Source organism: Vollenhovia emeryi, unplaced genomic scaffold, assembly GCF_000949405.1.
Source record: "Vollenhovia emeryi isolate VEMERY1.0 unplaced genomic scaffold, V.emery_V1.0 DF939123.1, whole genome shotgun sequence".
NCBI classification, from domain to species: Eukaryota; Metazoa; Arthropoda; class Insecta; order Hymenoptera; family Formicidae; genus Vollenhovia; species Vollenhovia emeryi.
In genome coordinates, this window is record NW_011967243.1 from 2,150,201 (window position 1) to 2,222,289 (window position 72,089).

Genomic DNA, 72,089 nt, shown 5'->3' on the forward strand with positions numbered 1-72,089 from the left:
GAAAACGCCATTACACAGCTACGTAGTGCAGATTCGTGCATTTCCAACGTGTCTTTGTAATCCAGTCAAGCTTTTGTAACCGACTGCTCTTCTGTGTTGCCATCAGTCCGACGAGTTTCACGCGAACGCCCTCTCTCATTCTCTCTTTCTCTTCTTCTGCTTATGCTTACATTCTATTTGTCAGCATATATTTGAATAAATTTGAATCGTGGCGCAGTCAAGCGTGCAACTGCGACTTCTTTTGCTTGTTAGGCTTTTTTTTTATTAAACATTACTCGTGCAGACGATCGCTGCGAAGTTGAAGAAATTAATGACTTCGCGCCTAATGACTGAGAGACGAGAAACGATCGAGGGTCGAGACGTTCTCCTTCGCTGCAAGTTCTTAAACATTTAATTGCGTGAGTCGAGACTTCAGCGAGGCTGGGGCGTTTAACGACGTGATATGTGGCGCACTCTAATCTAAATCATTTTTTATAAATTATACAGGATCTGTTTTTTCCCCTGACAAATATGTCCGTGCGCCATGCCATATAATTTTCTCTTCTTTACACATATTTCAATCTATTCAATACGAATTTAATGATTTATGTCCAATAAAGCTGAAAATTCCTTACCGGTGTAACGCGAATAAAAATCATTTATCTAAATCATTTTCAATTGCGAATAAATACGCACGCTTTGCTACGGTGTACACGAAGTTTGATGAATGTATGAGTGTATAGGAAAGAATACGAGAACGTATCGAGGTATTGCGAGAACGGAGTTTCGCGTGAAAGATTCGGGACAGATTTCGCGATTATCTTGGGGTCGCTGTACGAATTTAGCGAGTCTCTCTCTGTTTTAGTTTCTCCGTGAGTGTTAAATTCATCCGTCACTTCGCGAAGCATTAATCAGGCCGACGTTGCCCGCTAATACGTTAATATACGCCCGCGTCAAAGTTCATAGGGCGGCTGAAGTATCAAAGTATCGAAGAAGAACGATGGCGTGTATTGTGCAGGAAATTGCAAGGAAGACGTTACATCATTTCGAGGGACCGGCGAAGAATAGCGATTTATTATTTTGCTCATACTCCTCCCACCCTCGTCTCCGCTGCCATCTCTCTGCCGCTCTTGTTATCGCCGTGTAACGTTTAGTTCATTTCTCGCCGTCTGGGAGAAGTGCAATGGTCGCGCGCGTCCGCTCGATTTACCGCGCCCAGAGAAATGTTCGATTTACGTGCGATGGCTAGATCCACTTCCGGCGCAAATAAGTTGCGTGAGAGATCCGCGAAATCTCTCCCGAGACGTGACGCGCATAAATCGGCGCGGTTCGCCGTCGGGCTTGAATGCGGATGACCATTAGAATCGCGCGATCCGATATAAAAAAAAAGATGCATCGGCGCGTTTATGCACGGCTCCATTTTTATTGCGCGAGGGTTTGCTACCGACTCACGCGCTCGTAAACGGTTTGGATGGTCGAAATCAATGTGCCTGGCGCGGAGTAAATCTGCTCTGGGTCATATACACGGTGCCATTAAGGCGCGACACGCCGCGGCGTGAAAGTTTTATAAATGACACGGAGGCGTCGAGGGGGCGTGTTGTAATTAATGGTCGACGACGAATTAAATCTTCAAAAAAAAAAAACAGCGCGCGGGGCGAGAGATCTCACCCATCTTCGGGGGAACGCTTGGCACAATTACTTCCAATTATCGCTGATTTCCCGGAGACGAAGTTTCTCCTTGCCGATGCACTCGATACGATTCCACATTTCTCTTTATAAAAGTCCCCTGAAACGGGATGCCGTATTTGTAGCGTCAATAACGACCAATTAGCTGCTGCGCGCACGAATGGTAGGATGGAATGAGTCCGGTTCCATCAAAATCGCATCGTATTAATTTACAGAAACGGTATACGCACAAACACAGCTAGGCGAGATAGAAACTTCTCTCTAGGAGGCGAGGATTTCGTGCGTTCTGATAAATCATACATTAGCGGTGCATATTAGCGATTCGTTATCGATCACCTCGTTTTAAGTCAGGGAATATGTAAAGCATAAAAGATCAATCGCATCAATTTGTTTCTGATTTATATTTATATTTATCGCTCGCTGTAGTAATAATCTCATCGATTAACAGTCGTGCCTCTGATTTGTACGAAGGTATTAAACTTTTTAGTAATCCATTGTATGCGAATGAGCAATCGAAAGAATGGTGTAAGACAACGCAGCTCAGTCAACTTATTAAGAAATCAATTCCTTTGCCGATTCAATCGGGCCTTTTTTTATATTAGTTTACGAATAAGGTGCAAAATCGTGCTCGCATTTAAATGTGCAAGTCTGAGAAACTTGTCCTCTCTTTCGGGGGATATAATCCCGCTTTACACGGCATAATCTTTCGAGTGTGTGCTTTCCCAAGGCAACACTCCGCAGCCTGCGTCGCCTTGTTATTTTTTTTTGCAAGACGATTTTTACGTACACAATACTTAATCCTCCAATTTTTACTCGGAAAATCTTTTCACATCGTAAAGACTCACACTGGCGCATCAATTCTCATTCGTACAAACGAGTAGCTCTTGAATATTGATTACACTTCATATATCAATTATTTCTTCTAATACCTTGGCATAGAGGAGAATTTGTCACAATTTATTTCCAATAAAATTCTGCAAACGTTCGGACAAAATGGACAAGGTGTAATTCAAATTTAACGGAGAGTTAATGATCCGACATCGAGAAGGTAAACGACGCATCTTCGCTCGAAGAGATAAATTGAGAAGCATTAAGGGAGACCTGACTCCTTCTACGCTTTCTTTAATGATTTAACCTGTCACGCGCCTTGCTGCCCCTAATTGTGGCGTGCACGCCATTTAGGAGCGTCTTCGTTGCCTCGTTAAGGATAATGTCATTTAAATTTACGAAATTATACGCGAAAAATCTCACCCCAGGTCAGAAAAACTAGAAGAGTTCTAGAAAGAATAAAACCTTGCACGCAAAATTGCCTAGTGAGGACCTAGAAAAGAAAATTTGAAAATCAGAAACAGCAAAGATCTGCGGTCAGGCAATTTAATAATAACACAGTTCGTTTGTTCTTATTTTTATATTGTGTAATCTAGAGTGGTTCGTCTACTATTTGAATATTTTTCTGAAAGTACACATTTAAAAATATGCAATGTTAGAAAAGATACGAAAGAAATACAACACAGACAACAACTAAATGAAAACAGTACGAAGGACCGAGCACTTTGAACGAATATATACGTTGTTTTGCTGAAAGCTGAATAATTTAATTGTGAAATATGGCGTTGTATTCTGCAGTGAATTTTTTCATCAAATCCTACGCGAGATTGTGTTGCGCGTTCCGCAGACTACCGCAAATCGTTAATACGCTTTCCAGGAGGTTGCGCGTAAGAAAGGCATGGTTTCGTGTGCAAGGCATTATTCTGAAAGAAAGAGAAATTCGTTTCTCCGCAGAGGAACGCAATCGCGAAACGGCAATAAAATTTTTCCGTTGGAACATCGACACACGCAGCTTCATCGGCGTGAATTGCCGAGAGTGAATCTGTCGGCTCGTGTACGACTTGAGGGAAAGCCTCGAGAGGAGAAAGACCTTTCACGAGCCGAAAGAGGCTTTCAGTGGACGTGCGAAGACAATATTTTTCCGTGCACTTCGCGGAAGCGTTACCGCGCGGTACGTCATCTTCGAAATCGGCGGTAAATTTTCCTAAAGCAAGAACGGAGAATGGGAAAACCGCCAGAAATGCCGCCGGGAGTTTTTCACGTTCGGCTGAACGAGCGACTTATTTCTCTGCACCGCAAAGAGTATCAATTTTTCGCGACTAATCCGTTCTTTAACGTTTCTTTCACATTTTTTATCCGTGTACTTGCTACGCGCAATTAGCGATACGAATCAGGTCTTTTATGTTTCGCAAACTTCTGTGTGAAATATTTCGTTTAATATTCCAATTGTGTGCCTCGCAATTGCGTGAAGCGCAGCTATGAAGTTAAAAGAAAAACATCTTTAATATTTTAAGACATATTAAATACAGAAAAGAAGAGAAATTGCAAGAGAAAATAGCTTGACAATTTTCCTTTGGAATGAAAACTTTTCTCCACTGTGGATCTTTGAAGCTTTTGTAAAAGATATGAGCAACTTTCTTGAATTTACAATGTTCAAAAATAAAAAATTGGACGCGTGAATAAATATTGTTTATATTAAAGTACATCTTGATTTGATACGCAATTACTGCTGGTGCATAATTGCTATAGCAATTTTTCTTCTCTCTAATAGAGAGCTTTTTAGCACATATTCCTTGGTCTCTTCGAAATACTCTATGATGTTAAAAGATCGAACTTTTTGCTGTAATTATTTAGTAGCTGCCAATAGGAAACCATAATTCTCCCCTGACGCTCATTAAGGCACATAGCGCTTGATTACCAACAAATAAAGCACAACTTCACAAAAGCATGGGCTGGCGGAATCAATACTTTAATCAGGGCCATTTACCGAACCTTTGATATTTAATAAAATAACGGTATTGAATAAAGTGACAAGTTTTAACGATATAAATGACTTTATACAACCTTTACTTTTATACGTTGATTTGTTTTAATTTTACTTTTCCATTTATCGTTTTATTTCTATCGCGGTAATTCTTATATCCATTCGAAAAAATCGTCCCACCAGGTCTCGTTCTATCCTCGGAGAGGATTATTTTTAAAATCAAACGCACAGATAGGTATATATAATGGGGTAAAAATGTACTTCATAATTATCTTACGCGTTGTAAAAGCGCAAGAAGGAATTCTCAACTTCGAAATGTACATCGACCCTCTTTTGCAGTCGGGTAATTAAAAATTCGCGATGCTTGTATTTCTTTCCTATTCCTTTAGGCAGCCGCCATACTGTTTATTCATTCTCAAACAGGAACAGAGGCACGGAACAATCTGCTCTGTGATACCGTTTTTACTCGCGAAATAAAAAAGGAGATTTCTAGAACGGGGGACGAGGCGCTCGGGACCAAACATCGTTGATGCTCGCGTTTAATCATCGAAATTGAAACTTCTTGAGAGAAATAAAAATGTATATATAGAAACAGGGGGACTTTCTCGCCTACCTGTCCTATCGCACCTGGGGCGGGATATAAATCTTGGATTCGCGTGAGAGTCGCCAATGACAGATCAATCGAATAGAAGGATATTGTGATTTAAGGTTGCGATAAAGTGCATTAAAAGGTTCGCAAATTAAAATTAAATATTAGTTAATTTACGGTGTATACTAACGAATATTGAAATTTTCATAATAGCGAAATTAATATAACAATTTGTGAAATATGTACGCCAATTGGTATCGACCACGATTGTTGATTCTGGCCACTAATTGAAAAATTAATTGTTTTATTGAAAAAAAAAATCAGAATAATTTAATTCAAAGTTGCGTAAAAATATTCGCTCTTTCTGGTTGAAAGATATTTACCGTTGTAGAGAATTGGCGGTAATAATCAAAGACAGGCGTATTTACTTAAAAATCTAGCCGACCTACTTTTCCGATTATTAATTATATTTTTCCGCGAAATGTAAATTGAGTATCTATCAAAAATGAATATTTTTGTCCCGGCTATCTTACGCGTTCCCCACGTCAGGACAAAGGGATATACGTCGAATTCGTTTTATCTGAAAATCGACATTCCACTCGCGAAGTACGGAACGAACTATTTTTTTTTTTTAATCATTATCGTCCGCGCGGAAGAAGAGATTCGGATTTCGCGTATCGCAATTTCATCCGCGTGGAATATTCATACGGCGGAGATTAAAGCGAACGGAACGCCGTAAAACTATATGAAACGCCGTAAAGCACGTTAAGCGGCGAGTTTATTAAAGGAGCCCGGAGTTGCGCGGGATTCATTATCTTTCTGTATCATCGACGACACTACGCGGGGGTGTCCTTGGTAGTACCTGACCGAAAATGGAATTTCGACAACACCCCCGCCGGTCGTGCAATATTGCGACGAGGAACTCGGCCGGTCGGCGTGTCGAGATATCGCAAACTTCCGCCCCGACAAATCTTTCGCGGTCCAAGCGAGAGATGGAATTTCAGGTTCATCGAGCGTATGATCGCGTGGGAAAGGATAGGCCGATAGCAGAAACGTACGACTGACGATTAAGCGTCTGCCGCTGTCGATAAATTTATTCATAACTCACTCTTGCACGAAATGGACTCTGACGTGACACGCTTGCATAATTACAGTTTCCATCAAAAATTATTTTTACACGTAATCAGTACAGCAGGTCAAACATATTAAAATTGCGCAACGATACATGCGTGCGTGTGTATTTACAATATTTTATTGCGGCAGTTACTTTTGTTTCATGCAAGAATATGTATTTTTATAAACGTTTGTGTTCTTCTGCATTTAGTCTACTCAATTCAGGCTCGGTTTTTCATTTTCTGGTTAACTGTTGACCAGAAGTTAGCCGACTCTCCATCTTTTTCTATGTTATTACTTGAGAAGAGACAGAGAGTTGACCAACCTCTCTGGTTAACAGTTAACCGGAAAGTGAAAAAGCAGACCTGAATGGTTTACCTTAACAATCTAGTCTAAAAATAAAATTCGCAATGAAATGTTCTGCATCTGAGTTTTCAGGTAAGTGAAGAAACGCACGACGCTTCTTTTAGATAAATAACATATTTGTGTACCTACCGTCTTTTGATCCTCGAGCAAGCATTCTCTAAACTGCGGAGGATGAAAGATCCTCGGTAGCTCGCTTCAGGCAATTAAGAATTGAGCGGGACTGTGCTGTGAAACAGAGAAACTTCGTTTGTTAATATCGTCAGCGTTGCTCATATTTAACACTTTATTCGAAATGAATCTCGCGACTCTGCATATCGCCGCGGTGATGCACTATCCCTCGTATTTATCTGTAAAATGACGGTAAATACAAGAGAGAAAATTATACTTTGAATTAAATTTCCGATCTCCCGTACGCGAGGATTTATCAACGGAGTTTTTGATGTTTCGACGTTCACGTTCCGGTCGAGTTTGCGACCGCAAAAATTTTTCTAGATAACGTGGATAATTCCAAAGTGAGGAACTATCCCGAAAACAAGGCACGTAACGCTCCTGTATTCGATACGCGCAAAGAACACCGGCGAATTGAATCAGAAAAATTGAATTAAGACTTTCAGAAACGGAAATTATATCCCAGCGGCTATATCCGGGCAAGATTTATACCGCGCTCGCTAATGAATAACACGCCAGGCCCCGCGTTACAATGGATAAATTAGCACAATATAAAAGTTTCTTTATTAATATTATCTGTGCAGACACTTTTTAGCGGCGCTCGGCGAGCGGCCTTTGGAGGCACGTAGCGCCTTCTAATTCATTAATACAAACGTACACATTTAATGTTTTCCACATACGTGCATGCGTGCACATAAAATATGTTCCTTCACTGCTTTGCGGGAAAGGGCAAGCGTTATTGTTGAAAGTAAATTCACGCGAAGCTTGAAAATGTCACATTAAAATGGAGCGCCTCGTGGAAAATATTAGAAAACAAGCCCGCGCTATTCATGTATTCAGAGGCTAAGGTAAATATTTTTCCAATCTATCAGAGGTCTTTTTGGCAGCTCGCCTTCTACAAATGCTATGAATATTCAACTTATCGCAAATATTTTTCCGGCCCGGAAAAATGCACGCCGAGACAACTGCGCGCCGCATAACGTTATCTCTACATTTATCCGGGAAAGTGTAAGTTGTGCATAGGACCGAATAGCGTGAAGATTTGTCACGCCGGGGACGCCGGCGTACCAGAAACTTCCTTGATAAATCTCTGGCAGCGATATCGGAAATAGAATCCGGAATAGAATTTCACTCTCGTCGCGATCGCGAGTGCATATGCATGAGGGTTTCGCGTGCGTGCGTGTAAGATAGTTTCGAAACAAGCGACCGAATTAAGTGCTAAACGCGAATCACACACCGGCGGATCGATTAAACTCCGTGATAAGGAATCTCAACTTTGAATTCTATATTTCAGCCACACATCGCCTTGCGGATTATCGTAACTTGCACCTATTGCAACGTTATAATTAAGCCTGTGTTATAATTACACTCTGCGAAGGATAATAACTCGGTTTCACCTTCCTTCCCTTGTCATTTTTCCCTGATGATTCTTAAGAACACGTACTGTCTCATTTCGCGGTGTGTTTTAATTAACTCGAGTATTTACTTACTCCACCTTATCTCTTCATACTCTAAAATGCAGCTTTGTGAACGTCGTTAAGGGGATGCTGGACATGCAGTGTGGCACAGCTATCTTTGAATTGGTTTTACAGAATTAAACAGCCTTTCATATACTTAAAGTATGTACAGAAATGCATTGCAGGCTGGTCAGTTTCTGCACAAATCGAAAGCAGCCTGCAATTCGGATTAGATGAAAGAACAACTTGGTATCAGTAAAACTAAGATTAAAAGGCTAATAAAAAAATATTACCGAAGAACTTTATTTTATGTAAAAACGCATATCTTTACACCCGAAGTGTAGTCACGGGATAACAAACCGTAGGTGTCAGATCTTGCGACACATGGCGCTACAATGTGTTAGACAAGGACAGATATCTCATGAATATCTCTAATCTTGTCTCTTTTGTGTTGTATATGTGTACATGTTTCCAATACATCTTTATATGTCCTGGACTGAGTGACAATGCAGGACGTTAAATTATCGACAAGTTCGAAGTTCAGCCGTGACTTCAGCATCTTCTCGAAACGCAATTTACTCATATAAATTTATCCGCCTTATTTAATTACGGTAAGAGCAGAGTTGATACCATCGATTACGTCGATTATAATAAATATCGGCGAGTTTCCTCTCTCGCAAGTCGTCGTCCCGTGTGTCGATTTGAAACTTCTGGTTTACGTCCCCGAACTTCAAAGGCGCGACACGTTGCCCTCCGAGCGATACGAGTGACGCGCCATACATTTTTATGAAGGTTTCTGCCACCGGCGTCGTTGCGCACGAACCGACCAACAACGTGTCGAAAGAATGCCGAATACTTTCTTTTGAATCTTGCCGTATTAGGATTTGCCGCGTATGACTTCTTGATCTCCCGCGTCCGTCGCGACACGCTGGTGTGCTGTGCCAGGTGGATTTTAAGGAGATCCTAAAGCCGCTGGCGAACTCGATCAGTGTCGATAAGATAGGAGACGGAATTAAAAACGTCAATTCTCTTTTTAATTCCAAGTTCTACTCGGTCCGAGAAATTTACAGCCAATCACAATTTGTAACTTTTACGAAAAAGCAGCCATTTTATTGGCCACACATTTGTCGGACCGAGATTTTGGATCGAATTGCTGGTCTCATTTTGTATATATTCATTGTAGAATTCTTGTATCAAGCAAATATTGTCGTCAAGGGTACCACAAATTAGTAAAATTAAAAATTTTTTTGTTTTGATATAAAGTCGACCAGCCTAGATTTTGCTGCGTACTTTAATTCCGTAAAAGGGATTTGCATTTCTATAAAGCCAATTAAAAGATTACTTCTAACAAAGAATGTCGGTAAAACAGACGGCTTTAGGATCCCCTTAAAAGACGGGAAAATGTTGTTAGCGCTGAATACGTCGCGGCACACCGGTCTCGCGAAGGTACAGCACAGATGCACGTATCCCGGAAGCTATATGTTTCTCGCCCGCGTAGCTGCGAGAATTGTGTATTCTAACTTGTAGGAGCATACCGATAAATAATGTCGCGAATGGTCCACGCGAAGCCAACTGAGGACACCAGGTCGAGCGCCGCGAAGTTACTCGCTTTTACGTTTCTTATTACTTTTCCGCGTTGAAAGAAGCGAGCGAGTGACATGCTACTTTACTCGCCTCCCTGCAGATTTCCAACGTGCAAAAGTACAGGGAGCGTTAAGATACTCCATTTTTTTGTGTCGCCGAGCGAGAAGGAAGTGGATGTAAAAAGAACGTGATTTTTTTCCTCTGCACCAGCAGTGTGCGTTAGTTGACCCTCCGCGTCTGACGAGCGACGGACGGACGGCGGGAGCGGCGTTCAAAGCGCGGATTTCCACCGTCGTGCAATTTCATCTATAAATAATAGCTGAGATACAATATTAATCCTCTTACGGTCGTTGCTCTCCGTAACGAATACGATTGTAATACGAGCGAATAATCGACGGGGGGGAATTAAAGCCTGCGAAAATCGCAGCGTTATAATCTCGTTCGAAAACGCGGGCACGGAAAATATCAGCGACCTCGTCGATGGTGCGTCCGTCGTGTTTTGCGCAATACGCAAAATGCTGATGCGCATTTTAATAATGCACTCTCGCCACGTACAGATGCATTATCGCGCGCATATGCGATAACGCGAAGCGCTAAAATATCAAAAATGTTTTAACATCGACGTGCTCGGACGCCGTGCGCGTGCTATACGTAAATTCCCTTCCAGCAAGAGTGTAAAGCAGATAGAAATGATTCGCACGCGACGCTCCGATTGATAAAGAGACGTACGGTCACTTGACCATCGGTAGATTCTAAAATCGTCCTACGTGCGTACATATTTCGATGCGTGTGCATTCTGGACCCTACGGTGTAATCGGTTTGCATCTCGTTTGTGTAATGAAGCGTTACGTTCTGTCATATATTTCCCTTTAATGAGCTTTTGAACCAGTTCGAATTGAATTACTTACACACTTTGCGCATGCCTCTCGCAAAATATAACTCGCATCCCGTAATTTAATAATGAGTTAATTACGTCGGGCGGGTGGCTCGCTTGACGAGAACTTTACAACTGTCAACGAACTTTAATTAAGGATAGATAAGCTTAACATTCAAGTATATGCAAGCGATATATAAGCCGTGGACGCGCAAATAAGCTTGTCTTATCGGTCCCGCGAACTCGTAGCCTGCGAGAAAGCTGCTAACGTCGGGCTCGCGGGAAGGGAAATTCGTCCGAATGATAATCATAGACATGTAAGAATAGACTGCGCGTTCCCTACCTCACCCGTGTGAAAACGTGTACGAGTTTTAGAACGAGATAGCTGGTGTTGGGTCGCATCTCATCTTTGTCTAGTGAAGTAGTGGGTTTAACAGAAGAGTAACAGAAGTGTAGGGGAAAGATAGAGGTCAAAGGATAAGCGTTACAAAGGATAAGCGATACGGCGACGACGACGGCGGTCATCAGTGGCCTTGCGTGCGTGCCCTAGCAAGCGACGGAGGTTCGGACAGCGGCGACGGGACCGAGACCGCAGCCGAGGGACGTGGACGAGGCCGTGTCGTCCACAACGGCTCTGTCCACTCTGTCAAGCACAGTAGCCATATTGAATTTTTGCTCCACTCCAGGTATTGATAGAGAGAGAATAAGATCCAAAGTAGAGACCCTGCATTCAGAGACTGGCCATAAGAGTTCGTCAAATTCCCGCGAGTGAGAGAGAAACATAGGCTATCTCACTCTTCTACGATTCTACGATTGTAGAGGCAGACGAGATAGCCTGTGTTTCTCTCTCACTCACAGGAATTTGACGAACTCTTGTGGCCAGTCTCTGATTACAGGGTTTCTAGTCCAAAGTATGTTGTCCGTTTCTAAAGTTTGTACACTTCTGCAGCCAAAATGCGCAGTCTATATACTATGTCTATAATGATAATACAGACGACAGCTTTGCGGCCCTCGCTGCGAAGGGCCACTCTAAGCGCGAAAACGAGAGAATTATCCAAAGCGCTCGCAGCGATATGGCAACTCGTTAGTTCGCGCGAGCCACGGTCGCGAACTTCCACCTCTGCCCGTTGAAATGGCAGAATTTGTCAGCGGTTGCTCCAACGCCCGCAACTTTGCCGGCCATCATTTTTGCCCCGGTCTCTCGCGTATTTTCCATCGTAAACACGTCTCGTTACACGATTTTTCCCGCATGCCGCGTATGCCCGCAAAGTTTCGATGGGTCGCATTACGCGGAGCCGGGCTCCTGGTTTCTTGGATAAATCCCGCGGATCGCGAAATTGCGAGATTGCTTCGGCACGCGCGCCGGTTTTAATCAAACCCGGCGCAGATTTATGGCGAGACGCGAAAAATGAAATACAATGTTCCCCGCAGGGAGGCTTCCGACGATTCGACAGTATTATAATATTAATATTCTCTCGCTTCCACTGCGACTTCGTATTCGTATTTTTTTTTTGGTACATCGGTACATCTTATCTTCGACCAGATATCGACTATATTGAATACAATTCTGATTCACCTTGCACATTTCTTACGTCGCATTTTATGTAATTATCCTGCTTTAATCCTCATTCATTTATTCAGGAAACGTTCCCCCCCGACTTCTCTTTGCGATAAAAATTGTAAGAAAAAAATATACTACGCTACTAGCTAGAGAAATCATTAATTCATTATTTCGAAGTGGCTTGAAGCAGTAATCGATTTTCGATTAATTTTTATGCAGCCCGCGTCGGTTCCTGAATTATACAAGACTGCTTTTTTTATTCCCATTTACTTGCTGTCTTGTAAATACTTAAGTTTGTAGCACTCGGACAATATAAATTTACTGACAATTTTCTTCGTGACTCGGCGCAGAGATAAAAATGCAACCTCGGCTGGAGACGCAGTAGACGCATAAAGAAGTTGCGCGAAGGAAAAGCGAGGAAAATGCAGTATGAGAAAAAGCCGAGTAAAATTACAATGAGTCCGAATAATTTAGTTTCATACTCGGTACATACTACCACTAATGGTAGTACCGCTTTGATATGGGTCTAGAATAACGTTTTGCAAGAGCAAACAGCCCGCTTTCTCGATTTATGTTCTCGGGCGCAGGTAGATCGAAACGTGTGCATACGCAGCGTACAAATGTGACATGCACGTATACACGTGTAAAGTTTGTCAATTGGGAAATATTCTGTGCGCCTGCGGTTGCACGAACCGCTACAACTTCGCAATAAGCCATTTGATTCTCCGGGGACTCACTCTTTACGACAGTTGAGAATTATAAGAGCTGCGCCGAATCACTCAGAGTAAAGAATAAAGTCCCACGGTTGAAATGAATAACTAGAATTATATTTACGGAACTTCTGGCACAGTACTTACCCTCTGTAGACCGGGTTCATTAAACATTGTTTTTCCCCCATCACTTTCCGTCGTACATCATAAGTAAATCACGTGTAAAATTTTCCTGTATGCAATTAATCATTGCTTCACTTTTGTAACGTTTTAATTCTTTACCTTATCGCAATTTTAACATAGAGCCTCTCAAAGTGTCGTATTTATATCGTTTGGAAATGTGTTAATAAATCACCGTCACGGGATGAAAGAAAGAGGAAACCGTAAATAAAACGACGGAGCTTTAACGTGGCAAACAAAAGCCCCCTCATAGGACAGAAATAAAAAAAGCAACATTGCTTTCTAAAAAAAGAACCATGATTTTTCACAGCTTAGCTTTCGGTTGAAAAATTACGCCAGACGACAGACCGTTGAAACGTTGACGAGTCTCTGGCGAACTTGTTGAATTTTGTCGAGCAATTGTTTAAACGGACGGGGATAAGGTACGCAAACGAAATCACATTGGCTGTCACGCGGCTCAAGAAATCGAGACCTCAGCCGTGTGCTGACAAATGTCCGACCAGCGGTGGAGATGAAATTACATGCTCGTTGCACAAAGCATCCTCTACGTGACTCCCAGCAGGAGTGGCAAGTTAGGGATATCGCGCCCACCTCGCTGTGATCCGCATAATAATTCGCGAATCGTATAAACCGCTGTCACTCGCACGCCGCCGTAAACGGCGCACCGCAAAATACTCACTCATCGAAGCAGTGATAACGCGAGGTATCGAAGCGTATCTCAACTTTTCTCCCGACTTTGCTCCGTGCTTCGCGGCTGGCTGCTATTAATCCCGCGGATTTCACGGAATTTAATTTCTGCAGTTTAAAAATTGCAAAAGTTGCGCGATCGATTCAGCCCCATTTCCGCCCGAAATTTGAGACCCGCAAGCTTCATCCGCGCGAAACAGCGTATGCCCGATTCGTCATTGTAAAATATGAACATTTACCGCGGGAGCTACGTTCCCTTTTGATTCCAAAAGGAAAGTTACTAGTACAGTCTTATTCATTAATGCCTGGACCTCAGTTTTACTAGGATTCACATTTTTATAATCTTTGCTCCCAACTATACATCGATGAGTTTCAGGCTGTGGTTCATACAGCTTCTATAGAAGTCTGTGGTAGCACATACGTACAACCTGAAACTAGTGACTCGTATATTATTATGAGAAAAATTATGATAAAAATGCAGGTCCAGGCATTAAGGAATAAGACTGTACATTGATTAACACAATTGAAATTCAGAAATATAGCGAAGAAGATGTAAAAGAACACGCACATGAATACTGATTCGCATTCCGCGAACATATGGGAGCTTTATCGTGAGGCTTTACGTCGTTATGGGGAATCGCGAAAACGTAGACTTATTTATCAATATCCACGTTGCGAATTTTCCCTAAACAGGCTTACGAAATCCGGAAGTCTTACGGTTTCGGGAAGTGCTTGCATTTTGCCGCAGCGCTCCATAGCAACCCTCAAGTTTATTCAATTTAAGTCGGACATCGAGATCGTTTGCGAACTCGACTCACGTAAATTCTGAGCTCCACGTCCTGTGGCTACAAGTCACGTTGCAGCGTGACATTTTAAGCGACGTGTGTCAAATTTCGTCACCGAGCTTCAACCAGGCGACGACGTACACCGGGACGTTAGATTACGAGAGAACACCACCAGCTTCGATATCCGACCGTCTCCTTCCCGCGATGATTCTTATTGTTTAACGGCTACTTTATCAACGTTGACGTAATGCCGTATAGTCTCCGGAAATAAAATCAAGTCGTGATAAAGTTACATTAAAAAGTATAACGATTAATTAATCAACTAAAGTTTAATCAGGACCTTTTTAAGATATAACTCAAATACAAACTAGAACGCCAAATCATACTTAGACCCGGGCAAGCTGGAGGCAGCGTAATAATTTTTAATTAATTAATTATTGTTATTGCGTATTGTTTCATACAGCATTCATAAAAATTTTCTTCCAACTGAAACTATAGAGGAAAGTCCTCTATTGTGAAATAAGATCTTAATATGAGATAGCGGGGTTTCTGTTAAATTAATAGACATCACGAATTTGTCCTTGGAACGAAATCTGTTTAGTCGAAAATTGTTAAATTGTGTAATCGTTGCGAAAAAAAAATTGTGATTGAATTGGGTGCTGAAAACCTGCTGTCTCATATTAGAAACCTATCTCGTAACAGAGGACTTTCCTCTATGCGATTCAGTGCTTTTTTACTTATTTTGTTAACAGCGACAAGCATTATCTAACATTGAACGAGGTATCTTATATACGGATCTCTTTAATTCGCTATTTTAAGCGTCCCGGTGTACAAAATCAATCGCCCTGAATTTCCATCTGACTTTTTCCTCTCGTGTTTCGACCCGCCGTGGCACGAATTTCACCTGCGACCAGCGGAATAGTCTCGTCCAGTTACGCAAACCAATTTGCGAATACATAGATACCGAGAGTCATTTTCGCGGGCGTCGAGCAGCTTGTCGGAATGCCTTTGCGACTAAAGTGCGCTGCAGTTAAATCCAGAGCAAATTAGCAGAGTGGAAAGGTCGTCTCTCGGCACTTGCTATTGTTAATTGGCGAGCGGACCGAGGGGCTAAGAGTGCCGGGGATGATGCTCCAATCTTTCCCCATCGGATGCATCCAAATGTACGCGCACGCAAATCCCGTCCCCGTTGTTTGCAGTCTTTGTCTTTCATGCTCGTTGAAGAACGCGACCTCGTTTTGGAAATCAAATTCGTCTATTATATGTGTACGTTATTGAGGCGATCTCGTAATTTGGTTTATTTTCATTACCGACTATTGGCTGAATAATTCTATAAAAATCTGGTAGATTTCAGACCTTCATGAATTCTCACGTTCTATTTCTGGGTTTTAGAGATGGCGATGGCGGTCTCGAAATACAATATTCTTAAGTTCTATCGTTTCATTTTACAGCGTAGAGGTCGTACTATTTATTGTAAAAGGTGCAAGTGCTTAGTGGGGAGTTTTCTTCCTTTTAGATTCGTTATTTCTAAGGTAACTCTACTGTACATTCATTAATATCAGTTAAAGTAACAGTTTATTCAACTACAATACCTTGCAGTTATCAGAAAGTAAAATAATCAACATGGAAAGATCTCTAGTTTGAAATTAGATATTTAACTTCGGTATTTAATTCAGATATTTCATATATCTATGAATATACTTTATCTTATCATTTCCACCGTGAAAAAATAAGATGTCTTTTTTTAGTCATTAAAGGAAATGAAAAGATTTAGAATTTTTTAATTCAGAAGATATCGGTCTAAGAGCTGATGTTAATTAAAACAAAAACGGAAATGTCTGCTTTTATGCTTAGTTGCACAATTTTCGTGCGCGGCAATTTAAGTGGATTGCACTTTTTTTTCTAAATGAAACCATGACAACATGACTCGACCAAATAATCTCTATAGTAAGTAAAATATTATTCCCTCACGCTGCTCTCTTTCTGTGTTATTCGCGAGACGTTAATTACCCGGGATGTGTAATTTTCTGCCGAGATGAGCGTTGGACACATGACGTGGAAGTTAAAGCGAGCGAATACGGAATCTGCCTTCATTCAAATTCTTCGCGATCTCCTCCAGGCTTTCGAGCTTTTGTTTTCGCCGCCTATTGTGACGATGACGTTTGATGTTTGCGTTTTATTGCCAATTAAAGAAAACGACGTGACGGAGAAAGGACGGCCGGCGTTCCATTCTTCGATTCTGTCAACGGTGTGGCCCCAAAGATGCCCCGGAGATAAAAAGTGACAGTTTTTTTTTCACGAAATTGCTCATAAAAGGTACCGGCTCGCGTCACATCGTATTCCGGTGACGGTCCGTTATTGTCCGCAGGGCATGCGCGATGTTCCGTGAAATTGTTCGCACGAGATGGTAGTCTTGGCGGTGGACCGAGCTATTCGTTATTTATCGCTTATCGGCGGCATTTTTTACACTGGTTTATTGTATCATTCCGTGGGAAAGTTTCGCACAGAATAAATATGTGAGGCGATAAAGCAGATACTATCACGCGTCGTACATCAGCGTGCATTTTCAGGCATTGAAAATAAGTAAAGTACGTGCTGGAAATAGTAACCGTCGGATAACGATAGTTTTTTCTACCGGATTTTAAATACGTCGATTAATATTAATATACAACTTTTGAGGTTATTTCAATATATTGATCATTATTATAATATGACCGATATCATGACTTTTTTATCAAGCAATTTATTGGATTTTTCCTATGTACTGATATTAATATTTTAACTGTCTATTATTGGGGCATATTTATACAAACATAATGAGGGACTTTTTCGAAAGAACATATATGTAATTTTAAACATTACATTTTACATTCCAAAGAATTTTTAGTTCGATGTGTACTGTGCGAAATCAATATAAAACATAATTTTTATGCTGTGTAAATTTAATAATTTTGGAATTGTTATGCTTTTGTAAAAGAGTAGCTATAGTAAACTCGAAAAAGGAATAAATTTTAAATAGAACACGCAAAAATACCTTTATAATGAAATTTTTGGATACATTATCAATAGAGTAACCGTTTTAAATTCTTACAATTGCAACTTGGAAATCGTACAGTTAAAAAAAAACACAAAAGCGTATCTAAAATTCTACAGAAATATTTGAAGAGAATTCAATTAAGTTCAGTTTGTAATACCGCAAAAAATACAAACGTTAACTCGAATTAGCTAGCATTCAATTTAATAACCGTGCACGAATCGGGTAAAAACTCAAAATATTGATAAATTCAGTTCCCAGTTGAGTAAGAATGGAAAAATTTAAACACTCTCGTTTCCATTTCTATTGTTGAAATCTATATATACATCGCTTCGTCAAATGCGATCGGCGAATACTCTGTATATTCCCTACACGGGTGGGAAGGACTCTCCATTTTACGGAGGTGATCTCTTGACCTGAAGAGAAGCTGCTTCGAGTAACAGCGATCCACACAGTAATTTATCGGAGCGATAAAAAGTTATTGCCGTACTTTTCATAAATTGTAATTTAACCGGACAATTTGGCGATACTAAGGAGCGGGTGGTATTGTCTCGAAACGCATAAGGTACAGGTCGATGAAACGCTGATGGCCCACTATCACTCATCGATATGGACGTGCATTAACCCGTTTCAAGTCACGCGGTTACACAATTGTCCGTTTTCCTCTCGCGACGTAAGAAAGGTATTATTTACGTAGATATCCCGAGTCGAAATTTTGGTACTATTTTGACACTTTTAAGGATACACCTACTTAGCTGATCTATACACCTACATAGACCAGCGATAACCTACTTTGATGACATTATATTTTTTTACTCCTCCCTTGAATCTTTAATTCTAAAAATTTACTTTAGCTCCTAAAAGGACCTACTTTAATGCTAAATTGGCAAAAGCAGATATTTCCGACACTATCAGTTTTAAAGTAGGAGTCAATTTTGTACTTGCAGTTCGACCTCTTTTACTGTCTTAGGTCCTACTATACAGGGTGAGGAAAAAGTATGGAAACCCTTAAATTTTTCAAAAACTACGCATTTTAGAACCTTATTAGTAGGCCCTAAGGTTCAACATAGGGTCAGAATTTCGACTCGGGATATTGAGAATAAAGATCGCACCATTAAAATTTGAGAAGTACATTCGTATTTTCGAGAGGTAAAAAATTTTAGAGGTGTCCTCTCGGTCGAGAGTTTCCCCGACGCTCGAGGTCCAAACGAAGCGTCTAGGCGCATGAACGCGCGCGTTTCGCACGCATTGATGGATTAAAGCTACGCTTAGATGAACGCGCGGCGCAATTAACGCGGCGTCCGAATGGAATGCTCCGACAGTTGTAGGGATAGCGCGGAACTTTGTTGCCTCTCGGAGTGATTAAGTGGGAACTCATAAGCGTGGGGCTATTGCCTACGCTTTACGTAACAGACCGGCAACGAGATGCCATGCGCGCGAACGTTACTATTACGCGAGATACGTTACAACGCGAAGACCAACGCGCGATGGAGCGAGCATATCTGATGAGCGTTATTATCACCCGCGAACGTGATTATTAATGACCCCTGTGTAATCACGCGCTTGATTGCTAGGCCGACGCTTATCTATGATATAAGTATAGACGATCGCGGATTGATTTATTCGTTGTTTGTTGTAACATACAGAAATTTTTCCCCGCTACACGCGGAATTTTCTCCGAAAATTCACCCCGAAAGTCGTGGGACTATACATTTTATCAGAGTTTTTTGAAATTTTACCACTTTGCGAGTAAAACGATCACGTGATATTCAGGTAAATTTGAAAAAAAAATTCTCTCCGTGCAGAAACGTCGTAGAAAGTAGCGTAATTATCAATGAGTCTGCGCGTGGAAGTAATACTTTTGATATGGTTCTCCGCGATCAAAAAGATCTGCATCCGCTATGCTGGTGCGAGATAGAGAAGCTCACATTTCTCTCGTTAGTCCCTGCGTCTATAAAGAAGCTTGTATTTTTCTCGTTAGCGTCGAGAAAGAAGCTTATACTTTTCTCGTTAGTGTCTGGCGTGACGATTTCAATTTAACGAAGGCGCCGCCTCGAAGACAATAATGTTCTACTATTTTGCCACCTGCGAACGACATAAATGGGCGCCCGCGCACGCACACGCAGATGAGTGGCGTCGCGCGAAAACACAATGGAATCCTCCAATACTCTCCGTTCAATTGAGAGCGATTCGCAAACACGGGTACAGTAGAAGCCGCGCACAATGGTTGAACTTCAACAGTCCCCCGAGCTACGTGGCTACGGTGTGAGGGAAGAGGCATAATCGAATCTCCCTACACGGCGAAAGGAGAGACGGTTAAATCCCGAGTAACTTGTCTCAAATCAAAATTCACCGCGGCTCATACAAAGCGTTCTGTCGCGATGCACGAATGCCATTGTTAGACTGTAGATTCCGCCTGCATAATTCATAAGCCGCAGTCATCCACCATTGGCGGTAAACATCGAATATATTTTCATCAATTTGCGACGCACGTCGGAGATATTATTCGGAACGGATAGGGTCGATTACGGCGGCAATTGGCGCGCGACGTCTGGGGGAGAGTACCGGCGTGCTTTTGCAGCCGCGAATTCTCGCGAACCCTTATATCCCCCGATTCGTTCTTCGCATGTGTATCGCCGCGATATTAATATCGAAATCGAGAATACAGAATGCGGGGCGTTCGTTTCCTCTCGTCTGCGTACCATTGGACGGGATTCATAAAGGCCGTGCGATGCGCGAGCGGATGAGAGTTGGCTACAGGTGGTCCCGGGCAAATCAATATGGGTACGTGTGTTGGGTGAATACATGAATACCCCCGACGCGTTCCCGCACGACAGGCGGACTTTACGATCTCGGCATTGTCGTATCGCGAAAAGACCTGTCCTTTGCGTCATCACGTCCGCATGGATTTCGTCTTCTTCTCTCGCACCCACCCATCGGCGAGGCGCGCGTCAGATATCTCCAAGATGGTATTTCGCGACCGGCATTTACCGCGGTCTCGGGGAAACTCTCGAGGCTAAATTGGAATGCTACGTAAGATGGATCTCCAGACGGAGAGAAGTTTTCGGAAAGCGGACGGCAGCAGCGAACGAGCAACGAAGATGTTGATCTCGGGCGAGTGTGCGGGGAATTGTAGGAAAATGAGGAGAGAGGCAGACTTCAGCGAATAGAAAACGTTCTGTATTAGGAAAACATAAATAAATTACAATATACTTGGTAACGTTGGCTCATATATACTGTGTACAAAAGTAGAAACAATGAAGTCGTATATAACAGTTTGTATCGTGATGATAGATATTGGATAGAACAAAAAATAAATTTACAATTATTCGGTAGTACAGTAAATATCGTAGCCATTACTGTACTACCAAATAATTGTAAATCTATCTATCGTAGCCATTTCGTTTATTCTACTGAAAACTTAAACTTAAATGATGGCACGGAATATCAACGAACACGCGCATTTTTTCTGTCTATTCATCGTCGACGAAATCCTTATCTTCTTCTACGAGATCTCGCGGGTAGCCGATAGCATACAATTCGTGTGGCGAGAGACTGGTCATACATGGTGTTAGCTTAAGTAATTTGTATTGGCCGATACATTCTACTATCCACTGCACAGAAATGTCCGCCGCCTTGGTAACTCGGCACCAATGATCTATCCAACAAACCGAAACACAAACGTATTTTAATACGTTTCCATAGAATTGTTTTCTAGCTATTTTTATTATAATTTTTATATAAATACCGATAATTAAAATCGTGTGTATATTTAATGTAAATATCAACATGAGCGTCAGACTCTTTTAAAATATTTTTGCACAAGGATGCATCGCGCATTCATTTATTTATTTGCGACAACTTACGGATAATTTTTTTATCATGAATATTCTCTTGGATCACAATTCCCTTCACGCCTCTTCTCTCAGCGAGAACGTCGACGGTATTGACCAACGAGGCTCCGGCAGCGAGTAGCAAGCGCTAAAAACCAAAGGTATCGTTACATGATGGATTTGGACCTGGTCCAACTGTAAATGGTGCGGCTGCGACCGAATGCGTAAATAAAAATCCTTCCGGTCCACGTGACATGTACAACGAATCGATTTTAATTACAGTCCAAGAAGCTCTGTCGCGTTCTCGAACAGAAGTTGATCTCTAGACTGCCGGAAGAGTTACTTTTGTGGCTCTAACAAATCTTGAAATTCTGCGCAATATGTGTGTGTAATTTATGTAGGTAAATTTTCGGTGAAAAAAAGAAGACCTTTTCATTTTAATGAAGAAATGCCGGCAGCGTAAAAGTTAATAGTGTCTAAGAAGGAGATAAACGTTCCAGCGATTCCGAGGGCGGAAACTCGGAATGCGACGTCTTTCTCGTTACCGGTCGCGAAAATTAAGCGACCCGAACACTGACCTGGTACTGATCCAGCGAAACGTTGTCGTACGGTTCGACGCACAGAAACGTGAAGTCCTGAAAAAGACCACTCTCACATAGTCTCGCGGTACGAGGTCCGGCGACGCTAATACCATCCTCCATCTCCGTGGTGGCCTCGTAAGGAGCCTCGTCCAGCAGCTTCTGCTCTATAATGCAGTCCCGGACCCATCTGAAGCTGACTATCCACTTTCGGTGAACGATACCCTGCAGATACTTCAACGTACTCTTCGCCGCGTTCTGCTCGCCGGTGGTCTTGACGATAACGTGCGACACGTCAGAGTCGAACTGGTTCACGTAATTCGCGTTGTGCTTCGCCGCGAAGCTCTTGACGATGGCGACCTCGCCCTGCGACAAGCCCGTGCATACGAAGCACAGGTCTCGCTCCTGAGGCACAGGCTGCCAGCTGACATTCTGCTGCGTCCTCGTGTCCACCTGCTTCGCCAACAAGATGCTACCGCTTTCTACACGCTCAACCCTTCTGCTCCCGCCGGATACGTCGAGACGACTGGACGGCCTGACGATGGAATTGTGCCCTGTCATTGGCGTACTTTGCGCAGCTGGACACATTCTGAACGGTGTCGTAGGTGTGTTCGCGTCAGTCAAGCGAGGACGAGCTATCTGACCCAATCTCAATGTACTCGGAGTCCGTTCGGAAGTTGACGACACCGACGTTAAGAAGTTATTAGGCGTACTTGCTCGTGGTCGATCCCTTAGTTTGATCGTTTTAACGTCATCTGCGCTGCTGCAACGTTATTACAATATACCTCGCGCGTGTCCCGAACTAACAGGGATATTCAGAATCACCCTTTTCGATTTTCTAAGGCGATTTTCTAAACAATCGCGCGTGTTTTGTTTGGCAGATTTTAATGCACTTTTGTAGACAAAATTATTCGATACAAATATCGATTCATCGACAATTTATATTATTTATTTGAAAATTAACAATGTCAAACGTTTTGACCACGTTTAACGTTGTTAAGTTTCAAATAAATAATATAAATTTGTTACATCCGCACCTAACATCTAGCGTCTGGCTCTTATTACCCCGTTGCGTTCTTTTAATTAATAGGAAACAGAGCTTTTTGTCGATCCAACTGGCAATATATTTGATTAAAAATTACACTCGATACGACGTTTCGACCCAGGTATCAGGTCCTTATCAAGTGGTCGAACTTTCAATTAATGTTTGATACATAGAGCCTTAGAAAAATTATTGTTTTACTACGTAAATTAAAAAAAAGTTTCGATAAGTGACTACACGTTTAGCTTAAAAACACATTGGAACTAAAGAAATACCGTCAGCTAAACCTATTTAGTCATTTCAATAGCTCTCTCCTCAGTGTGTACAAGTAATATCGAGTAGAAACTATACTAAAAAAAAACAACCGTCACATGTTAGTCGATTGCATTACCAAATCATTTCGATCTTATGATTTTTAACTTTTGCCCGTCTTTTCGACGTGCTCGAAGCTTGAAAAGGCAGAGGGACAGCTCGTTTCTTTGTGAATCACGCAACGTACGCTATCGTATTTATGGCCACGTGCATATTACCTAAGCAGCAGAAACACCTAAGTACAGGCACGAAGAGTGCACGTGGGTAAGAGAGAAGAGCGTAAAGAGTACGAGTACTTACCTCTTCATCTTTTTCTCAGGAGTCCCCTCCACCATGTCGTCCTCGTCGGCCGAGTGTTCCTGCGTTGAAAAGTGCTATATGATACTCGTTACGGCGCACAGAGAAGCTTTTGTGCCGTAGGGTCAACATATACCGCACGCGTATCATAATTCCGTTATAAATTACCGACTGAATTAAATGAGATTGCAAATGGCGCACTTTATAGCAGCGCGAGCTTGCGAAAGGTGATGTATACGTACGGAACAGGCTATTTCATAATGCATTCGCTGCTCTATTTCTATGTAAACTATTGTAAACTCTACACAAGTCCGACGTAAAGTGCTCGCTCATAAAGCGGGCAGGTTGTAAAAACCCGTTGCGACGTTCGTGAAATCTAATAGAATTTAGCGCACTTATGTTGCTACGTTGCTAAGCATTTAATATCGCGGGTCAAATTTTGATCTTAAACTTGAGCACGCAAGAAAGGTAATTAGGCGAATTATAATTATTTCGATAAGGTAGAAATTTCCATAAGCCCCGAGGAAACCTGCTTGCGATGCGCTTCCCTTGCATTCTCTCCGCGCGCTATCGGTTTCACGAGAACTATTCAAATATTGTATATTAGACATAAATTTTACACTTGCAGATATCAACTCAATTCGTTACGGGCGTGGATTTTTTGTACAAATTCGAGACGAGATGGGGAAACATTATTTTGCGGAATATCAAAGATAAACTTTCGCGAAGAAACTAAAAAAAAAAGATAAAAATAGGAAAGATATCGTGAGACAGAACAAACACTTACCTCTGGCTCCGCATCTCTGCACCGAGTATTCTGCCTTCTTCTTTTCGGAGTGCGTTGCTCCTCTCGGGGTGAAGCTTCCTGCGAAATCGTTTTTCTCGCATCTGTTTGATTTTGGGCCGCGACGCCGAGCAGATCCTCCTCAAACAATTGCAGCCGAGCTTGATGCAGCGTAATATTCATGAACGAATCTTGCTCGAGTGTATCATCCTTCGAATTTGACCCGTTGCCAATCGTTACTTTTTGCGTGTCGTCATCGTCAACGTGAAGCCGACCCGCCGATTGTATCGAACCACCACGCTCCTCGAGGGACTTGTCCATCTCTCGCGATACATTGTGCTTCGATACGATTTTCTTACGTGAGTCTTTGTCAAACGCGTCGACGTTTGCCGTTGCATCCCTTCTGTCTCTCTGGTCACTCACGTAGCCGTGTCTTTCCTGGCTGCAGGCTACATTCTTCTTGTCAAAATCTCTTGAGATAGCATTCGTCGCAGGTGACTCGCTGTTTCTAGGAGAATCGCACTCGAACATGTCGTTCGTCGATGACGGGAACATGATCGGAGCTTCCTGCGTGGCGCGGCGCGATTCATCTGTCATCGCGGGATAGCTGGGCGTTTTCTGTCTCGCCAGCGGGCGATCGGGATTGCGTTCCGGTTGTTCGACACCAGGTAGATTCTTGCTTTGCGGCTGCTCGACGTTGGCCATGATCTCGTTAAAATTGTCCTGTAACAAGTCCTCCCCGCTGTCCCTTTCTCTTTGACCTGTAGCGTCGTTCCACGAGGCAGAAGTAGAGACTGTCGGTCGACATGCGCCGGGATTACTTCGCGATCGATCGATCTGCAGCACTCTGTTTATAATGTCGTCGTTAGAGGAGTCCACGCGTTTCCTCGATGTGTCGTCCGCGTTCGACTTTGTCGGTTGCTGCTGCAGTATACAGTCCAGATTTTCCGAATTGAACAGGCTATTGCTCTCAAACATATCCGACTCCCTCGCGGGACTTTTCTGGCTTGACTTTGCGGCTTTGCTCCTCTCTGTCCTGGATACGTTGCTCGAACGAGACGATTGATGACCCGCCGAGGTTTCTTCGGGCGGGCTGCCCATTGGTTTGACGCTATTCTGGCAGTTTCCACCCTGTTTCGTCAATCTTTTTTCCGTTGCGTCGTGTTCATCGCTCCATTCATCGATATTCCGAATACGGTGAGATTCTCCGTCAGAATCCTGCCTGGTCGAACATTTTTTCACAGCCGTGTCCGTAATCGATGCGCTCCATTGACACTCGCCGCTGTGTCTTCGGGGGGGAAAAAAAATCATGACAGGAGTACTTTACTGAGATTAAATGCGCAGCGTACTATCTTTCGCTTTGTTGCATTACTTCGTCTGAGAAGTAACGGTAATAACGGGCGCGTATAATAGTAATCGCTCCGAGTAGTTGCAAGAAGCTTGGAAAAAGAAGAGGAAGGGCGAGAAGAGACACATTCAACTGCGGCAAAAATAGTTCGTTAGTTGTGTAGAGAAAAATTACGATCAACAGTAGTAACGCTAGATATCTCTACAATCACATAAATCAAATTACGATAAAAACTAAAAATATGAAATAAGATTGTAACAAGAAAGGTAGAGGGAAAAGAAGCACGCGTGTTGGAAGCAGGAAAACGGGAGATACTCGACAAGATATAGAATACAGGCATACAGATTTATTGTCACCAGTAAATAATTAATGTAGAAAAATTAATAAACGCACACACCCAGAAAAAAGATTATTTAGGTTTTTAAACAAAAAATGAGGTACGTTGAAATGGTGTTTCTTTGAATCTACTAAATTTTTATTTACTGGTACTAAAACATTTGAGCTAGATTTGAAGAAACAGATACGAATTTTCTTAGAAATTTCAGCCTCAGTCAAATAAAATTTTGGTTAAGGCAAAGAAATCGTTTCTTTGAAATTAAATAAAACTCTAGTAAGGTCAAAATTCCAAGAAACTTTTCTTCTGGGTGCATAATCGCGTATCGATAGTTCTGTGTACTGCCGACAACTCGAATCGCTGCGCAGTTTAAAGTCGAAAGATAAACGCGAAGATATCATCGTTAGACTGGTTTATTGCGACAAATATTGCCACATGCCTCAGTGATCGAATTGGTGAAACGCCCGCCTAGACTGCAGAGAGGTCCAGGTTCAGACTCTGGCTGAGGCAATATTTTTCGCAGTAAATCTTTCTAATTAGAATTTGCCGGTTGTGTCGTTTATTAATTTTCCTACATTGGAAAATATAGAGTTTTACATATAAGGAATCACATATAATAAAATATAAACTTTCATCAATACCTCTTTAAAGTTTTCGTGTCAACACGTGTCGCCGATCTCGATTCCATGTCCGAGTCAGACATCGTGAATTTTGTCCCAGGCGCGTCCTGTTCTTTAGAAACCGACGGGATTGCGACATCTTGGTTGTCCGGGGAACTCAAGCGACGTTTTTTATTCGCGGCCAAACGACCCGAGCTCGCCTCCTCGGATAATTTGCTGTATTTGTCAAATTTCACCGCGGTTCGATTGCCGTCGCTGGCCGAGTGGCGGGAATCACGGGACCATCCGTCGTCAGGCCCGTCCTGAAATAGCTTTCTGTCACTGGCGCATCTCATTCTTTTCTTCTTCTTGCACGAGCCCTCGGTGAAAGGTTCCTGCGCCGACGCTGCGAGGCGCGAGCTTTCCATCTCGGAAAAGTTGTTTCCTTTGATAGCGGACTTAATCGAGCTCGCGCGTCTCGCCTTCTCGCGCTCGCTCGGGGAGTCTATCTCCAGGAACTTCAGCTGCGAATCTTTGTCCGGTGACAGCAGTTTAATAGAATTTGACGTTCCTGGATAAGTGTGCGAGATTATTGTCCCGTGAATGGCGCTCTTATCCGCACGAGACATTTCACGAAGAGATCGAGATCCTTCAGCGATTGACTTATCCGACTGGTGATTTGCGCTCGAAGAGCGGACGAGTGTCGCGCTCTTGTATCGATTTAAATCTCTTTTCGGCGTCGAGGTCGCGGGAGCTTCGCAAATCGATGGTAACGCGGGGAATTCCTTTGAAGCCGCTTGGTGCGAACTCGAGTTATTCGCGAAACCAGTATTCTCCACCACGGTAATGCCCCTCAAGTTTAGCGAATCGGTCCACGGATTAAGAGACGTTGCTGCCTCGTGTGCGCTGACCGATTGCTGCATATTGCAAATCGGAGTAGTTCGACATTCCGCTGGCAACGAACACCCGCGTTTAGTCGTGCCCAGGTAAAAATATCTGATATTACGTTGCCTAATTAACGCGCCCAGTTGCATAAATTTCACGAGAGACTGATGCCCCTGATTCTCGAGACCCCTCGATCCCGTTGGGACGGGCCTCCTCGGCGCCGCAGAATCGCGACCGAGCTTTCCGTCCTGACGAACAATTCCGGAAACGTTTCCATCTCCAGCTTCGACTGTGCCGGAGCGTGCGGACACCGTGTTCTGGTTGCTCCGCTGTTGATCTTCGCGAATTGCCTGGAAGTTCAGGTCACGTCTCACAACTTTCAGTCGATCAAACGGCACACCGTCCACGTGTACTGACGAATCGACGCTCTTGCGACCGCTAACATCTTCGTTGCGTTTGTCAATCAATATTCTGTACGACAGCGGAAGTTGACTCGATAGTGGCGAAGCAACGCCCCTGTTACCGTCGATCTCCGGCTTTCTTCTCAAGGATAATCTACCCTTGTTCGGCGTCGAAAATTGAGAAGAAGCAGCCCCACTCGATTTCCCTTGAACGTCACGGGTCTCTCGAGGTCCGGGAGTCTGTTTTTCGGCCGGCAAGCGGGACGAACTTCTAAAGTTGCCGGTAGAAGTTTGCGAGACCAACGCCGGAGAAAACCGAGGAACCTGTACACGGATTATTTCGTGTACATGTTCCTCGCGTTTCTCCGGCGTCGGTACGCCTGATCTTTTTCGCGGTGAATCACGGCAATCAGCGACATTCTCCTCGCAACGTCGATTCGGTGAACGTTGAGTATCTTCCGCGGCACTTTCGAGGCCGATAATTTTGCCCACTTGATTGGCGTTCAGATTTAATATGCGTAACTTCCTACCTTCCTCCAGCGTGATGAACGATGCATTCTGATTATCGTTCTTACTCTCGTTATGCGATTCCGTCTGACGACTGGTCTTGTTCAACGATGTCACTTCTGATAAGTCCAGACTCCCATCACTCGCATCCCGTTTCCGATCGCTCGACTCTAACCGGTCAGATACGTTGGTCGCTTTTCCGCTTTTGTTAGAAGTCGTCGATACGCCAGACAAGTCGAATTTGCTGCTCGGCGAGAGCTTAACGTTCTCGACTATCCGAGGCTGATCCCTATTTTTCTTGGTGCTCACGTTCAGTCTCTTCATCTTCCCCTTTCTCGTCCGTTTCATCTCCTTCTTGAACTCCATCATGCCGGACCAGTTGGATTGCTTGGCGATCGCGGATGTGCTCGGTCTCGGAGGCGCGGACGTCGCGACCCGATCGCTCGCCGCCGTCGGTGACGACGACTTACTTTGATTGACCGACTTGGACCCCGCAGCAATCCTGTGGCTCTCCTTCGCGCGTACTCTGGCGTGACACGCCTTGTATTTCAATCCACTAGCAGCGGAATCGATCTCTATTACTTCGCCAATCTGCCTCGCCCCTTTATCCACCTGGGACAACGCGTCGTCCGCGTCGATACGCTTTGGGCAAACCGTACCACGTTTTCTACCTCTGCTCGCTCTGCGGCTCGCGTCGATCTTGCCGTGACGTACTTCGCCGGTCTCGTCTGATTTACCATTGTCGTCGGATATTGGTTTCGCCGACTTAGCTTTGTCTTCGATCGGTTTTTCGTCCCCCGCGATCCAATCATCGGCGGTCAGTATATCGGGGGGCATCGAGTGTATCCACGTGCGAACTTTAATATCCGGCAGGCTGTGAATCGCATTGTCATTTTCATCGCCGTGGGATACGAGGGGGGAGGGCGATATAGGTTCAGACTTCTCGTTTGGCGCGTTGAAGTCGCATCGCGGACGATTAGAACAATCAATCGTTGTTTCGCGACTTGTCGACGGCCTGTTGATTTGTCCGCCCGCGTTTTGATTCAATTGGCGAGTAGGCGTCTCATTCCTCGACGACCTTTCTTTGTCGGAGTTGGATTGTCTAGCGTCCGGATAACAGCAGCTCTCCTTCGTATCGCGCGGCTGATGCGAGAGCGATAGTACTGTAACACGGATATTATCGGAGCTTTATCGCGGATATCGACGAAACCGTCTCGCTTTATTTGCCGATATTGCTAAAGTGGTACGTTCCTAACATCTAACGTTATGAAAAGGCAGATCAACTCGGATACAATCGCGTTAGCCTCATTGCCATTCAGAAAACAATTACATATCATTGAAAATAGTGTCACTGATTCTATTTCATCTTCTAATTGTCCTATTTCTAGAATACCGAGCGTGCTAATCTATGCGGGCGAGTACAATTCTGAAAATTACAGTCAAAACTGTAAAAATAATCTTAATACATCTTATCTTGTCCAATTTTCGCGCGGGAAACCGCGATTAAGTGATCTCGATAACAATATCACAATGTATTACAACGTATCGACGCCTAGCGCACCGATAAAATTGTTACGCGGCTGAACAGGAATTATTATTACTATTCCGCGATAAGCGATGTCCACAAAACATGATAATTGTAATTTTAAACGTTTACGTTATATTTTATATAATATTTTTAACGTGTACATTATACACTTTATAATCAAAGCGTAAAAGGTATATGCAAAATCATAACGTGCGCCTGGCTCTATCCATTCTCGTGCAAATATTTTACATTGCATTTTACAATAATTACAATTCAACACTACGTTTTGCAATAAAAAGAAAAAACCGATTAATTAACTACAGACTCTCGTTAACAAAATTAACAAACCAACGGGTGTAACGTTGACTTTTAAAGCCCAGTTTTCGCCGTTAAAGACAAATTCGGTTTCCACATGGCTCGGCTCACAATCTTTCGCCCTCGGAAAGGGCCATTTCAGAGGGAACCGTCGCGAACCGACCAAGTGCGACCAGCGTGTCGCGCGTAGTGAGTGGCGTTAAAGCGAGTAACGAAAAACACGGTCAAAGGGGAAAAATCTATAGTAGGGACATTTGGAGTGTTGAACACGAGGGAGCCGGATAACGTGAGGGAGGTACGTGATACCCGAACTCCAGGGCCTCATAAAACATTGAGCTTTCTCTAAAACGTATAGCGCGAATCGAGGCGCCCAGGAGTATCGAGAATTAAATTTTTCAGGCCTCCGGCGCGCGCGCCCAGGAACGTAGCGCCGACCTCACTTAATGTACTTTTACGGCGGGGGCGTCCGCCGCGGCGCCGTGCTTTTAACTTCCGTTCCCGGTTGAATAACACAATATCGGATCAATAGTTAGCGCGGAAATTACGATTATTATCCAGCGGGGGCAGTGTAATGATTCTCGATACCGCGGCGTTCCGCTGGCGCAGCGGCCGCTTCCCAGAGGAATCGTATCCTCTACTCTTCTCTCTCTCTCTGCTTTTCCTTTTCGAATTCTCTAATTGTGATTAACGCGATCCAGAGACGGATTTCGTACCCGCTTGTTATCAAACAACGAATTGAAAACTCGGTCGACTCGGAAAAGGACTCACTGTCGTCCAAGTGACTGTCGTTCTGGACGGCAGCGACGAGCGCGTTGAACCTCTCGATGCAGGTCTGCAGGTGATCGTCCTTGGAAATGGTGCGTCTGTTGACGCTCTCCTTGCACAGCGGGCAGTGGTTCTTCAGTAATTTTAATATACAGGCCTTGCAGAATGAATGGCCGCACCGTGTCTTGGTAGGCTCCGTTATGAGCTCCAGGCTGAAACAAAGTGGAAGTACATGAGCGTGCTGTCCCCAAGGGTTCAATGATAAAGTCTCTCGATTCGCACGAGTGACTTAACGCAACGGACGTGTCATTTAAATATCAACTGGGCTTCGTGTACTTTTCTCTGCAAGGGGGTAACCGCTGACTGAAATCTTGTGCACCAACGCCCACTAATGCCCAGCGGGCACTACTTTATCTTGTTATCTTAGTTTATTTTTACAATGCCCAGAAAAGGCCCAGTAACGCCCAGCAACGCCGCAAATGTGTACACCACAATGCCCTCGGCGGTTCTCCCCCTCGTCTCGCTGCCTCGCCCGGACGATAGAAAATCACTCGAGCTCGCGCGCGGGGGTCCAATTGTAACGTCCCCTCGTGCAGAATCAGCGGGAGCCGTCAAGCCGCCTCGATTCATGATTGCCGCGAGTCGCGCCGGACACTTGTTGCACCGCTCGAATCCTAACCTATACCCGTCGCAGTCATCGAGCGCGAGTCGATCGCGCGGTACGCCGGTCCGCTCGGGGGGGCGACTCGCCGGCGACGTCGCGACGCCGTCGCGCGCGGACTCACCAGATCGCGCAGACCAGGGATCTCTGGAGGCTGTGGATCGCCTCCAGGAGCCGATCGATGTCGACCGGCTGGAGTGTCGTTGTCCTGCTCATCTTCAATCGCGCGCGCGTAGAAAATCACCGTCGTCGCCTCGAACTCGCGCGGATCACACTTTCCTCGCTGGCGCACGGACGTCGGCGAAATTGACGGAGGCTGGCAGGTGCATCGTCCTCGTGAACGCGACTCCCGTTTCGAGCCGACCAGGCGGACTCCGGCGACGCGCGGGAACGGCGGCGCCGCCATCGATTGAGCGCGCGCCAACTCGAAGTGACATCTCGCGCGGCGTTCGATCGAGATCGATTTTCGATAGGTGCTCGCCGCGGCGGCCGCGCGCGGCAGCTGCGCGCACTTTTCGCGCGTCCAATTATCTCGCGTCCAGAGCCGCGGTGAAATCGCGCGCCCGAGATCGGGCGGGAAAAGTCCTCCGCGAGCGCGCGGACGGGAGGCGATTCGTAATTGCGTGTGCGCAGTTTTTTTTCTTTCTTCTCGCGCTGCGATAAAACTGGGGCACCGCCCGTAGAGTGCGCCAGTGTCGTTAGGTGGCGCGCCTGGCGGCGCGCGTCCGAACCCGCGCGCGGCCGCGATCTACGCGCGATGTTCTCCGCGGCGCAGGATGTCCGGTGCGCGACGGCGTTTTTACGGAGACCTCGCGTAGGACCGGAGCCTGGAGTACCGCGGGATCTCGAGCGTCTCGGATCCGGCGGACAATGGGCGGCGGCCCCGATCGCGCCGTGCTCGACCGAGCGTCATTTGGGTAATCTCCGTTGAATTCTCGAGACCGCCGCGGTGGCCATCCGACGACGACTCGGCGCCTCGAAGCCGGAATAGCGTCTTTCCGCGCGGAACGCCGGCGACTTTTCAGCTTACTCGACAATGGACGCAAGACGCTAAGCCGCGCAACAACGCGCGAAATCGACCGATCACAGTCGAATACGAGACGAATGGATCGACTGCCACGGGCCGATTTCTTGCGTCGCGGCTTGGCGTTTTGCGTCTTGCGTCCATTGCAGAATAAAGCTGGTGGCAGAGAACGATCCGTAAACGCTCAAGACTGGCTTAGTCGTAGACGTAGGGCAAGGCAGAGAGAGACGTAAGTCGTATACAATAGCCTTTCACGACTTACGTCTCTCTCTGCTTCGCCCTACGTCTACGACTGAGACAGTCTTAAGCGTTTACGGATTGTTCTCTATCAGCCTAAGGCTGGTATCACGTTTGTCGTACGACAAATCGTTCAAGTCGATTGGCTGCAGAATAGATAATTTCTGGAGAGGCTCAAGAACTTTTCTATTCTGGCAGCCGATATCGACGCGCTTGAACAATCTGTCGTACGACAATCGCGTGCGCGCGCGCGCGCGCAAGACGCACGAAGCGTATTTCTAGAACGAGTCCGGCTACCACAAATTGCTCTGCCGCGCTACAACTTAATCTTGAAAATGAATTGTAAATTAAATTTTCGGGGAACACGATTTCTCGCAATTAAGCCGTTTCTTCCCTAAATTGCCTTAATATAATTGAGGACCCCGGTTAGCACATGAATTAGGAACGTCTCTCTTGTTCTTGCAATAAGAGCGCGATGAAGAACAAGCTTATAATAATGGATAACTAACTGCATATTATTCGATATTCGTATCGGGGCTCATAATCGTCGAGGCGTATCCACGTTCAATGGCGATTATTGGCGGTACACGTGTACTCGGCCGATAACATAATTCATCGAATTGTTTAATAAATTGTCACGTAGAATTCTATTAGCTATTGCTAATAATAGCCTCTTACAATTTGCATGCACGAAATTAATACAGAGTGGAATAAATGAACTCAAATGCCGCATTAATTACCGTATTTATCAATCGATAAATAATTCATTGTATAATTTATCACACGCGTCTCAAATTTGTACGCATATATCTTTTCTCCCGATACAATTTATCGCTGCTATTATTGTATGGACAAATTAATCAATCGCAGCCTGCGATTCCTTGAGATTTGACGGCGATTGATATATCTCGACCGCACTCTCCAAAAATCAATCAGTGGATTATCACTGAAAACAGTGAATGGTCATTGATTTAAAGTCAGAGGACAGTCCTCTATTATAAGATAGGAATCTAATACGAGATAGCAGATTTTCAACGTCCAAACTCAATGACAAATCTTTTTTCGCAACGATTCTATCGATCCGCACGATCTAACAATAAATTTTCCGCTAGACAGATTTCACTCCAAGGACAATAGATTCATGGTGGAACCAACAGACGACGCCTGTTAATTTAGCGGAAGCTCCGCTATCTCATATCAGGAGCCTAATAGCTCCCGTAATAGGGGACCTTTCTCTAGACTCCAAAAAAATCTGATAGATTCAACCAGTCGTCTGTTAGAAAATGGACGAATCAGAATCCCTTTAGGATTTACCAGATTTGTTAGTGAAGTCTAGCAAACTTCTGGTTATGAAATATCTTTCATGGTAAATCCTAAAGGAATTCTGATTCGTCCATTTTCTAACAGACGACTGGTTGAATCTATCAGATTTTTATTTCAGTGTATAAGTATACCACTGCGGTACACTGAAAAAAAATCTAGTTGCATTAATTAGAAATCCGGTAGATCCAGCCAGTCGTCTGTTAGAGAACGGACGAATCAGAATTCCTGTAGCATTTACCAGTGTAGCGAAGTCTATCAAACTTCTGGTCATGAAATATCAAGCGCTATCGTGCTAACTAGAAATTCTGTTTGGCTTAACAAATACGTTCTATCATACGTGCTTTATTGATGCAATCATTTTTCTCAGTGCACACTTTAACTGCGAATCGGTGGCTATTCGCTGGTGTCAACGATAATCCACCGATTGACTTTTAGACAGTAAAATACCCGCGTGCCATGCGAAAAAAATGTCACGACAAAAGCTGCGCAGTAATAATTATCGCCACAGTCGAAAAGTCATTTCAATTAAAGCGGACTTGGATGGACTAATTAAGAAACGGCGGGGAGACCGAAGGGGGATTTTCCAGCGAACAGTCAAACGGATGACGTATCGCGAAATTAGCGGCTGCAATAATACACGTGAGCGGCTCGGCTCGATAATATTGAGCCGCGGCACGAACCAGCGATATGGTTTCGCGCGGCAGTTTTACAATGGGGGGGAGGGAGCAGGATGTTTCGCGGATAGGAATATAATCTTGCCCGCAGCCAGCCCAGGATTCATACTGACGCGTTCATGCATAAGCCATTTACTGGTTTACGGAAATGTCGAGAGCGCTACGCGACTCGCCCTCGAAAGCGAATTTATACATTATTCGCCGGCGATTATATAGGACGGGCGGATCTTGTGCGTTTTCGCGGCGCCGGTGCCGCTCCCGACGCTGGGTCGTTTCAATTATTCGTACACCTCCGCGATGTGCAATCCGCCGATACAGGCAATTTTCGACCTTCCGTAGGGTAGTTAACCATGCAGGCATCCGCAGCCGCCTTGTGGAAAAGCTCCGCGTGTAGACGCGGTCGCAACAGCCATTTCCACGCTGATCGAACAAGCGCTCGGTATTCTCCGTTCAATTCTCGCCGCTTTTGAACTTTGAGCTTACTCGGTGGAAAAGAAATCTAGAATGAAAGTATTCTGTAGGACCGACGAAATTTCCTTCTGTCTTGCCTCGTGTATGTTTTTTTTTAAATGGGAAATTGGTTTTTTCTTCTTAAGGGACCTGCGTTCCCACGTGCAGCACCAGCCACTGACGGTTTCGGGGTTCGCGCGAAGTTCAACGATGTAGCAGGATTTTTCACGGAACGACCTGTTGATGAAGTATGGGGTGGTTCTTCCTTGCCAGTATTTTGTTACTCTCCTTATGCGGTAAGTATTAAAAGTACGATTTTCCGAGTCAGTCTTTCGAATAGAAGAACGTGTATATTGGCAAAATTTTACAGATGTCTGCGAGTGTCTTGACGGAACATAAAGATATCGTTACGATATTTTTGTACTCTGCACAATTTGCGAGAAAAAGCTGTTTAGTAGTTGCGTTAAATTTCCAAATTAATTTGTGCTAAAATAAAGTTTGAAACTGTGCGCAAATACTCGCGGATTTTACGCGCATTAATGTACAGTTTCGCATTTGATAATTGATTCAGTGAGCCGTGATTCGTCACGCGTGCTAATTCCCGAAATCACAAGGCATTGAAGTCCGACCTGTTGTTCGTAATTTGTGAAGTTATGCAATCAAAAATTCAAGCGGCACCAAGAACAAAACCGTGTGTTTTGTATGGGGAAAAAGCAATTTCCGTGATGATTGGTTAAAGCAAAGCTTGGTCGCCGTGCGGATTTAATAACTCGCCCAATCTCGATACAGATTGCCGCTCGTTGATCCTAAATTATACTTCGTTTAAATTGATCGATTTTCTATTCGTGGTTAGACCTTTCGTGTTACTCCTCGCGCCGCGACGATCCAAATTTTAATCTGCATATGCAGATTACTCAATATTACCGACGTATAGAATAGCAAAAAAAGAAAGAAATATTCCCTTCATAAAATTTGCATTCTTCCATTTGCCGCTAACACGATTCTGCATTAAGGGTGCTGCGAAACCGTCAATCACATTTTTCGCAAACCTGACGGTAAATTAATTTTTTTACTTTACGTTTTCCTTACGTTTTTCTTCTTTCAAAGGAAAGGGGAGGTCCTCTTAACACTCTTGGCACGAATGCATGCGTCGAAAGTGGCACTTGATAATCGTTAATTCACGTTTCAGTTTAAATTCACGTTATAATTAAACCGTCGCGTCGCGCGTAAAATACCAATATAAATGTGTACTTAAATCTTTTGAGAAATAGGCCAAGCAGACTCGGAATAATGATGAGCGTATTTAAGTAGCTACGAAGTGATGTTAAAGTGGTGTTAAAAGTTACATTTGTCACAAATTCAACCACGTTTGACGATAATATTATTAGCGCGTCGTTAATTGGAATCTTTAACCCTTCCTTGTATTATCGTGACCGCGATCGTTGCCCGATAGCTGTTCGCAGTGAGTGGAACATTAAATGCAATTGCGAAATATCGCACTTATTCTAATGCTCGTATTCGTACCCTCTGAAAAGTGAATTAAACGATTTTTGTGCAATTTATGTTTCCTATATTTTGCACATTCTTTTGAATTTAAAAAGGTCCCATTATATACCATTATATGTTTGTTTTAGCTGAAAATAACTCTTACGTGTAAATTCTATGTTATCTGAAATTATGGCTGTGAAATAATATAATGTCGGAACGTAATATATAAAAAATGCAATGCATATCGATAAATGACATACGACAAATAAGAAAAATATTTTTATTCTACGCTCGTGCTTAAGAATTCTGTCAAGAACTTCTGATTATTCACAAAGGCAAGTCTGAATATCTCTCCTCAGTTTTACATCGAAAAGACGCGGTTCAGTAAACACGTTTTGCAAAAAAAAATAACGCAACAGGTTTTGCAGCTAGCGAACCTTAATACTCTCGTATTCAAGAGAATAGAATTATTGAGCAGACAAAATTGGTATTCATAGTTTTTTTTTCTGTTCTAGCAAACCCCGATTGTTTACTTCATTTTCGGTTATTCCGGGAAATTAATGTTAGCGTAGCAAAACAGATTCTGATATTTTTACAATTTTAATTGCAACTGATATTTATTTGCAAATACTTGGATACACGAGAAAACGTGTATGAAACGCGATATACAGAATAAAAATCATTTTTTCTCATTTATCTGTGATATTCTGTTATTTGTCGAATTTATATTTTATTGGAGAGAGATTGCTGACACCGTCCCTTTTCTTCGACGGCAAATACATCGCGCTCGCTCAACTATGAAAAAGTAAATACGGGAAGGGGGAACGAAGAATTGTCCCTTTACAAATTCATTTAATTCAGAATTTAATCGCGATATTACTCAAAGATAATGACGAATATAATTATCGTTTAATAAGTACGTTATGTTAATTGTGCAATTAGAGCCTGCGTAATTAATAACTGCGCAATTATAACAATTTGGCGCGTTCAGCAGAATTATACTTGTAATTATAGAACTTCGATTTATCCCCATCTCTTTACAATCGTTGCTATAATCGTCATCGTCTGTCCGCACTGACAATGAGTGGTGCCGGAAACGCGATTCATCATTCATCCCCGTAAATCGGCCGTCAATCCATTTACATCAATGTCAACCCTCGACCCGGCGGATTGAAATCCTCTCGACCTTTAAGTATATGCATTAGTTGTGAGTTAGGTGTCTCACCGGTATAGAGGGAGGAAAAATATCACTTTTACATTCCGACTCGTTGTTATCGAATATTGTCCCCTGCCTTCTATCGATTACGATTATCCGTGATCGCCAATTAATGCGGGAATAATTGATGAGACATTGGTGGGAACCTATCGGCAAATTTAGCGCGAGGCAGTTTATGCGACCCTCTGATCTCTCTGCATATATATTCACCTACCTGAAAAATCCTCCGCATGGATACCTTCTGCTCCATTACACCGCTCCTTCGCATATCTAACGCTAAGATCGATTCTCTCAGAATTCTAATGAGACTTATCCTATATGTATGTTTGCGCACATTGAACAGCGCCGGCTAGATAGATCGGTTTCTTGAATGAGATATTTTTTCTTTAGACCGTAAAGTAAAGCTGCTAAAAATTAATATACATATCATTTGAAAGATAACAAATCAAAGTCGGCGACTTATTGCACAGAAACCCAACAATTTCTTTCGCTCGCTTCCGCAATTTGCATTCTCCCGTGGAGTCTAAGCCGACAAGTGAGAATAAAGTCGACCGTCCTCGGCGTCACTTCTTTGAAGTAACGATTATAGCCGCTGCAACGATCCCGAGCGAGTTTCGTTAGATAAGCAAAGGTGGATGAATCGGAGGAGGAGTGCACGGTCCACCGTGAAACCCCCATTGATCGATCGAACGCGAAGCGATAGTTTAACGGCGCGCACGCCCTGCTCTGTCCATTTCACGCTGCTCTACCTGGGGAACATCCGGGCTGGGACGAAAAAGCGGCGGGAGCGCCGATGCCACAGGGTGCTGGGAGCCACGGTCAACCGCAGGCTGGTTCGTTGCCGAGCACCCCGGGCCCCGGCGGCAGTGGTTCTACCGGTGGTGCTACCGGAAGCGGCGGCGGTAGCAGCGGTGGAGGAGCTACCGGCTTCTCTACCGGCGCTGCCGGGGCTGCCTCTTTCGGTCTCGGTGTTACCGGTGGGTCCATCGGCAGCGGGTCAACCGGCGGTGGAGCCGGCGGCGGTGCCGCTGCTTCCGGGATCTGGTCCAACAAAGGGCCTGCTCGCCGTGGTCGAGGCTGGCGCGATTGGCGTCGCGGCGATCCTACCCTCATCAAGGGCCTGTGGAAGTCAAAGGGTCCTCTAGGTAATTTTACGCCATTCTTCCCCGCTTCTTTCTGATCTGCATCGTTACGCTCTGTATACTCTCTAAAAGTCAAAGTGAATTATCCCTGAAAACAGCGAATAGTCTATTTTCAGTGGTGTACTTGTAACTGCAAACCAGTGACTGTTCCCAGTGGTAGTCCACTGATTGATTTTTGGAGAGTACGATTGTGCTTGGTAGCTGTAGCATGATGGAACCTCAGATGAGAATTTGCCGAGGAGATTTCGAAGTCGTTGGTGCAAGTAGCGCGACTGTGCTCTCTGAAAGTCAATCGGTGAATTATCACCGAAAACAGTGAATAGTCACTGACTCGCAGTTGTAAGTATGCTACTGAAAACTGCAGTGACCATTCATTGTTTTCAGTGATAATCCACCGATTGACTTTTAGAGAGTAGCAGGCTCTTCATTCAGAAATTGCGACGATGTTTAAGCCTTCATCTTCCTGTTACATTTGTTTCCACTTCTAGAGATTTCCCATAGAAATTTGTAGAGCCTGTTGCTAAAGGTATTCCCGCACTATGGTATACATCTCATGTGACCGTTTTATATGGATATACGGTATAATAGTCTTGATTTAGAATCGTGCTATTTTTGTCCGCTATAAATAAAACCTTGCATGAATGTGTCTGAAGTCTAGCAGGTAGCTTTGCGCTCCTTTCGCTCCACGATTAATTTTTAAACATTATCGAGAGCCATAAATACTCGCGAGCCTATGAATGCCATTAGTCTCAAATAATTCACACCTGTAAATATTTCGCATGCGCAAATCCACGCCGTCGTAAATTGTACTCGCGCGCATGACGGCGACATAACGCGGACGCAATTTATATCATATGCTCGTCGACTTCTGGCGCATCAATTCGGTGTTCGTGGCCGTAATTTGTTGGGGAAAGTTTTTTTTGATTTTTTTTTTGGGTTCGCTATCTCGGCGTAACAGCATCTGCCACGAAATCTCATATCACGATGGCCGGAGCCATAAGGCACGACTTGCGGCGCTGCAATCTTACGGAAGATAGTTTGTCCGCCCGCGGTTACGTACACGCTTGAATGCTACGTAAGACGTTTTTCGTAAATGCCGGTAAAATTACCGGGGTCTCAAACGGAGTCACGTCCGCGCGCGTCGCAATCTTCTTACTCTTGAAGTGGAACTTAACAAATTTAGACTTACGCGCTGCAGATAATACGTTCCACCCACCGTTCGGAGTTGAATCATATCGCCGTGCCGCACGAGTTCAATCAAGTTATCACAACGGAGGCTCGGGAAAGTAGAGTCATTTGGCAAATCGGATTACAGGCCCGGTTAATACGCGACGCGTTTGAATTTTACCGAAAAGTTTCCTATCGTCATTTTACCGCGAGCGAACGTAACACGTGACGGCAATGCGCTTTGTTTTCCCACCGCTGCCGGCAGCAGTCATTCACTAGCTCCCGATGTAAGCCCGGGACCGGTATATGGGGATAATAATGACGGCGGCTGTGAAAAATTCATGAAACGAACAAACGCACCGGCCTCGTTTTTCTCGTGCTCTCCGCGTTGGCTCAAGCCTGCGTTTTAACTTTCAAATACGACCCTGGCCGCGAAGGGTCCCCTTCGCGTTGGAAATTTCGAATTGTCATCGCAGATTAGGACTCTACCGAGCCGCAAAGTTCCTTCTCGACGCCTAAAGTTGATTTTTTTTGCTTGATTTTTTAAAGGAAAAATGTAATATTTATTCTTTATTGCTATCCGCTTGTAGCAAATTTCTATTACGTTTTCTAAATGTCCCACTGTGTTTGATAAAAATAAGTAATTTTTATGTCAAACACTTGTATTAACTTTCGAATACGACCCTGGCCGCGAAGTCTTCTTCGCTTTGGAAATTTCGAATTGTCCGCAAAGTTCCTTGACGCCTAAAGTTGCTTGATTTTTTTAAAGGAAAAGTGCAATATTTATTCTTCATTGCCATCTGCTTGTAGCGAGTTTATATTAGGTTTTCTAAATGTCCCACTGTGATGAAAATAAGTAGCTTTTACGTCAAACGCTTGTTAAGCTGCATGGCCTTGTATTTTTCCTTGGTCGCTGATTGAATAGAAGTTTCAAATTAATCCTATAACGTTATTATGGAAATGTAAAATTACAACGCATGAAAAGTATTAAAATGAGAGTAATATAATTTTGTATTAAATCAATCTCTTCTTCTTTCTACATTATAATACATTATATAATAATAACATTTTGCAAGCGTATTTTATGCTTGCATAAATTACAGTACATATATTTACGTTAAAATATGATTAATGTTGGAAATCCGTTTTTATTGTGTAATCAACGAAATTTACAATCCGCCGGCCAAACAATCGATTAGTCAAACAGCCGGTTAATTGAAATACCTAAATGTTACCAGTCGATATACTACATAGAATTACTACAGTTGGAGATTACGGGCTGAAATAACTAACTTGCTCGCATTTCTCCTGGGCCCATTAAAATAAGCGAAAATACATCCGCAGTTGTGTCCGAGTGGCTGTTACTTCTATTTACGAGGTGCGATTTCTTCCGTGTAACTGCATTACCGCGTATTTGATTCTGCTTTGATTTCGCAAACTCCATCTCCCCGTGCGGTGTGTAACGTCTGACGCAATTAATTCAATTGTACCGTATACGCGCACTCGGGATAACAAATTATACCTGAAGGGGTTGAAGCAACAAGCATGCATTAGCACCTAAGCGACGTGTGCACCGGCGATGCTGCCACAATGCATGCGACCTTTCGGCCTAGCGACCGTTAAGCAGAGACGCTTAATTATCTCCTTGACTGCACGCACGTTTCATACTACGTCGAGCGCGTTTCACGAGTACGTGTGCCCTGTGTGCCGATAGATTCGCTAGGACAGGCGGAGATCTACATCATCGTGGCTCTCCTGATCGGCTTCTTCACCGTGGTGATCGGTTGCTGGCTATCCGACAATTGCTGGTCGCCGGAACCGGAGGGGGTTGTCACCCTCGCATAGCCTAGTGCCGACTTCCGTGCCTCCAGGCGATAACAACTACTACGACGCCCCTCCTACAGGATTCTTCAGGACCTCGGCCGCTATTCGGAACATCGTGGTGACGCACCCGGCAACGTCAGCGGCAATCATCGACCGTTGCTCGACATCAATGACAATGACACGCTGTTGCGCGTATGAGCGCCACGCACCTCCTCATCGAAGAGGTATCGCTCGATCGACGGCACCCGCGAACCAATCTCCTTCGCAAGTTCCTATTTCGCAAGAGACGCGCTTTCGAGCAGGGTCGGTTCTTGAGCGCGAAAAGAGACGTCGAAGAAGGAAATGAAATTGAATGAACGAACGAACTGTGAAAATTTTTCGCTCTGTATCACATATCGATTCCCAAAGTCGCGAGAGGATACGAAACTCACTTGTCATTTCCACAATGACGAACGAAAATTGGCGTATTGGATTAAACCAACGAAAAGATACGTTGCGGTATTTCGTACGAAGAAGCAGACGATGGGCGTAGTTTATTTGATTCAATCGAGAATTGATCCCTAAGATCTCTAAGATCTGGCTCTGCAACTGTAAAATCAGTTCCTTTCGTGTCGTTCTGAACGATGGGACAGATTTTTGTTTTTTAACTTAATGAAGATACGTGCACGCACAGCACGTCTTGATTCGAACGCAGACGGCTCTATCAGAGTTAGTGTACGCTCTGTTATATTGATATATTTAATCGTTAATTTAATTAATGCCTTAATTAATTGGGCATTAATTGCGCGTCCAACGCATTGTTATGGAGTCCGGAGTACTTGCGATGAATATCAATACTGGGGCTATTATCGCTTGTTACGCAATCAAGTGACAAGCTCTCAGACTTGGAGATAATTGATTTTGCTTGAAGCAAGGCGCGGCATTAAGGGAGATCTGTCCGATAACAGACGTCGAAAGAGAGGGGATCTCTGAAACATGTTGAATCCACTTTTTATTAATATAAACGCCATTTGTCATAATACACGTCGAAATATACGAATGAAATCACAACGCTCACAGTCCATCTTTTACTTCTTTCACGATCAGGAAATCTCGCCAGCTATTTAAATTCCCAAAACGCGACTTCCGAAGATACGTCCCTCAATTTAGCCGCGAAGCTCGCGGCTCCCTGGGCGAATCTTCGAATTGAATCCGCCTTTACGGCCGAGCAGAATTGCGTTCTCTCCAATTTTAAGGTGAAGTAAAGTTTGAAAACCTCCGTCTCGCCCCACCCGCTCTCGGACGACAGGTCGTGAAATCCGATCGGGCCCCCGCAGGTTCGTATGCGCGAACGGAACGGACGGATTACGGGTACGACAGAAGCCGACCAAGTTCTTATTGCGATAATACGCCAAGTTGCTGCATCGGACGGCGACACACCGGTGGCCGCAACGAAGTTGCGGCCGCGCGCAAAGTCTGAAATGGGTCAACAGCCGTGGTCACCCCCTCGTTCACCCTCGCCGAGAGCTCGCAACATCATTAAAGCGCATCGTATCGGAACGAGCGGCGGGGAGCGCCGCTCGCGCTCTCGCCGATTCTCCGTGCATGCAGCAGCGTGGATAACGACTTCGCCCACATGTCTTAATCATCATGTTGCACGTTTATGACGTCGAACGCGAGCCCGCCGGGAATGGCTCTGATCCGCGGTTAACTTTCGATGAACCCTGAGCGACTTCCCGTCCGGCATTCTCTCGAATTTCGACGCCGCAGTATATTAATTTCGCCATTAATTTCTCATCAGTCATTGATCGCTTCGTCCATTGCTTCATTATCTAACATATTGTATCGTTAGACGACTCCTTTTCTCTTCTTGCACATCGGCGAAACTCGAGTTCTTCTCTCGCGTACGCAGAGAAAAAGGTTTCTCTGGAATTGGTATTCCTATTTATTTGATCGAGATTTGTTTCATTGAAACAACGTACGCTTATACGAAATATTATTTGTTTGAATAAAAATTTAGTTGTTTCGTTCAAACGATCTCTATTATTTGAGAGAAAAAACACTATTACTTCAAGTAAAGTCCTTCAATTAAATAATTATATTATTTGACCAGACGCCTATAAAGTTCGGTGCTGCCGAATCTACCTTTAGTTTCAAACAAATGATTTGTTTGGACCATTCCAAATATCAAATTTGTTTGGATACAACAAACTTTATTAAATCCAAAGAAATCGTTTTCTCCGTGTACTTAAATATTTCGACTTTATCGCTACCGATTAAAAAAACGCAGCAATAATTATGCATTCAACGTGGTTGATACATTTTCTAATGTCGATCCGACGTACGTATTCTACAGGGAAAGAATTTTCTCTCGAAATTTACCCCGAAAATTATATATAAAAGTGGGACGCGTGGCATTTTGAACAACATTTTGTGAGAGTTTTTTGAAATTTTATCATACATTCCACTAATGAAATATATACCAAGTATAATTACTCGCAAAATTAATGGTAAAATTTGAAAAAAACTTATAAAATTCTTCGAAATGCACCCAGAAAAAAGTATCTTTGAGTCAAACACATTTTCTTTGACTTTTGACCTTAACTTTTACTTAATTTCAAAAAAATTTTTTCTTTACATTAATCAAAGTTTTATTTGATTAAGACTGGAATTTCCAAGAGAATTCACATTTATTTTTTCAAACGTAGCAAATGTTTTGGTAGAAGTAAATTAAAATTTAATAGATTCAAAGAAACATTATTTCAACGTATCTCATTTGTTTAAACTAACTAAATTTTTTTCTGGGTGCATCACGTTGTCCCACGATTACGCGATTTTCAGGATAAATTTTAGGAAAAAATTCTCTCCGTGTGGCAATTACGAAAACTTTTTATGTCGGGCATTGCTAGACAAGTTACTAATTTTAGATAAACGAATCGAATCGATAATATTAAATTCTTTCTGCAATACCAAACATTTATCTAATCCGATATTCCTGCGCGATTGTATCGTGCAATTCGCTAAAATTTGTTTACGTTATCAGATATCAATTACTTACAGAAGCGATTAAAATATCTTAGGTGTGTATCGGTTATGCACTTAACCGAACTATAGGAGTTGTTAATTACTACCCTACAGTGCCGTAGGATCGGGTATTGACTTAATGACGTCGGGGATGGCTCGGTACGATTAACTGAGAGTGCCGAGACCGTATTGGTTTTACTTTACAGCACACCTTACAGCGTGCGTATTGTGCAGCAGATACAGCAGAATTGTTTGTACGGTCTAACCGTTGTATTTAATGAAATCCAGTAAACGAAATACGAGTTGACGACTTTCGATTGACAGCTCTTGGCTCAATATTAACACGAACACGTTCTTGCTTTGTACTAGAACTCGATATATTTTTAATCATAAATTCCGCTGTCTCTCTTTACTGTCTCGGTAAGCTTCAACTTTAATTTTCAATCCAATTTCACCGTCGAATATTTATTGACACCCTTTTTTCTTAATTAATTAGCGTCAAAATAGCAATTTAACAAATAATTCTCTGAAATTTTCTTTAAAACAACGCTGTTATATCTTGGAAGTTCCATTTTTCTTCTCAACCTCAATGCATTAATAATGTATCTAGTACACGCACACATTACAAGCTCTATATTGCTTGATTAGCTCTCTATGGAGTCACTGCAACGGCAATAATACGTCTGGGGAAACGCCGCGTTGCAGAAAGAATGAATCTTGTTTGCCACATACCCGTATGATAGCGGTTTCTACCGCACGGTTTTATTATCCAGTAGGGCGATGAAATCCAGTTTGTGTGAAAAAATTGAAACGCGAGCGGTGGTTTCAGGCGCGAGTGTCTCTAAGCGGTTCAAATCCAGAATCCAAATCTTTATAACACAAGTGTCGGATAATTATAGATTAACACGAACAAAAATAATAAGCAAAATGCGATTTAGGGGTGTATTCTGTAAAAATGTTCCGTAACGCAGTACTTCTATAAGCCATGTAGCGCTGTAGAGCAGAAGAAAAAGAACGAAAAGAAGAGAGAGAGCTAGGAAGTTACAGAGTTACAGAGCTTATAGAGCGAAAATCTTACGGGGCTTAGTCTTACAAATCTACAGGTGAAATAAGAGAGGCGAGACATACTTTGCGAAGTTTCTTGATTTAAACGGACGCAGGTCTAATTAAATGCAATATATCGACATCGATTTCTTGTCGATTACACTTATCGGTCACATTTTAACTAGTTTCCTTTTCATCGGTGATGAATTATTAAGGAGAGATTACAAATATCTATTGCGAATGAACTATTAAACGTTACTTGTGTCTAACGCGATGCCGAAACAATGCTAAACGGCAGAACTTTTTAACGGAAGTCAATTTTCCAATTTGACAAAAATTTGCGCGCCCATTCGAATTTGTTTCGGAAAATAACGCCGACGGGCTCCGAAAAATTTAACGTAGTCGGCGCCAAAGAGTAAGCGCTTAAATACCGCGGGACAGGTTTTTTTTTGGTCCATTCGGGAACCTGCGGCGAATCGCGACATGCTAATATCGCGTTTTCGGTCTAACTGAAAAATTGGAAAAATTCCGCAGTGTCACGTGGATTTTGACGCGCTCGGGCATTTGCGAATGCATGCGCGTGACGTAAACGCGAACAACGGACAAGATGCAGATATCTAGATGCGTGGTGCACGACAGTAGCAGGCAGCACGATATATCACGCCGTTCGAAAGGGACGCGATCGCTGTCGAATCAAACGTCCCGATTTTTTTCCCTTTTTCCCCTGCGCATTGTCCCGCGCGGGGCGAGCGGACCGCATTGACAGACTAATTAACCCGGAAGCCTCTCCACGGCTTCCTCTGCGGCGCGTTTATTTTATCTGTCGCTCGAGAGCCCCGCGGGCGCGTACACACGCACGTTTGATCGATTAATTGAATTTTGATGCGCTCCGACAGGGCGGACTGATGATCTCAAAGGGTAAAAAATTACGTTTCGGGCAGAAATGTGATTAAAATGTACGACGATCGCATTAATCCTTTTTGAAGGGAGATGTGCAACATGCATTTTTCTTTGACGTTGAAATATAATATTAGAAACAAAACGTATCGTGGAAATATGGTAATAATAATTCTTCCGGTCTTTTTGGGAAAAAAAATCCATTATTCGTTGATCTCATTTATCTTTGCGTGCTTTGTTCAGAACGGTTTACTTTGCCGCGGAACAATCGCAATTTAGTCCTTTTTTTTGTCACAAATTGCGAATTTATATTATATGTCGGCCACTTTTATAACAAGATCTTCGTTTAAACAATTTCTTTTCAAACCTGCGTCTACAACGATCTATTTCCGTTCGAATTTCACATTTTCAGCTTGTTCATTTGTTTTATCCGCTTTGATACGAGCTCGACTTAGTCTTGAAATCTTACAATAAATTGCGGTATACGTTAATACGTGTGCACTATCCCAGTTGTCTAAACTTTGCAGAAAGATCAATATTTTCATCTGAGAAACGTTCGCTCCCCCCTAAATACACGTAGCAAAATAAGTTACAATCCTCTATATTTCTATTCGAGCGTGACACGTTCTACCTGCTCGTTCGGCGAGGATTGCCGAGCGTGCGGGCGCGGCAGGTCCCGGCGCGGCGGTATCCGAAAGAGCTAACAATCGAGACCCGCCACCGGGGGCCCTTCCGCCGATGAAGATCCCGGCGGCGTTTCCAGCAGGCGACGTGAATTATAGCGGACGGTGTGGCCGCGGTGCGAGCCAACGTCCCCGGATACGATCGTCGCGCTGTATCCGCGCGAGGGCGAGAACGCGCGCTTGGCACGAGTCCGCGTGCTTCGTAAATCACCGTGGACAGTGGTTACCTTGTCGGTCCCTCGTGTGCTCGCGCCCTCGTACGCTCGCCGTACGCGCACGGACAATGCGCGTTCCGCGCGAACTCCGCCGCGGTCCCCGATGTCTCGAGCAGATAGCCCCGGGTCCGGGAATCCTCCCCTGGAGCGGACCGCGACGCGCGATCGCTCATTCCGTCTGACGTCCGTAATCCTCCGCTGGAAAGGGAGCCCATTAGTTTCCGTTAGGGAATAAATATATATTTTTGCTACCCTTCGGAAAGCGCGGGGCTCCGAGCGGCGGTTCATTGAGCATCTTTGGCATGCTGAGGAGTTCTGATTGGGATATACGACCATTTATAAAAGTAACGTGTAACCGGTGGCGCACTTGCAAACGAATGAACATTAGAAATAAGGAGTGCGCAATGCGGATCTTTAATTTTGAAGTTGCGCCGAAAGATATATTCAAGTATACAGGGTGTATACTTGAATAACTAAAACCACCGGATATCCTTTTAATCATAAATTCTTTAGAAACTTTCAAGACAAAAATTCTAATACAAAAATGTCGAGGCTACAATAGTTTTTAAATAATAAGCGATTACATTTCACAAATGACGGGCCTGAGATTTCGCGCGCTCAGGTACGGCGACACGACAAGTGATAAAGGTGTACGAATACCGCCCTTTTTGGCATAGTGACAACTTTCACAACAGACTTAACGATTCATTCTCGAATTAATTGTTCCTCTTGTTATCTTTAACCATGTCTTTTGTTAACTTTGTGTAACGTCTTATTAATAAAAGGGAGGGGTTCACTATGACGAGCATCTTGATCGGACTGATATCCTTCGATTTAGTCGATCTCCGATATTCTGAGTGAACTTGGAATTTTCAGTTAGATTCAATCTAATCTCCTGCCTCTCTTTATCCTCAAGTTTTCAAAATAACCGGATCATCGTCTTCCCAAATATTTTCTGTCCCGTTAAACGGTGACTTTGGTTCTCGCTCGCTCGCGAAACACATAGGAACACTTTCATCACTCGTCATGTCGCCGTGCCTGAGCGCGCGAAATCTCATTGTCAGACCTGTCATTTGTGAAATATAATCGCTTATTATTTAAAAACTATCATAGCCTCGACATTTTTTCATTAGAATTTTCCTCTTGAAATTTTCTAAGGAATCTGCGATTAAAAGGATATCCGGTGGTTTTAGTACACCCTGTATATTGGTAACCGAGCTTCAGATTGAAGAGTAAAGTTTATTTAAATTACACGAAGGATAAGTTTTTGTTGTCTGCGCGCACTCCGGAAGTTTCGTGCGCCGAATAAAATGTAAAAATGTTTCGTTTCAATTTTGCAAAAGCGGGGACGGTTATAAATCCCCATAGACTTGCAAATTCGGTCTTATTATTTCAGCTACTTATTATGGAAATCAAATAGAATATACATTTCGTAGGAACCGTAAATTTATTGCTCTCGGAGCGAAATCTCTCTGTTTAGCGGAACATTGATTGTTAGATCGTGTAGTCGTTGCGAAAAAAGATTTGTCGTTGAATTTGAACGTTAAAAGCCGGACTTTTCTCTCGAATTCGAAAGAAAGATAATCACTAATTCATACGGCGAGCTTTAAGTCGGATAACCGATTTGGATGTCGAATAATCAATGCGAAAGCGATTTCGGAAAGTAACGGCGGGGAACTTGTGTAACAAACGTATCACGTACACGTTATTTCGTAGCACACAGATACACCCTCGTTAAATTATCTTGCGGCTCACGTCGAATTTACTTTAAAGGTTTGCGAGTTGTGCGGCGGGGTATACAAGAGGAAGGAGGTATGATAAATTGGGGATACAAATTGCTGGGCTCGATTACCGTCTATACAACTTGGTTGATTTATCGGCAAAGCGGCAATCTCTTGATGTCGCGGTGATTATTATAAATTATTATCCGTAATCGAATTATGGACATTTATCTTGGATCTCCCCTCACTTTCCGTAAATCTAACATGAACAGGGAAAGGCGCTTAATAAGCGAAGTAAAACTTCTGCGCGGAGATGTGGGTCGCGTCACGATTGAGATCTTTCGATTTGTCGAGCAATGGCGTGCGGCTGTCTGCGACGCTCGCTCGCACAATTGCGATGCTTTCAAACCCCCGCACGCGAAAGGAAATAATAGGTGCGCGAAGACTGACAACTGCAGCGCCGCGATTCGAATCGCAGTTCGATTAGTGACGCAACGCCGAGACTTTGCAATGTTACCGACTATTACGAGATGCGATCCAATTTTTGTGCGATTCGATTACACGCAGATTCCCCTTACATTTTATCTCTTTACGAATCTTCGCGAAGAACTTTCGTAATATGTTACGCGCGCGGAGGCTTAAATTAACATTGCAATGCCGGATAACTTTGTTCTATTAGGGAAATTCAACTGAGAACATTTGTAGGAACATCTAAACAGGTTACAGATTTTTATTTCCACTCTAAAAATTCTTTCGCTACGTATTTATTTGTTCATTTATTTGTTTTTACTTCAAACGTGTCGATTTAACGTAAAAGTGATTCCTACCGAACCGAAAGTCAATCGACAGCGGTCGAACCGCGACGAATTTTCGCAAGATAAGCGCAACGAACCAGCGACCAGAGGAGTCGTGCGTTCTTAGACCGCCGCGGCAGCGACGGACAAAAACGCTTCCTTCGCGGAAGTAAATGGGCGCCGGATAAGAATAATAAAGGCAAGCGGGAACTCGGGGTGCAAGTCGACCGCGCTCGCGAGTCTCCCGATTAAGTCAAGCGACGGTGAACGGCGCGTCGCCGCGATCGTTACGTAGTAATTGCGAGAAAAACGTTGTCTCGAAAGAAATCGCCGTGCTTGGTGGCGGTGGGCCCTGAGAGGGATGGAAAAGAGACCCCTCGCCCGGAGGTAGGGAGGGGGGACTCGTCGTTGTTGCTTATCTGGACCGGAAGTTTTACCCCGCGTTCTCTCAGCGAGCGGATCTATTTTGCGAGCGCGCAAGTTTGACTGCGAGGCGCAGCTTTTCTAATTTCGATCGTCGGGACCACGACGCGAGCCGGGAGTTTCGCCGGCGGATAAACTCGTTGCCGCGAGCCAGGTAGCGGCGAGAATGATTGCGCAAAGTGCGCTTCGTGAATTGAACGTTAGAGCTAAGGCTCCATGTGCTGAGCCGCGGCAACGCGTGCGGAAACGCGTGCGGCGATGCGAGTCGTCGACCAATCAGAAGCCTGCCGCAAGCTTCCTGCGTTGAAATTTAAGTCTTTTGCCCTCGTTGCCGCAGTTCAGTGCGTTTGCGGGGTCTTAGGGCCCGAGGAGAATGGCTGTCTCTGCTCAGGCCCTTAGCTTAACGCGAAGGTGCACCTCGGGCCTCGCGTTCGATCGCAATGGTCGAGCGCGCGCCCACTCGTCGCCGGAGAACGTTCTCAATCGACTTTGCCTGCGCGAAACGTGCGTATCCGCTCTTCAGGTAGAATTCTGTTTGCCCGAAGATTTTCCCCGTGCGTGGATATTAGCGCGAACGTATAACCGTGTATAAGCCGCTTATCCGGCGAGCGACGCAAATCCGGTTATTATCAAAATGCTTCCGGCAGACGCGAATATTATCTGAAGAGCTGTCTCGGCAGGGTTTTGGAGAAACAGGTCTCACAATGCCTCCGATTAAACGTGAATGCGCTGGAGGAAAAGTATGCGAAAGTAGGATACGCCTATATGACAAATTGGGATCAAAAAAAGCAAGCGACACACAAGTGACATTCCATATCTAACGACTCTTAGTATTATGTGTAGAAACGGAGTAGTTTCGGAGTTTGCGCGTAACTATTCTTGCGCGAGACACGTAAGGCGAGTCGCGATTTTATCCGTGCGCGATCCTTAGCTGCGGATTTGCATCGACGCGTTCGAGTGCGACGAGGGCAAGGAAAAGAAAGTTCGCGCGACTTTCCTAGCGACACGCTGGAAATTTTTCAGGTATAAAAGGTAGCGAAAACCGTCGCATGCTTGTAAATCTCACGAGCCGAGCGCGCGCGATTGCTGCTAGCGAACTAAACTCTTCGCTGCGTATTGTGCTCCGCGCACGAAGATCGTTTTATAGATAGCTTTTACGGCGTGGAATACCGTAACGAACGATTCGGCTCGTATTTCGTACGGAAACATTTGTACGGGGGGGAGATAAGATTAGAACAATGTTCCATGCGTAGCTGCCTCAAATAGGTCCGTAGATAGTTTACGACACGCACGTCGAATACGAGACTCCATCGATACGACGAATTCTTGATTTATATATTATCGCTTTTCGATAGGTATTTCTGGGATCGCCACCTCCTGCCTTTCTAACTTCAGAATTAAACTGTTCGGGATAATTTCGTCGCTTCGTTACCGGGAGGTTTCATTCTTTCTAATCCCGGGGGCATTCGCGATTGCCCGTTTGATAATAAATAGTCGACAGGTGGTCCACCCCGTGTCGTGACGAAAGAGGCGGCACAAGCAGTCAAATATCGTCACGGAGTAGAGACACTTGCAGCGGTTGGTTGCCACGAGTGCACACCAAGCCTTGTTTCCGGTCAATTCTTATATTTAAAGATCACCCTAAATACCTCCTGCAATATTTCTTATCCGGAAAAATGGTCGGTACAACATTTACGCGGACCACTTTTTGAACGAAATACTCTTTGAACGTGTATTTAAGGCAAAGTTAAATATAGGAGCCGCCTACAAGCCTTAGTGTGCACTCAGTGCGCACTAGTGCGAGCAACCGAGCTCGCAATTAGTACACGCGTACACCGTTCGTACGTGCACACCGCATTTCGAGGGGCGTTTTTCTCACGCTTCAAACGGCCGGTCTGCGCGTTTGCCCGCACTTGTAATCCACTTGTAGCTATGTTCAGTAACTACGCCGGGCCACATTTAGAAACGTCAGACTCGCGCGAAGGAAGGTAAATCCAGGTGAGAGGCTCTGGAATACCGAGCACCTCAGACAGTGAGAGATAGTAAGGAACTTCTCACCCCGCTGGGAGTGCCAAAAGCTGCGTCTCTCGATCGCATCTTATTATGCCGCGCGGTAAACCGTGTCTTTCTCTCTTTCATTCTAAATCAAGTTAGATTCTAAAAGGGGAATTTCGCGCGTGATTTAGGAGAATGGCATCGCTTCCTCGCGCATACGACGTTACTTTTTATTCACGCGAATATAAATATCATCTCTCGCTCTGCCTGCTTATACCCCGCGACACATCTAACATTCGACATATCGGATTTGATACGCGGTTGTACATAATGTAAGCTTGACAGTTACGTAGGTGCTTCGCCGTCCTCTCTCTGCATTCTAATTATTTGCAATAATGACTTGGACTGCTCTGTTTGGTTTGTCTCGTTCGTTTACTGCAAGTGATATTAGTACTATTCCGCCACTAGTGGATGAAAATCAGTCTAGCGTGATTTCTAGTGATAGAAAATATTTTATTTGTAACTATTTTTACCTCTCGTCTAGATAACGTTGAGGTCTAATATTTTCTGTAATTTAAAATAAAAATTGGAAAGCTCTAAAATATTCTAAATCGCTTACTGAAATTTCGAATCTGATGAAGGAGAAATAAAATTTTGCCGAAACGTCAGTACATATTGACGTATTTTGGTAACTGCGAGGAGATAAACCGCATTTTACAATTTTCATAAAAACGTCTATTTTCACGGATGCAACACGGCAGTCTGCTTTTTCACAGGTTATTAAAATTTGCAATATCACCCCCTGTAAAATTCATTTATTTTCCAATTTCTCTAACGCGGGCTTTATTCGATATTTTTTAAATCCGCGCGGAAATACCGCGCAAAGGTTAAATGTCGTTTCCATTTCGCGTCTTCCAATCACGATTTGTTATATCAACACGAACGGCGGGTTAATTCAACGCGCGGGACGCGTAAATAATCGATACGCGATTAATATTTCCGACGCGTTTGCACCCCGGCGTCCATTTTAACGGCCGAGTCCCCGCATCGGCGCGACGCACGTCGCGTTTTTGCGGACGACGACGGCGAGCGTCGCCCGGCGTCTCGCGAGCGTCGTGGCGTCATTATCTCTCGGAAAGTAATTGCTGTTCGTTAATGACGCCCTGTGCTCGCCGCCCCGGCACAAAGGCGTCGCTCGGACGGCGGGGAACCCGGTGACGTAAGGAGGACGTTAAGCCGACCGATTATATGCCCCGGATCGTTCTCCTGGAAATCAGATAGGCGTAATTAATGAACTTCCGACGATTTTCCGGCACGAATTAAGGTGCGACGAATTTATTTCAAGCGGGAACAACGAACGCTATCGACGGCGACGCCCGCCGAGAAAATACGACTCGCGTTACGGTGTCATCCATCTGCGGGAATCGGGAAATCGATGCTTCTCTATGATAGATCGGCGTTCTTACTGCGCTCGTCTTCGTTTGAATTAATCGTGTAACAGAAGTGACTCGACGTAAATGTCGAATCCTTCTAATCCCAATGCGCACCTTCTATTTCGGGATATTGAACCATACAAACGTTAATAACAGATTGATAAGCGTAGAGGGGCAATAAGAGCCAAACGCTAGGTGTTGGGTGCGGATATGATATTAGATTTAATGTTTAATACGGTTGAACAAGTGGTTCTTCAAATAGTTCTTCAGACAGTTGCGTTGAAAACGTGCTTTTCAAAGAAACGTCTCACAGACGCAACACCATCTCTCCACAATTTCAACTGCACAACGGACTCACTTGCCTACACCGAATAACAAAGGTCTTCCCTAATACCGTACGAAGTATTCGGCGATTCTCTTGCGTACTGCAATGTGAGCACAGCCTCTCGATATTCATCATCGGATGAGATCGTTTATTTGTCATATAGCGCGACATACGTTCGTGCTGCAACGATCTTTTGCATAACTTAAGCTTCTGTTCTCGATTTATATTTATTTATCTTTAATTACTAATGTTGCGATATCAAATAATGTATATTGTTACACGTCAGATGCCATTGAAAAGGATCGCGTAGGTTGATCGAAACGCTTGACTTGTTCAACTGCACGTTAAATCTGATATTATATCCGCACCCAACACCTAGCGTTTGGCTCTTATTGCCTCGCTATGCCTATTGACTTAAACGTTTATCAACGGAGCCCTAATATTTACTAAGTTAATAACAGGATTTAGAGGTATCGACGGACAATTTCTTTTGGAAAATGCAAAATGATTCCCGGGCAGTTAAACACATGGACATGCTATCCGATTTGGATGCTGAAGATCGAATATCCGAATGCACATACATGTATGTTTGCGATTTATTATTTTAAATAACGGGAGTTGTTGAGCAACTCTCTCGAATCGAAAAATACCCGTTCTAATGCGATTAATATATCGGATTGTACTTCCCCTTTCATGATTTATGCACCTTGCGGTGATACGATTAAAAGTTTTGCTACGCAGCTAGGAAAAGGATTACAAACCGCCGCGCCGCCCCGGAATTAATATCGGTTTTCGATTCCCGGCTATCATGCATCTGCGATCGCAGCGAGAGATCGATGTTATTCTAGACTTCAACCCGTTCGCGTGCGCTCGCGAGCGCGGCGCGCGCGCGACATCGTACATTAATAAAAGGTGATAATAACGTATTAAACTAAGTGGACCAACGTCTCAAAGCCACATATGGAAATTCTAAAAAAGGGTCGTAGCATAGGGAGACCCGCTTGAAAGTGTTATAAGTGCATCGCGTTAACCAATCGGCCGATCGATCGTCCCTTGTTGATCCCTTTCGCGAAAGGCTATTTACACGATTGAAGCGACGACGCGCGGAAAAGCCGACGATTGTCGAGATAAGGCACACTTGGCTTCAATGTGTACCGTTAGATTAAGTACATTTACGAAAATTGGCAGATACGCGAGCGTTGAAAGATGAAAGGTTTAAGTAGAATTTATCGAACGTTGACAATGTGGTAGATAAAAGGGAACAAGAAAGTTATTAAAACTTATAAATTTAACAAATTTTAATACGTTCGGCGTACGTATGTATCTTTAGAGGTTTTAGATTTCAAATTAAGAAAATCGTATATTATAACACGCGTTATATATCCTAAACTTACAAAATGAAAACTATGGGTGTTAGAGGTAAAAGTTTCATAAATTTTTGGGTGTAAAATTGTACGTCGCTCCCTCAGCTTATTTCACCAATTCAACACCGTATTACCTTTAATTGTAGGTGACATTAAATTTGGATATATTTTATCGTGTGTTGTACGATACACAATTTTACACGTAGTGTATAATAAAAATATATTATTCCGTCATGATCGTGCCTAAGTTTGCGGGACGACGTTGGGGCTTCCGCTTCAATCGGAGAAATGCATTATCGGTGCAAGTTACGAGTGTCATGACTTGCAAATCTCTCAGCGATGTAACAAAGATTAATGCACTTAAGCGCGAAACGTGTTGCGATCGGACAGGCCGATCGGTTAATCGTTAATAGGCGTAGATAGAAAAATATCGATATCAGCTTGAACTACGTAACACGTACCACTGTCTAAAAGAATTAAACGTACGAAATATTTCCATAAATCATATACATATACATAAATATATAAATAAATACATATATATATATATATATATACGTATGTATATATATAATATTCGTATTTATATACACGAGGCACTGTGCAAACTTCTTTTTCTAGTACGTTTTAAACTACCATTTTTTATTCTCACGAGACGCTACCTTTTTTATATTTTTACTAAAGTACGAAACGATGCGTGGTGTGTACACAGTGTCGTTTAAACGCATCGCGTAGACATCTCGACTAGAAGAAAGTCATATTCAGGACACTAGGAACTAGAAGTATATTGTTATAAAAGGACTAGTCGTACTCTGGCCGAATTTCGTTTTCAAATTCTTCCTGTAATGCCGAAATGCCAGATGTGCATCGTCTGGTTTGTATGAACAATGCTTGCCCCTCGTACGTAATAGTATTACCAGCTAATTAAGCTATTCGCTGTCATTTTTTTTTTCAAGACACTCAACCGTATGAATAGAATTAAACGAATGAATTAAATATTCCCGTCAACAGTATTGTCGGCGATGTGTAAACTCTAAGCGGTTTAATTTATAAAACCGATACATGCCCGCTTCGAAGGCGTACACACACGCGAAAACATAATAGATACGCCGGATTGCGTATGGGATGCAATTCGGAGAGCGATATTCCACGACAATTGTGTACAGAACACTGCAGCGAGTTATTGAAATGTTGGGAAAATAAAATTTACATTCTCCAATCAACGAAATTCATTTTATTTTAATTTTCTGTATTCCGTTTTACGACAATGCAGAATGAGATGTTGATAATTCATATAAAGGCACCGTTTAGCAAAGCCAGCCTGGTGTAAATGGTCCTCTGGCAAAAAAGAATAATTAGGTGTAAGAACCGCATTCGTTTCTTCCAAGTAAAAACGAAATAACATATATAACCACCTTGCAGTCGTATCCCTCACATAAAGGTCCCGTTTTCCTAATGGTTGTAATAATTAATCTTTCGAGCGCACGTAAAGGTGCCTTTAAGTTCCGCGTTTCACGCGTTGGCTTGGTTCACTTTTGTCTCCGCCTCTTAGAATATTAATGGCTCTTCCCAGAGACAAAGACACGGAGACGATACGACGAACTTTTAAAGCGACTAATGTCTCAACTTTTCTCAAATGAGCGATGCGCCTTTGCATTCGTTTTTTTTTCCTACTCACGACCATACGCGTTTTCGTTGGAACGACCACGCGAGTAAGAGTATGTTACATGACTCGGCGACTCGCGCTGTACATTTGAAGGCCCAGTCATCGCACATAAATCATGTAAATCATGACGAACGATATTCTGTCAGCGTCAGCGGATAATGATAACATCGTTCCAGTTAATATCGCTATTGGTTCACCCCCTTTTTTTTTAGTCACTGTCTCGTGCAAAAATAATGGTCATTCCGTTTCTGTCGATGCTAACGTTTTGTAAGTGTTCGAGACACGTTGCCGATATCCGATAGATTTGCAATGCGGCTCAAGTTACTACTTTTCGGAATGCGGACGAATTATTTGACAGCCGACGCGTCCGATATATAAAGTTTTCGCTGTTCTGTCGGCTGATACCGTCTCCTTTTCTATCGTTAAGTGTGCGAGTCTACAGCTTCGATATTGCGATTGCCGATGTGCGTGCGATAATTAGCCGCGACGTCCATGTCTTTTGCTCACTCGGCACAGCTGCAGCAGGTAGTGTAAATATATTACATATATATATAGATATATATATACATATATTTTAGTGTGCGTGTGCCTACTTCGTCTTATAGTTTGATACTGTTGTATATACGCGAACTGTGTGTACCTCGAGTTACTGTAAAACACTTTAACTGTCAATTATATGGAGTTTTACGATATACACAAAACTTCGGCCAGCGTAAATTACATACCGTAGGCATATACATACATATTAATACATGTACGTGTGAGTACGTAAGTATCGTCGGTATATAAATGTGGGATGACGGCCTGCGCATAATTCTAAATTAGGTACATTCGAAGTAAGGCCCGTACGTGTGCGATTTGTCGAAGGTGAGAGTTGTGGCTTGATTCTAGGGAAAGGGTAACTTCTAAGGGTATCGAGGCGGGTAAAATACTGTCTCGTGCGTTAATTAAATCCTAGGGCACACTCGACAAAATCGGTCCCTAGAACGCTAGTTTCGCAGGGCCTATTCTGTACTTTGGATCCTTTCCGCGTCTTGAAACGCGTATATATCACAAGGTATTGTGTGAGTACAAATTGTACATTGATATTTCTTGCTCGTAGCGTCCGATTGCTTTTTGTTTAGAGTAAAAGCTGGTTTTTTGGTGGCGCGGGGGGGGGGGGGGGAGGAGGCGAGGAGTCGGATGAAATCGCTAGACTCCGCCTCTGATACGATATAAATCCATTACGGCCAGACACTTACCGTCGCGCAACAAAGTATTTGTATCTTTACAAATCCATCTCCCGGCTTGTCTCTTTAAAAGTTTTACGGAGAGATCGCTGCGCTTTTCAGGAGACCTTACTCTTGCGTTGTAAAGAAGTTATTCCGAAATAGTATTTTACTTGTTGACGATTATACGTATGTAACCATTCGCCGTAACTCAAATATAGAGTTGATATTAAACGAATTATTAAATCAAATGGTGATTACGATGTTTCAAACGACGTTGTCTTATTAATGCGCTTGGTCCTTTCGTAGCTCGGCGTGCGTTCCTTAATTTCCAATCGCCGGCCGAGGTAAGTCTTAGGGTGCGTTCGCTTCGTTTTATCTAAATAATCCGATACATTTATTTACAATATAAAACGATTACATATACAGATATAAATACATATAAATAACGCATACGAACAATGAACGTATTGATTGTATCGTTAACTTCGCCCGCGTTACGTTATGTAATATGTGTGCTTTAGGACATTGTATGAATGCATTTTTTTTTTGTAATTTCTCGGATTCGATTTTCTCTGCGTACAAATTTTATTCTTAATAATTAATTTCTAATAATTGATTGGCAAAGTAATATTATTTTTAAAAAACGTAATAATTATAACGCGTATTTCTAAAATTTTTAATCACGTACAAAGACATAAAGCTAATATACATATATCGGCATACAAACTTATAAATACAAGATTAGGCAGGATGGAATCTTGATGAAAAATTTTTTTATAACAATTCAATTGTAACGAATCAATTCAGTATGCGACAGCGTTTTCGCGCTGATTATTTTCAATCCCTAAAAAGTACGAGGCTTTTACAAAACTCGGAGAAACCGTGTTATACTTTATATTATAACAATAATTTTTGCTATATCTTTCGATAATCTTTTATGACCACTTGGACATATAAGTCCCACTTATAAAATTTAAAAAGACTTAATGATAGCATGCATTTATTGGAAAAAGCCATTATATCAAGACAAACTAACAAAAACCCAAAGCATCGGTCACGAAGGGGTTAAAGTATCGCTTCATAGAAAATTCGAAGCCGACTTTCTGCCCAGGGGATAGCTGAAAGTTCTATGCTACGCATTCATATTTACAATATATCTCGTAGCGTTCGTTAGTTTCTTTATTCCGATGTCACGAAAAGTGACGACGAGAAGTGATTTAGGGAATGATCTCTTAAATAAATTACGCAATGGGATGATTCGCATGCTTACACTAATAAGGCGTTACCAATGATGTTATATTGCCTAATTCGTGAAATTTACTTTTGGTATCTTCTCTTTTATGAATAACCTAACGCAAAGATATATAAAAAGAACGTATACGAAGGCTATTGCTACAGGACACGAGTAGGTCGTATAATTTGCTTTTTTACAGATATTGCACACGCAATGTCCTGCCGAGCTTTCTCTCCCAGAACGAGAAAAAGCACGACTGCCACCGTCAGTTGCATCGAGCAGCAGCGCTTTTTCCAGACCCTTCTTGCTGTGACGCTTTAATCATTATCCCTTTGTTTTTCTAATATCTATAGGAAAGTACGTTCGAAATGGTTGTGCGCTAGAAGCGCTTGACGCGCCTCCGGCGTTCTAACTTTTTACGACGTAAATGACAGCGCGATGACAATAATTTAGAAGCGGAATTAAGTACGTAAGACTACGGTACATGCGAAGTATTCAAGTTCCTCCAGTCTCTCGAAACTTTCTACGTTTAGCTAGAAGGCCGGTAATAGAACGCCTCGAGAAATCTGCAGGTCTGTTTTCCCGCATAATGTTGTTTTCTTTTCAAATGTAAAATCTTGTACGAAACCATCTATCACCGAAAGCAAATCCTGGATGTCTCACGAAGAGAGCTACGGTCTCCCCTTGCTCCTCGAAGCACAGAATTGTCGATCGCGTGCGCGTCACGACTTGATGACAGTTCGCTCGCGGCAGAACGATTTACCCTGAGAGTCGTTAGTTCTTCTTCGAGAGCTCTTGGAAGAAGGCCTCGATGGGCAGCGTCGGCTCGTCCGTGGTGATCTTGAACTGCGACGAGACGAGCCTGCTCTCCGGCGAGACCGCCTTGAACATGCCCGGCTTGTCGTACAGAGCGGAGGCGGAGCTCGTCAGGTCCGCCACGCTCTGCGACGCCTTGGCGAACAATTCCTCCTCGTCGGATCGCACGTCGAACTTGGTCGTGGCCTCTGATTCTCCGGCCTCCCGTGTCTCGTCGCCCTCGCTTACGGCGGTCGCGGGGACTTCCGGCTCCTCGACTCGACTCGTCTGCTCGGTCTCGTCCGCCGAGGTCCGTCCGCGATTGTCCTCGGCCGAGGCCGTGTCGGTCGGTGCCGCCGCTCTCGTCTCTTCGTTCCGCGAAGCTGTCTCCCCTTGGTTTTTGCTCTCCTGCACGCCGAGTTTCACCGGATGGCCGTCGAGCGACGCGGCCTCCCCCTTCTCGCTGATGATCTCGTTGCCTACGAGGCGACTGGTCGACGAAGAGGTTGAATAGAAACTGGTTTCCTCGGCGGCCATCTCCGTAGGGTCCTCCTGCCGCTTGCTGTCCGGATACGCCGTGGCCGCGTTGCTCTCCTTGTGCAGCCTGCTCTTCATGACCGGCCGCCTGCGTATCGATGACGAGTACACGTTCTCGGGTCGCACCGAACTCTGCCTGGCGTTCGCCTCGCCGTTAATTTGCGATCGTGTGGGACTGGCCGTGGTAGAGGCGATTCTACTTCGATAAACGTTTCCGCTGATCGGCCGCCTCTTCGGCACGAATCTGTTGTTCTTTTCGGTCGTGGAAGATACGCTCTCCTCCGAGTATCGCTCGTGGTCTTTCGCGGCCGCAGGCGACGACGTAGTAGTCCGGTAGTTCACCCGGGAAACGTATTTGTATCTACCAGTAGTCTCGCGGACGGCATCGCTCGCCAATTGCGCCTGTTGGCTCTTCGCACTCGACGTCCTCTGTCTGGTATGAGGGCCGCGCGTCAAGGCTTCGCCGGATGGTGTCGGTGCCACCTCCGTCGTGGACAGTCTGTTCTTGTAATCCATGCGGCTCTTGTAATCCTTGATGCTGAAGCGCGGTCGGGTGGCGTTGCCGTATCTTAACGGGCGGATCTTGTGAGATCTCGACGTAGAGGTGGCGACCTGAGGGGGCTGCGTCGCCGGTTGCGGGGTAGTCGTCGTCGTCGTCGTTGTCGTCGTCGTCGTCGTCGCCGTTGTCGCGGTTACCGACCCGTCCGTTGTCGCGCGGTCGTAATAATTACCGTCGGTCTTCACGTAGAGATCCTCCAGCGGTATGCTAGTAACGACGTTCACGTTTTGCTGACGAGTATCGGCGTTATAGTCCTCGACCTTGCCGCGGCTGATCTCCGCGAGATATTCCGGCAGTTGTTCCGGCACGGCGCTGTCCTCGCGATGATCCTCGCGTTGATCCTCGCGGTATCCCTCATTCTGTCGCGAGGCATAATCGTAATACTGATTGACCGGCTGGCTCGTTTCGTACGAAACGCTCGGCTGATTCGTCGCGAACTGGTCGTTCTCGTTGTAGCTCGGCGCGGGCTCCGTGGTCTGCCCGTAAGAATTTAGGGAGGCGTACGCATTCTCCGTGACGAGATGCGCATCGTACGACTCGTCCTGGCTCACTTTCGTCCGATGACTCGGTCGTTTTCTTACGTTACCCCTCCTCTCCGTTACCGCGTCCTCGTTGTAGCTGGCCTGCGTGGGCTTTATTCGCCTTCTTCGCGAGGAATCGTGCTGATTGTGCTGCACGTCCTCCCTGTTGTACTTGAGGAAGTCCTCCTCCGGGTAAGACGTCGTGATGGACTCCTGCGTGGTCGTCGCGGGCTTCCGTCGTCGAGCCGGCGCGGCCGGCCGACGAGTTCTCGATCTCTGCGTCGAGATCGTTGGCGGGGTTTGCACTTCCGGTGCCGCCGTCGTCTGAATCGGCACTTCCTCCGCGTATAGGGTCAAGGGAATGGCGGTTTCCGGCGGCTGGCTCGGCGGCTCCGTCGCCGAGTGCTCGTGCGCAACCGTCGCCGGCTTTTTGCGGCGTTGCGGGTCGCGGGACGGTTTCTGTGGACGGTACGGCCGTGTTTCGGTTTGAGGCTCGCGATAATTGACCTGTTGCTCCTGATACCCGGTCTGGTAGTGCTGCTGGTATTGATAATTCTGGTTCACCTGATTCTCCGGGATCTGGGGTACCTACGATTGACAATTTAGAAGACGTTTTTTTATACTCTGCGGCGAACCGAATAGCTAATAGAGTTATCGAACGTTTGATTGGACAGTGTTGATTTAAATAAGAAAATATTGGTTTTTTTTCGCTGAAAGAATCGTATGACTTATAGCGAGTTCGGTTGCTTGCACTAGTGCACACTGAGTGTACACTAAGGCTTGTTTACAGTTCAATTGTTATATTTAAAGATGTCTTAAATATCTCTGGAAATATTTCGGAGCCAGTAAAATGATCTGTATAGCATCCATGCGGATCACTTTTTGGCTAAATACTTTTTGAACGTGTATCTAGGGCAAAGTTAAATGTAAAAATTGACCGTAAACAGGCTTTAGTGTGCACCCAGTGCGCGCTGGTGCGAGCCATCGAATTCGCTATTAGTATTTCGTTTCGTTTAATTTTCATGATATTAATTCATTACTTAATCAAAGCGGCAGAGTGAGTGATGAATTATAAAATGGGATGTTACCTGAGGCTGGAGTCTCAGCTGTTCCACGTTGTAAATACCAGGCTCCGACACGAGAATATTGCCATTTGTAGTGACCTGCGGCTCGAACTGCGCCAATTGAATCGCGTACGGCGTCTCGCCCGAGATCTTGACGATCTCCTGCGACTGATTCTTCGCGGATTCCGCGGCAAGTCTTGCCGCCTCTTCCTCCTCTTTCTCCTGTTGCGTAAGTTGATCAAGCTCCTTCTGCTGTTTCGTCAGCTCCTCTTGCTGCTGCCGTTCGAGCTCCAGTTTCTGTTGACGGTCCTGTTCCGCCAGTCTCTGCCGATCGCGCAGCAGCAATTGCTGCTGCAGCAGAAACTGTTGCTCGTTGAAGTGCTTGAGAGAGATGCTCTCCGGTGTCTCGTAACCCGGTATCGGCGTCGGTTGGTAAACCTCAACAGGCTCGAAGGAGCTTTGCGGTCTATGGTACACGATCTTCGGACCCTGCGTGATTTGATTCTGGTTTACAACCTCTTGACTGAACTTGCCCGGTGGATTCTCCTTCGGCAGAACTTCGTTAATGTCGGACGCGTACTTGCTCTTCGGCCACGTGGGCGGCGTAAGTTCCTGATGCTCCGCAACGTAATAAGTGCTCGTGGTTCTGGGGTTCGGCAATTCGGTCTGCCCGCCTTTTTCCTGCTTGTTACGCGTGCCCGCGCTCGGACGTTTATTATAGTGATCCTGAGCCGCGTCGTTAGTCTGGCCGAATTTGTTGGGGTTCCGCGTGACGGCGGTGGTGGACGGTGGCGTTGACGAGGGCGAGTAGATCGCGGGCGGCAGCAGAGTCTCGTAGGGCAACGAGGGCCGGAAGCTGTACGCGTTGTACGAGCCGGGTGGCGTCACGTAACTGATCTCGTGGCTCTCGTGCACCAGGAAGGCCGGGTCTCGCTCGTAGGTGGACTTGTAATGATTCGGGGGATGGTTCACCTGGCTGTAGAAATTGCCGCTGCTCGCTGAGTTTAGCACCTGCGCGTGAGACTGGGCCTGGTATCTGTCGTAGGCGTCGCCGTCGTTGCCGCTGATCTTCTGCTTGCCGAAATCGACCGGGATCTCCGCGCCGGGCGGCTGGAAGTACGGTTTCGCGCTGTTGGCGACCTTCAGGGACTCGAACTCGGGAACTCGGGATTTTTCCGGCTGGCGTGGCGACTGCGGCTGCAGCTGCGGCGGCTGCAGCGCCTGCGGCATGGCGAACGGCGGAACGTAAGGGCGATTGCTCGACAAGCCCTTGATGAAATAGGTCGCCGCGCGTACGCTATCCAGTGGCTGCTGATGGACGTTCTGCGCCGCGACGTAGGCCTGCGGCGGCTGCCTCGGCAAGTAGCCAGGGGTTTCGCGCACGATCGGCTTGCGGTGTTGGTTCACCTCGAAACGATACGCGTCCTTGGGCGGCGGTATCAGGAACGTGTACTCCCGGGTCTCCGTGGCCACGTGTTTGCTCGGCGTCTTGGTTTCGCCACGCGCTTTCGTCGCCGCGTGCCCAAACACCGTGAAACTACCGAGTATACTAGGCGGACTGTACTCGTGGACCGGCGGTTTGCCCTTTCGCAGCGGCTTCAGTTTCTCCGAAGTCGCCATGTGCTCCTGAAACTTGCTCAGGACGGGGTGAACCTGGACGTTCTTCTCTAGGTGGCTCGACGGCGACACGTTAGTGCCGATCGTTTCCTCGTAGGAATTGGTCAGAGGTCGCCATCCATTCGCGATCATCGACGATCGTGTTGGTGGCTGCGGATCAAAGTTTGAGCTCTAGTTGTCGAAACGGAGATTTCAGAATATACGTATCGAATATATTCGGGCGTCTAATCGTTGCGAAATTAAATACCGAGGATAATCAAGTCGAGAAAATTTGCGCGTGTTCATCTGATTTTCCTAACTTGGAACAATGTTACACATATCTTAAAGAATACCTTTCTTTCGTATAATTAATTCTCTTTACTTTCTTAATTCTATTGTATTTATTCTGTAACGAAAAACTTTCGGCTAATGATCCATTAGACTGGTATGTCGCGACGGAGGCACTTATGTAGCCTTGTAAAGCTTTCGTGTACATTCCCTGCACGGTGCATCAAACACAACTTTCATTCGCGCCATAACGACGACAACAATGGTAACGCGATACTCGAACTTCCTGGAGAGGTTAATGGAATGGTTCCTGTTCCAGTTTCACCGCGACCGAGGTCCGAGAAAATCGTAAGTGAGACTGTTCTTCCCCGCCATCGCATCAGCGGCAAGTGGCGGTCTGTGTAATCAGAAAATAAGTGTGTGCGATGCTTTAGGGGCACGCGATTTCCGAATTACTTTTCCCAAGCCCGTTCTTGCAGTGGCGATAAACTACGAATTTTATTGGCGCGCCACTAATACTTTTAATAACGATGCGAAATCGAATTTAGAGCCGCGGAATATTCCGCCGGCGAATAACGAACGTGCGTGCGCCCTGCGACGCTCGTAAAGGTAATCGTCCTCGGCAGAGCGAACTATCTTCCAGCGATATCCCAACTTCCGTTTCCCCAGCAGTAAATCAGGATCCTCACGTACTTCCGATTGTCATAAAACGTCAATGAAATAAAAACGGAGAGAACTCGATATGAAATAAAAAACGTGACTAGTTTTATGGCATAAAATTGCGCTAATATCAACTTCAATAACTTTATTGCGTACATACAAGATTGGTTTACGATCGTTCAGATAATTATAGGGAACATGAATGAAAAAGAGATATTCGCGTAAGATAAACCGCTACTGTGTTGCCCGTAGTAAAAAATAAGATGATTAGAGCACAAGGTGGCTGGACCGTAAAACAATGAGATGAGCAAAATAAAAAAGAAATAGAAAAATCGCATAAGAAAACGTGAAATAGATATGAAATAGAACGTAAACAGAATCCAAATAAGAAAGACTGTATGTACAATATTGATTGAGTACATAAAGAACGAGATTCGGATAGCGGTGGAGCGAAAAGAGAAGAACCAAGAAAATTTAATGTCAGAGCGAATTAAAATATTTAAAAGCAATTTTTCGTTACGAAGGACTTCAAAGAATGCTATTATTGTCGTAACTTTCTGCTCGGCATTTTAAATACCTTGGCTGTTAAACGTTGGTGCTAAGGAAAGTGTAAGAGTAAGCTATGTGGATGCGAAAATGTAGTACTGTTTACAATTACTGATAAATAACGATAATAATGTAGGACAGAAATATTTTATATTGGTCGCACTTACGGTTTTAATGTCCGAACGATCTATCGACACGGTAATCGCTCCTATGGCGACGAACAGCCACGCCGTCAGAACACCTGTACGATTCGAGTAAAATAAATAAAAAATCGTACACACCCTGGTAGAAATGTCATGCATTGTTTGAGCAGTTGCTAGACAGTTGTACTAACTTTTGTCTAGTAACTGAGAAGACTACTTGAAATCCCAATCAAGACGTTTAACGTTTTTCTTACGGTTACCGCACATAAAAGATGCGCAAAATCTGAACCCAATTGCTGAACAAGAACAAGACAATAAGTACTTTAATAAATAAATGATAATCTATTCATATTAGACAAAATAGCCGGGCAAATGTCTAAGCTGCATATATTTTTACCAGGAAACCTGTTTCAGCACTGATAAATAAAACTGTATCAAATTCTTGTCCATTTTCTACGCAGTATTGTTCTACGCAGTAGAACTAATAAAAATGCAGTAATACTAGACACACTGGGAGGGTGTCTAGAGAAACTGCATACATTTCTACCAGGGCACATGTGCCGAATAGAAGATTCTGTGGGGTTGGACTAGTGGAAAGTACACTTACAATTCAATAATAATATTGACGACATCGTGGCAGTCTATGAGGTCATTTACGAGAATTCTGCAACAAGAATGGCAATTATCAATGGACATTATTTCTGACGTGTCTTACTTAAAACATTCCTAACAATAAATAAACGTTTAATAGATGCGAGATAATGCATTGCATTGGTAGAAAGTAAAAATGTCTGCACTTAAAATAAAGATCTCTTGTGTTTGAAATAAAGATCTCGATTTACGACACGAAACTGCTACTTTCCGCGGGATAGAATCGGCTTCACGAAAAATGGCATTTATCAACATCCGAGATATAAGTAGGGCGGCCCATACTTCATCACGCATCAAGGCGAATTAACTATTAAAACATGAGCACGAGAAAAGTGTAACGTATCGCGCAGAGAAAGGAAGGATATAGAAAGCGTCGTGCATCTATCATAATCTCGCGAATCGTTTCCGTGCTGTTTTCTCATTTTTAAATCGCGGTAATAGCGAAATCCATGAAGGAGGGAGGATTTCTCTTTTTACGAGCATTTGCCGTGATACGCAGATGCCTTTTGTACGGCGCGCGCTTTTCTGAAAAGTATACGTGAAACGCGCGCGCGCGGGCCCGATTTCCGTAATTTTGAATTACTCGGGTGCTCAGTGTTGACTCGCTCCCGCGAGTGCGCGAAAAAGACGCGGGAGAATATCGCGCGGGGATATCGGGATATTACAAAGTCGTTAGTAAACGTTAATATTCATGAGGGGTAGCGCGGTAAATTGCTAACTGCCCCATTATTACCGCAAATGTTTGACGTAACGGCCGAGGCTACCGCGGATTATGAAATTGCAACGGAAATTTAGATACAGTTATGGCGATATTGCTTATTAAATCTTTCGCAAGCGTACGTGTATAACGAGGATATAACAGAGAAATAAATAAACGGGAATGGCGAAAATTCTATGAAGTGGTAAGCTCGATGCGTACAACGAGGACCCTCGCAACTGGTGTTTTGTGCATAATAAAAAGGAGGCACAATCCGCGTTATGTAAAATAGTAAAAGCTAGGCGCGGGAAATTTGTAATGCAAAAAGCACGCCACTTTCTCTTCATTCATTAAGCGTCGGGGGGTGCGCACGAATTGCGCTGACTTTTGCATAGGCGTCTCTCCCGCTGCCGCCACGTGGCAGAAAATCTCAGGCGGGAGCGGGTAAAAGTTGCGCGATATTTAGTGAGGCGTGTCGCGCGAGCGCGTGTCGCTCTCACTCGATCGAAATTTCATTTAGTCGATAGCCGCACGTTAATAACGAGGCCCTAGAAATTAGTTCGCGCAGTATCGCCGCGGCAATTCAATTGGCTGGCGCAAAGCCATCGTCGCCCGTCGATTTCGATGTAATTATAAACCCGCGTTGAGCGATACGATCGCGCCCGGCCGTACGAAAATTGCACGGGAACGATATTTCTTCTATCTCGCGCAATAATCGACCGGATACTCGATTTCGCGCGCACGCGGTTAATTATGCGAGGCCGTAATTTGTAATTACATGCATATTTCCACTAAACGTTTGTGCACGGCTCTGAATGGTCATTTGGATACGTTTTTTTTTTTACAATTTATACAATTAACACTTACCTAAGCTATTCATTCGACCGAAATATACAGAGGAATGTCCTCTGTTACACTAGAGATAGGATTCTAATATGAGACAGCAGGTTTTCCACACCCAAATTCTTTTACGATTACACGATCTAACAGTGAATTGTCCACTAAACGGACTTCTCTCCGAGGACAATAAATTGATGAAATCAACTGATGACGCCTGTTAATTTAACAGAAACCCCGCTGTCCCACATTGGGCTCCTATCTCGTAATAGGGGACTTTTCCCTATGTTTTTCTAATCTGCCGTTCGTTTTAGAATCCAATTGTTTTTAGCAAGGTTTGTATTTTAGAAATTCTAAAAATAACATTCGGATCTGTGCACGCGATGGATAACTTATTTTCTTCATATTTTAAAGATAAAGTTCCTTAGATTGTCTATTTGCTTATTTAAAAATAGCTAGAGGCGCGCTTTATTTCTCTCTCCTTTGTTTGAGAAACGGTGTCACAGGTGGGAGATAAAAACAATCCGTCGATTATTGCGCCTGCTGGTGTCGTTTGGTGTTGCCACCTTCGCGGTCAGAAGCAGCTGCTATACGAGAAATCGATAGAGCCCGGTTGCATTTAAATTTCAAGCCGGTTTGCGGATGAATTAATTATAAATGTCGCTGTCTAAGCCTCCCGAAGGAGTTGATGCATTTCATGACTGGCATGATGAATGGAGTTGGGGCGTTATAAGCCGGCGCGCAGTTTGACTAGGCCCTCATTTTTCGCTGCCGATTGCCTCGTAAATTCAATTTATTATCACGCGAACGCGAGTGGAGGGAACACTCTGGACTATTTCGCGTTATTAAATAAAGAGTTGGATTCAGATGGAATTTTTCAACTGTGAGGAGGCGTCTGAGATATTCAGTTCTTGAAAGGTTTGACGATGAATGACAGTAACGTTGCTGCTGCTACACGTGGCAGGCCGTGCATTAACGTGAAACGAAGTTCAAGTCGAGTGAGAATATTCATTTTTCTTCGTTATGTGTGCATTTGTTCGAGTTGAAATTATTCAAGGATTTTTCCCCCTTTCTGCATAACCTGTTTACGAGTTGATTGCAATTGCGAGAGAACTCGCAAAGCTATTGCCTTTGATTTTTATGATTATACACGCATGGTTTGCTCGACTGCCGTCGAGCGTAATGTGAACTAAAGTACAATACAAACTGAACTAGTGAATTTTAATCGGTACAGTTAGCAGTTTATAAATAAGTTCTAACACGAGGTAGCAGGTTTTCACTGTCAAAATTTAATCACAAATCTTTATTCACGACGATTACACGATCTAACAATGAATTTTCCACCGAACAGATTTCACTGTTAATTTAGCACAAATCCTGCTGCCTCATGTTGGGAGCTTATCCTATAATAGAGGACTTTCCTCTATAATTTAGCTTCTTTATAAATGCAAAATACAATTCTGATTTAAAGCTAGTATAGTTATGTCTTTCAACTGCCCAAGGGTTAAGTAAGAGCGTTCTATTTTTAACGGGACAGATGTTATGACACGGTCGTTACAACTTTAATTTAATATTCTATTCCATGCACGTAACGCTCTCGAATGAGATCAAGCTAATTAATTTGCGATGGCGTAGTTCTCCGTTTCCTCGTTCTCGAAATAGGCGTCGATATTGACAGCCAGCTTCCTTGCATCTACATGCTGATTTTTCTTACCTACATCCGGCGACCTTGACGTAGAGTTAAAATCGATTTCCAAACGCCAGGAATGCACTTTCTACGATCTTTCGCAATTTCAAGGAGCGGGAGCTCGGGTTCCGTTCTGTCTGCGAGAACCGCTACAACTTGACATCAATGCGAACGAGTCTTCGGCGATTTTTATCGCCGGTAATTTCTTCTCACGGTGCTATTATACGGTATAACGATGTAGCGATCACACACACACACACACCTCCCGGCAAACCTCCTCGCCTCGCCGTGCGCCAATTAATGCGCCCGGAATGCACTGACTGCGAATGCCATGCTCTGCAGCTCAAACGGTGCAAGTGCATTATATCGGCAGAAAGATAGACGCACTAGAGTAGCCTTTTAGCATTAATGGATTGAAATTTGCTTTATGCGCGTGCCGCTTTAACAAGGGGACAGAGAAACCCGTGATATTTGTCCCGATAGGTTATTATTGCCGCCGTTTCACAAAGTAAAGCAAAATTGCGTTTAACACGGGCCCCCGAAAAGCGAGAACGTAAAGTGTGCTGACTTGAAACGCACGTACTTCGAAAGACGTACTTGGTAAACGGCGGTGTTCCGGCGTTTGTAAAGATTTTCTTCTTTCTTTCCCCCCTTTTTTCCACGGAATTACCGGCGCGCGGGAAAAGTGTTAGAGAGAAACTCGAGTCCAGTTCTAATTCGATCCCAGGCCGTGCTCTCCGTTCGGTTTCTTATCAAACTTTACGTTATTTAACCCGTAACTCGGTTGACGCAAAGTCAATTTAAATGAAGAATTAAAACGCGAGCCCGTAATGCCAGCATTCTTATCTCTCTACGGAAGAAAATTGGAAGCCAAATAATTTCCTTTCCGACGGCACATCCTTACGAGATACGTTTCGCTTATTTCGCCCTATTAAAAAAATTTTTTTTTTCAAGACGAACACTGCCATGTCGCTTCCGTTTCTCTATCGAGCACGCAAATCTGCCGTGCGCGAAACATTCGCGCGGGGCGCGATTTCAAAGGGAATCCAAATCGTTATAAGCGCCACGGAAATAATGACAGATGTCCGTGCAAATGGCTCGCGCCAGGCAGATAAAAGTAAGATAAAGGTAAACGGCCGGTCGGGAAAGGCGCGGACCGGCGTGCGCGATACCATTTCAGA

The 72,089-nt window shown here is 44.2% G+C and overlaps 3 protein-coding genes across 3 annotated transcripts; 1 reads left to right on the top strand and 2 right to left on the bottom strand.

Moving 5' to 3' along the window:
• Positions 1-20,743: 20,743 nt before the first annotated feature.
• Positions 20,744-32,071, bottom strand: LOC105569674. Its single transcript, XM_012026315.1, has 8 exons — positions 31,899-32,071; positions 31,117-31,325; positions 26,755-29,668; positions 24,435-25,719; positions 23,651-23,709; positions 21,997-22,759; positions 21,452-21,566; positions 20,744-21,243 (listed from the first exon to the last, which is right to left on the bottom strand). The coding sequence occupies exons 1-8, from the start codon at positions 31,988-31,990 to the stop codon at positions 21,059-21,061; spliced, it is 5,622 nt and encodes a 1,873-aa protein (XP_011881705.1). The 5' UTR covers positions 31,991-32,071; the 3' UTR covers positions 20,744-21,058.
• Positions 32,072-32,185: 114 nt separating this feature from the next.
• On the top strand, positions 32,186-43,369 carry LOC105569673 (glycine-rich cell wall structural protein 1-like). The gene is made up of 4 exons (XM_012026314.1): positions 32,186-32,691; positions 35,629-35,778; positions 38,966-39,331; positions 42,210-43,369. The coding sequence occupies exons 2-4, from the start codon at positions 35,733-35,735 to the stop codon at positions 42,338-42,340; spliced, it is 543 nt and encodes a 180-aa protein (XP_011881704.1). The 5' UTR covers positions 32,186-32,691; positions 35,629-35,732; the 3' UTR covers positions 42,341-43,369.
• A 16,394-nt stretch (positions 43,370-59,763) lies between these two features.
• Positions 59,764-67,741, bottom strand: LOC105569671. The gene is made up of 4 exons (XM_012026313.1): positions 67,644-67,741; positions 67,061-67,134; positions 63,828-65,570; positions 59,764-63,327 (listed from the first exon to the last, which is right to left on the bottom strand). Exons 1-4 carry the CDS (start codon positions 67,666-67,668, stop codon positions 61,102-61,104), a joined length of 4,068 nt encoding a protein of 1,355 aa, XP_011881703.1. The 5' UTR covers positions 67,669-67,741; the 3' UTR covers positions 59,764-61,101.
• Positions 67,742-72,089: the final 4,348 nt, after the last annotated feature.

What these genes read in the sequence shown, in the direction of transcription:
- LOC105569674 (XM_012026315.1), bottom strand. Translation starts at nt 31,990, where the DNA reads ATGAGCAGGACAACGACACTCCAGCCGGTCGACATCGATCGGCTCCTG. An exon ending in TCCCTGGTCTGCGCGATCTG is followed by an intron (nt 31,326 to 31,898) that starts GTGAGTCCGCGC and finishes ACTTTGTTTCAG; the next exon opens with CCTGGAGCTCATAACGGAGC. An exon ending in TTTCGCTGGATCAGTACCAG is followed by an intron (nt 21,567 to 21,996) that starts GTCAGTGTTCGG and finishes TTTGGTTTTTAG; the next exon opens with CGCTTGCTACTCGCTGCCGG.
- LOC105569673 (XM_012026314.1), top strand. Translation starts at nt 35,733, where the DNA reads ATGGGGTGGTTCTTCCTTGCCAGTATTTTGTTACTCTCCTTATGCG. An exon ending in TTTGTTACTCTCCTTATGCG is followed by an intron (nt 35,779 to 38,965) that starts GTAAGTATTAAA and finishes GGGACGAAAAAG; the next exon opens with CGGCGGGAGCGCCGATGCCA. An exon ending in GAAGTCAAAGGGTCCTCTAG is followed by an intron (nt 39,332 to 42,209) that starts GTAATTTTACGC and finishes GTGTGCCGATAG; the next exon opens with ATTCGCTAGGACAGGCGGAG.
- LOC105569671 (XM_012026313.1), bottom strand. Translation starts at nt 67,668, where the DNA reads ATGTCGTCAATATTATTATTGAATT. An exon ending in GTCAATATTATTATTGAATT is followed by an intron (nt 67,135 to 67,643) that starts GTAAGTGTACTT and finishes CGAATCGTACAG; the next exon opens with GTGTTCTGACGGCGTGGCTG. An exon ending in ATCGTTCGGACATTAAAACC is followed by an intron (nt 65,571 to 67,060) that starts GTAAGTGCGACC and finishes TTTGATCCGCAG; the next exon opens with CCACCAACACGATCGTCGAT.